The sequence below is a fragment of the Nicotiana sylvestris genome, chromosome 11 (assembly GCF_000393655.2).
Source record: "Nicotiana sylvestris chromosome 11, ASM39365v2, whole genome shotgun sequence".
NCBI lineage: Eukaryota > Viridiplantae > Streptophyta > Magnoliopsida > Solanales > Solanaceae > Nicotiana > Nicotiana sylvestris.
In genome coordinates, this window is record NC_091067.1 from 125,859,823 (window position 1) to 125,931,131 (window position 71,309).

The 71,309-nt window shown below is 37.7% G+C and overlaps 6 protein-coding genes and 1 non-coding gene across 9 annotated transcripts; 6 read left to right on the top strand and 1 right to left on the bottom strand.

The window, feature by feature from the left end:
• Positions 1 to 8,773: 8,773 nt before the first annotated feature.
• LOC104236793 (uncharacterized) lies at positions 8,774 to 18,153 on the top strand. The gene is made up of 4 exons (XM_070161861.1): positions 8,774 to 8,947; positions 15,916 to 16,787; positions 16,929 to 17,022; positions 17,437 to 18,153. The coding sequence occupies exons 1-4, from the start codon at positions 8,774 to 8,776 to the stop codon at positions 18,151 to 18,153; spliced, it is 1,857 nt and encodes a 618-aa protein (XP_070017962.1).
• Positions 18,154 to 21,334: 3,181 nt separating this feature from the next.
• On the top strand, positions 21,335 to 26,226 carry LOC104236791 (putative phospholipid:diacylglycerol acyltransferase 2). The gene is made up of 6 exons (XM_009790799.2): positions 21,335 to 22,579; positions 22,862 to 23,084; positions 23,829 to 24,112; positions 24,367 to 24,709; positions 24,800 to 25,065; positions 25,387 to 26,226. Exons 1-6 carry the CDS (start codon positions 22,098 to 22,100, stop codon positions 25,868 to 25,870), a joined length of 2,082 nt encoding a protein of 693 aa, XP_009789101.1. The 5' UTR covers positions 21,335 to 22,097; the 3' UTR covers positions 25,871 to 26,226.
• A 2,417-nt stretch (positions 26,227 to 28,643) lies between these two features.
• Positions 28,644 to 32,855, top strand: LOC104242710 (GDSL esterase/lipase At5g22810). The gene is made up of 5 exons (XM_009797786.2): positions 28,644 to 28,977; positions 29,513 to 29,643; positions 29,747 to 29,980; positions 31,342 to 31,597; positions 32,424 to 32,855. Exons 1-5 carry the CDS (start codon positions 28,734 to 28,736, stop codon positions 32,615 to 32,617), a joined length of 1,059 nt encoding a protein of 352 aa, XP_009796088.1. The 5' UTR covers positions 28,644 to 28,733; the 3' UTR covers positions 32,618 to 32,855.
• LOC138882514 (U1 spliceosomal RNA) lies at positions 31,007 to 31,164 on the top strand. Its single transcript, XR_011404110.1, has one exon. It is a non-coding gene; the product is annotated as a U1 spliceosomal RNA (small nuclear RNA).
• A 7,669-nt stretch (positions 32,856 to 40,524) lies between the features above and the next one.
• On the top strand, positions 40,525 to 45,717 carry LOC104242712 (uncharacterized). Of its 3 annotated transcripts, none has more exons than XM_009797788.2 (5): positions 40,525 to 40,780; positions 40,875 to 40,992; positions 42,236 to 42,297; positions 43,896 to 43,969; positions 45,363 to 45,717. In XM_009797788.2, exons 1-4 carry the CDS (start codon positions 40,652 to 40,654, stop codon positions 43,962 to 43,964), a joined length of 378 nt encoding a protein of 125 aa, XP_009796090.1. In that variant the 5' UTR covers positions 40,525 to 40,651; the 3' UTR covers positions 43,965 to 43,969; positions 45,363 to 45,717. The 3 variants fall into 3 exon arrangements, with proteins under 3 accessions (XP_009796090.1, XP_009796089.1, XP_009796091.1); XM_009797789.2 differs by having other exon boundaries at positions 40,589 to 40,780; positions 43,896 to 43,977; positions 45,363 to 45,444; XM_009797787.2 differs by lacking the exon at positions 43,896 to 43,969 and having other exon boundaries at positions 40,552 to 40,780.
• A 38-nt stretch (positions 45,718 to 45,755) lies between these two features.
• LOC104242713 (zeatin O-glucosyltransferase-like) lies at positions 45,756 to 47,376 on the bottom strand. Its single transcript, XM_009797790.2, has one exon. It carries the CDS (start codon positions 47,285 to 47,287, stop codon positions 45,875 to 45,877), a length of 1,413 nt encoding a protein of 470 aa, XP_009796092.1. The 5' UTR covers positions 47,288 to 47,376; the 3' UTR covers positions 45,756 to 45,874.
• Positions 47,377 to 56,444: 9,068 nt separating this feature from the next.
• Positions 56,445 to 57,182, top strand: LOC138881621 (uncharacterized). Its single transcript, XM_070161862.1, has one exon. It carries the CDS (start codon positions 56,445 to 56,447, stop codon positions 57,180 to 57,182), a length of 738 nt encoding a protein of 245 aa, XP_070017963.1.
• Positions 57,183 to 71,309: the final 14,127 nt, after the last annotated feature.

Below are 71,309 nucleotides of genomic sequence, written 5' to 3' on the forward strand. Positions count from 1 at the left end.
AGCAACTAGCGTATTGTTATTTTGGGAAGGCCGTAAAATTCGCTAAACGGCCTGTCCCGAATTCTAAGTATTTTAATATATACATTTAGAGGGCCCCGCAGCTTGTGCATTTTTGTTTGTCGAGGCTCGTCTCATTTTTATTTAAAAGGATAAACCTACAGTGACTATATTTTCCTATTAAGTTCGTCTCTAAAATAAAAGAAAATCTCTTAATTAATTACATGCTAAAAACGTAACTTATTAATTATTAGTTTACGGCTAATGCGAATGGAAAATTGCGACCGAGTTTGTACAAAGAAAAACTGCTTTCATTCTATATTCTATTATTCAATAATACTAAAACGTGAGATTGACACACCATAATATCAAAACAGATTAACTATTCTTTGATTAATTTAAACTAACATTATTAGATGAAGAAGTTATACATATGTGACATCGTTACTAATTTAATCAATCAACTACATTTTTATACAAAGAAAAGAAAATTATATTCAACCACAAATCTAAACAGGAGGAATTCAACAGGAACAAAGCCTGATTAATATTTCATTTTTGCTTCAAGCCGAGATTGTACAAATGTGTACCTGGAAACAGCAGTACAAGAACAAAAGAAGGAGAAGTCAGCAGCAGTAATAACACAGCAACAGCAGATTCAGCAACACCGCAAACCAGTACAGTAGGAATAGCAGAAAACCCAGGAGACTATAAACGACTCCAAGTATAGAGAAGAAGTAAAAGGCAGGAAGGTTCTGACTATTTCAGATCTTAAGCGAGGCAATGAAGCAGTAACTATTCTTTTTCAACTTCAAAACTCTCCAAAATGAATTCTGCCCCTGTATATTCAGTGTATCCAGAATGTATATCGGGTGTATACTTCTCACTCCGCCCCCTCTTTTTTTCTTCTCTCTATCTAGTTTTTCCTCTCTTTTTTTCCACCCTTCTTCCTAAATTTTCTCTTCTATTTATAGCAAAATTTTCGAAATTTTCAGATTTGTTTTTTATTATTTTATTATTTTTTTAATTAAAAGAAATCCCACTTACAAATTGCTTTTATTTTTTTAGAAAAAGAAATCTCACCTTTATTTACTTTTATTTTTAAAATTCCAACTTTAATTACTTTATCTTATTTAAAATCCCACTTTTTATTTTTTTAAAAGAGAATCTCACTTTATTTAACTTTTCTTTAAAAAACAAACCACTATCTTTTCTTTTTCTTTTAAAAATGCTACTTTCAATTACTTTAAATTTTTTAAATTTTCAGATACCTTTATATTTATTTTTTAATTCCAACCTTCTTTTACTTTTAAATTTTTTAAAAATTTCCACAAAACTTTTTATTTTTTTTAAATTTTCTACATTCTTTTACTTTTTTTTAAAAAAAAAGAGAATTTCACCTATTTTTACTTTTATATTTTTTTTTATTCAATACTTCCCTTTTTTCTTATTTTTTTTTAAATCATTCCCGAAATTATTATATATATTCTTTTAAAAAAATAAAAATAAAAATAAAAATAAAATAAAATAAAATATTTTCGGATTTTTTATATATAAAAAAAACAAAAAATAAAACTATTAATAGTGATAATTCACCTTTTATTTTTTATTTTTTTGGTTTTGTTTTGTGTTGGACAAAAATGAAGAAGGGGTGTTGGGTTAATGGAGCGGACCGGGTCGACCCGGTTTGAAGTGGACCGGGTCATGGGGAAAGTTGGGCAATTATTTGGGCCTGTGGTTTGAAATTGAAGAAGTGGCCCAATCCGATTTTTCTTTGTATTTTTGTTCTCTTTTCTTCTTTTATTTTTCTAAAACTAAATTATAAAAGTACTTAAATTATTATTAAGAACTAAATTAAGTTATAAAAGCGCAAATTAACTTCCAATAATAATTAACGCACAATTAAGTAATAATTAAGCATAAAATTGTTCATTTGGACATTAAATGCTAAAAATGCAAAAGATGCCTATTTTTGTATTTTTAATTTTTGTAAACAAATTTAATTACTAACAATTGTAGAATTAAATGCTAAAAATGCAAAAGATGCCTATTTTTGTATTTTTTATTAATTTAACAAATAAACATGCATAGACAAACATACAAATAGTTACACAAAATATCACAAAAATTGCACACCAAGAAAAATTATTTTATTTTTGAATTTTTTGGGAGTAATTCTCATATAGGGCAAAAATCACGTGCTTACAGCTGCCCCTCTTTGCCCGAAGACACGAAGGGTTTTCGTGCAAAGATAAAGCGAGCGATTTTTGCCCATCCGAGTACTCCGTGTGAAGCATTTTTTTTTTTGAAAAAGATTTGACCGAACCTTTGCTTCAAAGGTTTCCTACATATCCTGGGCTAAACAGGAATCAGGTCAATGTAGTTCGGGAAATTTTGGTAGCTGGGACTACCGTTGGACTGCAATGTTACTGCTGTTGCATGCTGTTATCACTGCTTACCGATCTCCTTGTTACACCGTGCTTAAAAGAAAACAAGAAGCTAGGCTAGACTAAAATTTGTTCTTGTTGCCTTGCTTTCTTGTCGGCTTGTGTTTCCTTCGGTGCTTTTCTTCCTTGAATTTTGGAATGATACTGGCCCTTTGCTTTTCTGAATACCAGTTTTCATCATTTTGCTCGGTCCGCTGGGGACATGGCTTTCTTCATCAAGCTTTTCGGCGGTTCCTCTGGTGGGTACAGCTTTCTTCATCAGACTTGTTATGCTGGGCATGATTTAATGTTCACCAGCTGCTTCTTTCAAGACGCGTCCTTTCTTCATTTTGACTCATGCGCCTGAATTTGTGCTGGGATATCTTGTTGCAACCTTCTGTTTCCCGGTGCTGGGGATTTTTATTATTTCCTGCTGGGGATTCTTGTTGTAACCCTCTATTTTATTGTTTTCTGACTTGATCTTGAAATGTATGCCTCTATTATATGGGCGGGCTCCCAACTTCAACGCTTGTAATGAAAAAGACTGAATGTATTCCCGCATTATACTGGTGGGCAACCTAGAACATGAATGTATTCCCGCATTTTACTGGTGGGCGACCTAGAACAGAATGTATTCCCGCATTTTACTGGTGGGCGACCTAGAACAGAAAGTATTCCCGCATTTTACTGGTGGGCGACCTAGAACAGAATGAAAGGACAGAAATGTATGCCTCTGTTATATGGGCGGGCTCCCAACTTCAATACTAACTTAGGAGGAAATGCCTCTCCTATGGGTAAAACTAAACTTAGGAGGAAATATCTCTCCTATGGATAAAATAAACTTTAGGAGGAAATGCATCTCCTGTGGGTAAAACTAAACTTTAGGAGGAAATGTGTCTCCTATGGGTAAAACTAAACTTAGGAGGAAATGCATCTCCTATGGGTAAAACTAAACTTAGGAGGAAATGCGTCTCCTATGGGTAAAAGTAAACTTAGGAGGAAATGCATCTCCTATAGGTAAAATGAACTTAGGAGGAAATGCGTCTCCTATTGGTAAAGGCGTGGAATGTATTCCCTTGTTATACAGGTGGGCGCCTAAAATATGAAATGGACAGACAAAAAGTATTCCTCTCGTTATACAGGTGGGCGTCTGGCTTCAACAACAATTTAGAAAATAAAATCCTATTCGAGGGCGGATGAACCCAAAATATCCTATTCGAGGGCGGATGAACCCAAAATATCCTATTCGAGGGCGGATGAACCCAAAATATCCTATTCGAGGGCGGATGAACCCAAAATATCCTATTCGAGGGCGGATGAACCCAAAATATCCTATTCGAGGGCGGATGAACCCAAAATATCCTATTCGAGGGCGGATGAACCCAAAATATCCTATTCGAGGGCGGATGAACCCAAAATATCCTATTCGAGGGCGGATGAACCCAAAATATCCTATTCGAGGGCGGATGAACCCAAAATATCCTATTCGAGGGCGGATGAAGCCAAAATATCCTACTCGAGGGCGGATGAACCCAAAATATCCTACTCGAGGGCGGATGAACCCAAAATATCCTACTCGAGGGCGGATGAACCCAAAATATCCTATTCGAGGGCGGATGAACCCAAAATATCCTATTCGAGGGTGGATGAACCCAAAATATCCTATTCTAGGGCGGATGAACCCAAAATACCCTAGTCGAGGGCGGATGAACCCAAAATATCCTATTCGAGGGCGGATGAACCCAAAATATCCTATTCGAGGGCGGATGAACCCAAAATATCCTATTCGAGGGCGGATGAACCCAAAATATCCTATTCGAGGGCGAATGAACCCAAAAATATCCTATTCGAGGGCGGATGAACCCAAAATATCCTATTCGAGGGCGGATGAACCCAAAATATCCTATTCGAGGGCGGATGAACCCAAAAATATCCTATTCGAGGGCGGATAGACCCCAAAATATCCTATTCGAGGGAGGATAGACCCATCATATCCTATTCGAGGGCGGAAAGACCCATCTTTAAAACTTGAAATTTAAAGAGTGAACTGTATACCTCTATTATACGGGCAGGCTCCCGATTTCAAAACTTGAAATTGTCTTACCTCCGACTGTTTTTCTTAAAATCGTGCTGTCTTGCTATCTCTTAAAACTTGAATTGATTTCCTCGTTCCTCCGAGAAAATTTTCGACAATGGCAGAAAATTTTCTGCCCCAGTTTTGGTGCTTTTCCTTGTGGCATGTTTTTTCGCCATTAATAAGATTTCCTTTTCCTGCTTCAAATCAAAGAAAATTTGTTAGTTTTAAAACATGGTGAGTGGTCGTGCCACTCCTGCTGGGGATGGTTTTTCCCTTTCTCCCTTCCCCGCTCTGTGTTTCATTACGCTATCAAAACTTGCTGGGGATTATTTTGCTGGGGATGAATTTTCCTTTTCTTCCTTCCCGCTCTGTGTTGTCCGACCCTCTTGGAACTTGGTCGAAAATCTGTCGGGGATGCTCCTATATCTCGATGATCTGCTGGGGACCCTCTTGGAATTAGGTCCACAATTTTCTCAACTGTTGTTTTCCCGTTTTTCTCCAACTTCCCTTGGAAATTTGGTCCTCTTGGGATCTAGACCCATTCATTATTTGGTCTTGCGACCAACTTCTTTTCGTTTTATCGCCTTATCTTTGGCCTATCCTATTCGCATTTTGCTTTGCATCATTTTGGCAACTGGTAGTAAGCTCTGAAAATACTTTTCAAAAACAAACTGCTGGGGAGGTAAAGTCTTTAAACCAAGAAATGAAAAAGTGATGATTTCAAAAAATAGAAAAAAAGTCTTTCTGAACAAATGCTGGGGAAAAGGAAAGAAAAGAACTTATCTGAATGATATAACCGATCCCAACGATCATGTCGCGCATTCCGAATTAATCAACCCAGTCTATTTGTATCAATCAACCTTTCGGACGGCCTCATGTTGCTGGGGATAAACAGGCACTCAACTCTTTGCCAAATGCGGATTCTTTCCGCCAATCTTGTCTTGTCACCTCATAGTGCCCTTCGAGGGGTTTTCGCTAATAAGACTCTCTCGTTTCTCTCAACTCCCGTTGTCTTATTGTGCCTGTGAAGGTTTTCACCGATAAGACTCTCTCGTTTTATTTCTCTCATCTTTCGTCGCCTTATGGTTCCTGTGAAGGTTTTCACCGATAAGACTCTCTCATTTTATTTCTCAGCTGGGGATTGGAGTGCTGCCGATATGACTCTCTCTGCTGGGGATTCTTTTCGGTTATCAATTCATTTCCAGTTTATGATCCTCTTCTCTGCTGGGGATCAGTGTATTATTCTCGGCTTTCATTTGCCTGACTTGGCACCTCTCGGATACTGATCGGGAGGTCTTTTTGGACATCACATGTAGGTTTTTGTGTGGGGTTAAAAGAAAAGGCTATCAAAAATTCAAAAATAACTTTGATGGGTGAAACATTACAACTCTTGGAATCAAACCTCTTTTGAAACTTTAAAACATAACTTCTACCCCAGTTTTCTTGCTTGGGGGATTTTTATTTTTTGTTACACTATGACCGAGCCGTGAGGCGCCTACGTATCCTTTTTTGAGGAATCAGGTCAAACGTAGTTCCCAATTCCTTTGTTTTTTTTTTTTTTTTGTGTGACTTTTCTTTTGTTCTTATTATCATTACTTTTTTTTTCTTTCATTTTCATTACTGATTCCAAAAGAGGGGTATGAAAGAATAAATAAGGCTCAAAAGGGGAAGCAAAGGTTAAAGTGTTTGGATAGAAGAAAGAATTGTCTCCGTCATTTCATTCTCTGATAAATGCTAAATACAAACAAACAACAATTACAATCATACATAATATCTCTTAACTACGTCAGAATTGATAGCCATGTCGACGCATTTCCTTTAGATATTTGTTGATCACAAAGCGTCATTGGGCTTGCTCTGTTTATATTGCAATAATCAACACACACCCGGATTTTCCATTTCCTTTTTTTTTTTACACTGGCACCACATTAGCCAACCAATCAGGATATCGAGCGACCCGAATAACCTTAGCGTTCAGCTATTTGGTTACTTCTTCCTTAATCTTCACACTTACGTCGGTTTTTGACTTCCTCAATTTTGCTTGACGGGGTGAAATGCTGGGTCAGTGGGCAATTTTTGAACCACTAAATTGGTGTTTCAACCCGGCATGTCGTCGTATGACCATGCAAAATGTTTTGAATTCAGTAAGTGCTTTGATTAGTTCTTCCCTGATGTTTGGTTCCATATGAACGCTTATCTTAGCTTCCCCGATGTCATCCGCATCCCCTAGATTGACAGCTTCCGTGTCAGTTGGGCTCTTTTTTCAAATTGGCTCAACTCTCTGTTAATTTCTTCGAAGGCTTCATCCTTATCGTATTCCGACTTATCATCACAATCTTGTACTATAAGTTCGAAATCAAATTGATTTTTTAGACTAGGTTGAAGATCCGTCGTGCATGCCATGTCATTAGAACCAGTATAAAGAGAACTGTTCAGAAGAGAAAAATAAGAAGAAAAATTAAAACAAAATAAGGAATGAGAAAAAAACTTTCACTTTATTAAAATACGGGATAGCAAGGTTTTACACTTTGGCGAGCACAAGAAAAATCTGGATTACAACCCTGGAATAATCCAGACAAGAAAAAAGAAAATCAGAGCCCACTACCAAGACTCCCTTCGTATAGGAAGAGGAGTAGCCGTTCAATTGTTGATTTTTTGCTTTCAACCCCACAAACTGCACATCTGCCTCTTTGGACCCTTTTCCAACACCATAACTGGCTTGTCATCCACCTTTTCCAACTATACCACCGCTTTTCCACTGGTTAACATTTCTTTTGAACCGACACGGATCATCATCACTGTTTGTGAGGGTTTCTTTAGCTCCCCTCCTTCGTGCACTAGCTCAATCATGTGGTTTCAAGGTGTGCCGGCAACGGGTTCTGATTGATGTTGGGCGCCTCTGGTGTCTGAACCTCAATCTTGTTGGTGTCAATAAGATTTTGTACTGCATGTTTCAACTTCCAACACTTGTCGGTATCATGTCCGGGAGCCCCCGAACAATACTCACAGCTTACCGAGTGGTCCATATTTTTGGGAAGGGGATTTGGCAATCTGGGCTCAACAGGACTCAACAAGCCTAACTGCCTTAATTTGTGGAACACGGCAGTATAGGTTTCTCCCAACTCAGTGAATGTTCTTTGTATTCTTTCATTTCTGAAAGCCTGATTTCCCCGGAAACCTGCCCCTTGAGGGTTCCTGTAAGCTCTTGGCGGTGGATAGGTGTTTTGCGATGGTGTATGTGTGTTATGGGGAGCCGGCGCGCGCCATTGCGGGCGAACCGGAGGCTGAGTGTATGTTTGGGCTTGGTGCACGGAGAAGTGTGGTTCTTGAGGTGGATAGTAGTATTGTGGTGGGCTGTATGGGTAGTTTGGCATGTGGGGTCTGGGTTGGTTGTAGTATGGTTTACCAGACCTGGACCAACTGCTTGCCTCAATCGTGGCAATTTCTTCTTTCTTCTTTCTTCCCAGCGCACCTCCCGTGCCGCTCTGAATAGCCTGGGTTGTTGCCTTGAGTGCTGAGTAATTCAGGATTTTGTCAGACCTCAGACCCTCCTCTATCATGACCCCTATCTTTACTACTTCATTGAAGGATTTCCCAACCGTCGTCACCAAGTGACCAAAGTAAGTTGGATCCAGTGTCTGCAAGAAGTAGTCCACCATTTCTCCCTCTCTCATGGGAGGATCAACTCTGGCTGCTTGCTCTCTCCAGCGAAACCCGAACTCGCGAAAACTTTCCCCGGGCTTCTTCCCGGTCCTCAACAATGTGAGACGGTCAGGGACTATCTCGAGATTGTATTGGAAATGACCTGCGAAATCCTGCGCCAGATCATCCCAAGTGTACCATCTGCTGGAATCCTGCTTGGTATACCATTCGGGTGCCGATCCGCTCAGACTTTGGCCAAAATAGGCTATCAGCAGTTCATCTTTACCGCCTGCCCCTCTCATTTTGCTACAGAAACCCCGCAAATGTGCCATGGGTCACCGTGCCCTTCATATAAATCAAACTTAGGCATCTTGAACCCAGCCGGGAGTTGGACGTCCGGGAAAGGGCATAGATCTTTGTAGGCCACACTGACCTGGTTGCCCAATCCGTGCAGGTTCCTGAAGGACTGCTCCAGGCTTTTGAACTTCCTCAATACCTCCTCTTGTTCTGGGACTTTAACCGGCTTTTCAATCTCTGCCGGTACCTCCAAGTGTGGATTGTAGGCATGTGGTTCGGGGGCATGGAATGTGGGCTTCAGGGGGATAGTATTGCGTATCGTGAGCCTGAAACAATGGCTCGTTGGAGGATCTTTGCAACGTGGCTGGCGGAGGTGCCCCGACGACGGGGACGATTGGCGGAGGAGGGTTTTGTTTGGGTGGTGGAGCTTGGGGATTATAGGAAGTATCCCCTTGGTAGTATTGGGCAACGGGGAAGCTCGTTGAAGGGCCGGGTAAAGGGTATTTCGGTGTGTGTCCCAGTGGGGAAGTAGGAGTGACGAGTGGTTCGGGCCCCTTTTGCGCCTTAGCCATGGCTAGCTGCATTTCATGCATTTTCAATCTCATTTTTTCTATATTGGCCATCGCCTCCTTCAGCATCTGATGTGCCGCCCCTTCCGACTCAACACTATTTTCTGAGCCAGTCATGCTTTCTGGTATAATCCCTTTTGATCTTGTTTGATAATGGTATGGTGCCAGTACGCTTTAACAACTAACTGTTTGGATTTGGACAAACAACAAACTTGTTAGCGTTAAAGTTTTAACAGATATTGCAATTGCATGTTGGGGAACGCAATTTTCTTAGGCAGTTAACCATTTCTAACATGTTTTTTTTCTACCGCGTGCATCCTCCCGCGTGAAACCCTTCATTCCACCCTTTTTTATTTATTCTTTGTGCCTTTTTTATTTATTCACTTTTTTTTGTTGTGGTCGAATCTTATGGAGATTGCCTACGTATCATGCCCCCGCATGAATCAGACCTTGCGTAGTTCGGACCAATAATAGATAAACAATAATGAACATTTTTTTTTCAATTTTCATATTAAAACAAACTGAGTTTCAAAGGTTTGAAGATGACCTACAAGCTCGAAAATCAAACAACCCACATATTCTAATCAAAAGATTTACAAACTCAAAAACAAACGGCCAGCTTCCTTTCCCCGTTTGTCAAATGCAACCAAACGGCTATTTTTGCAAATGTTGCCCCTTCCAAATCTCACATGAATTTTGAGGCTGGGGAGGATTATTTTGACACTTTACAAACTTGTCCATTCTTTTACGAAAATAACCTTTCGACAACTGAAAGATACTCTAAGGCTATTTCGGCGAGAACGGTTTAAGACGCGGCCGAAGCTGGTTCGGCTTATTATGACAAAATTCAAACGGTATTCACCTGACCGCTGACTCTTTGTTTTTTTTTCTTTTCAAAATTACGAAAAAAACTGGTGTTGCAAACACGGCCCTTCAGCGCCTCGGGGACGAAGATTTCTAAGGCTGTGTGGGTCCACTGGACAAAAAATCCTAAACTTTTCAACTTCAAAACTCTCCAAAATGAATTCTGCCCCTGTATATTCAGTGTATCCAGAATGTATATCGGGTGTATACTTCTCACTCCGCCCCCTCTTTTTTTCTTCTCTCTATCTAGTTTTTCCTCTTTTTTTCCACCTTCTTCCTAAATTTTCTCTTCTATTTATAGCAAAATTTTCGAAATTTTCAGATTTGTTTTTTATTATTTTATTATTTTTTAATTAAAAGAAATCCCACTTACAAATTGCTTTTATTTTTTTAGAAAAAGAAATCTCACCTTTATTTACTTTTATTTTTAAAATTCCAACTTTAATTACTTTATCTTATTTAAAATCCCACTTTTTATTTTTTTAAAAGAGAATCTCACTTTATTTAACTTTTCTTTAAAAAACAAACCACTATCTTTTCTTTTTCTTTTAAAAATGCTACTTTCAATTACTTTAAATTTTCAGATACCTTTATATTTATTTTTTAATTCCAACCTTATTTTACTTTTAAATTTTTTAAAAATTTCCACAAAACTTTTTATTTTTTTTAAATTTTCTACATTCTTTTACTTTTTTTTTTAAAAAAAGAAGAGAATTTCACCTATTTTTACTTTTATATTTTTTTATTCAATACTTCCCTTTTTCTTATTTTTTTTAAATCATTCCCGAAATTATTATATATATTCTTTTAAAAAATAAAAATAAAAATAAAAATAAAATAAAATAAAATATTTTCGGATTTTTTATATATAAAAAAAACAAAAAATAAAACTATTAATAGTGATAATTCACCTTTTTTTTTGGTTTTGTTTTGTGTTGGACAAAAATGAAGAATGGGTGTTGGGTTAATGGAGCGGACCGGGTCGTGGGGAAAGTTGGGCAATTATTTGGGCCTGTGGTTTGAAATTGAAGAAGTGGCCCAATCCGATTTTTCTTTGTATTTTTGTTCTCTTTTCTTCTTTTATTTTTCTAAAACTAAATTATAAAAGTACTTAAATTATTATTAAGAACTAAATTAAGTTATAAAAGCGCAAATTAACTTCCAATAACAATTAACGCACAATTAAGTAATAATTAAGCATAAAATTGTTCATTTGGACATTAAATGCTAAAAATGCAAAAGATGCCTATTTTTGTAAGTTTTAATTTTTGTAAACAAATTTAATTACTAACAATTGTAGAATTAAATCCTACATGCAAAAATGCGACATATTTTGTATTTTTTATTAATCAAATAAACATGCATAGACAAACATACAAATAGTTACATAAAATATCACAAAATATCACAAAAATTGCACACCAAGAAAAATTATTTTATTTTTGAATTTTTTGGGAGTAATTCTCATATAGGGCAAAAGTCACGTGCTTACAAGGTGTTTCAATCTCCAGTATATTATGCTGCAACTTTCCGCGTGTTGGAGTTCCAGCATACAGGTGCACCAATCTCCAGTATATTATGCTGGAACTTTTCGTGTTGCAGCAAAATAATGACTATTTTTTAATGACTTTACAAACGTTGTCTATTTTCAATGACCAGTCTGAAAACTGGCTAACACGTGTTATTTTTACGCCCATCGGCCGGCCTTGTTAGCAAGGGCAACATGGTTACGTGATAGTCGATAAAAATTATTCACGGTCGATATTTATATCGAATCCATATTGTTCACGATATGTGGTTGCACATAGATTTCTTTCACTTTATCTTATTTAATTAATGAGTATATATTTTCACTTAACTAAATAAGTAAACCAAGATAAACCGATATATTTTTGGTATAAACATCAGGTGCTAGTAAACTTTTGCCGCCCTTAATTGCCACAGATGTTATCTTGGTAACTGGAAACTATCAACTTTTGCGGAATCCTTTTGAATCTCTACAAACTCACTCTATTTTTGTGATATTTAGAGGAGTCATTTCTTATAGTGGGGAAGAAAGAGCAATTTAACACTTGCTGTTAAGAAAGAGCAATTTAACACTTGCTGTTGTAGGCACAGACGCAGAGGAGCTAACTAGAGTATTAGCTACGAGTTCGGATTTAACACATGGAGTAACTAAAATAAGCTATTGATTCAATGACAAATCTAAAATTCATAAACTTTAATTTCTGGCTCCGTCTCTAGTTAGATAGACGACAGACGACTTAGAATCCAAAGCTCTCGACTATGTAAAACAAGAAAATGTGAAAAACAAGATAAGAAAATTAAAGATGTATAATGAATGACATGGAGTAGCTAGCAGTATTCTCGCCATAAATTTAACACATGGTGCTTTGATTTGCTATTTTCAGAGTCTTAAACTGAAACAGTATAGTAAAAGCTTTAGTCATATTCCGACCGTTAGCTTCCAAATCTCATTTTGGTCACAAATGCACTGTTCATACCTTATCTCAGTGATGACCACCATTCTTTCTACCACAGTGCCTCTGTTGAAATCAGAAAAGCCCTGCTATATTTTTTTGGCAAAGAGCACAAAACCAAGAATTGTCATCATACTATCTCCATCTCCTTAAACCCCGTGCCCCCACTAGTAGGCTGGTAGGTGGGCTGGCTTTGTGTGGGGGGGGGGGGGGCAGGACCTTATTAAGTTAGAAGGTACTATGTCTACATGAGTACATATTAATTGGTACTCCTCAACTTTATTTTACATGACACGTCTTTTTAGTTCGTTTCATAAAGACTGATCATTTTAATTCTATAAAAGCGGATAAGAAGTTCGGCCCGGCCTTTTATAGTGTCATAAGAGAGGGATCAACCTTTCTAACGCAAATTTTATCGTACTGGTGTTATTAATTCCTTTGTTTTCAATCGGAGCTAGCAACACAATCTAATTCTAATTAACTAATTAGAAGGTGCATATAAATTGATACTCAATTTTATTTTATATGACACTTCTTTTAAACTCATTTCACAAAGATTGACCATTTAAATTTACGTTGTCACGATATTATTGTATAGACGCATAAGAAGTTCAGCCCGACCTTTTTGGTGTCATAAGAGAGGGATTGACCTTTCTAGCACGTATTTAATCATGTTGACTATAGCCCCTAATTTGTTATCGATCATAGCATCAAGAACCACAATCTATATCTATATCTATATTTATACTATATTAAAAACACGAAGGCCCTTAACGAAATGTCGATCGCCTTTTTTACCCTCTAAAGATAAAGTTCATACTAGACAAAATAGTCATTTAATTATTTTCCTAATATTTTGGACTTTGAAGTCAACTAAAAATTTATTTATCAAATATTTCCTTATTTTAAATATATACAAAATCCTAAATATCAGAACTCTTCTCAAATCCTTCTAGGTTTCCAAGTTTGTTTTTTTAACCATGCTAGGAACCGTAGGCAATTTTTTTTTCCAAGGCTTTGCCCTTTCTATTTTGATAGAAATAATTTAATTATTCTTGGTCTCAAACTTAGATAGTTAATTATAATAAAATTCTATATATTTCCAAATCCCCATCACGCATATTTATTTTTCAAATCTTTAACCTTTTTGTTTTATTATAAATAATTTAAATTTTGCTTGAACTTGAATTGTTAAATATAATAAAATTAAGTCTTTGGTCAAATCCAAATTATACATAATTTTTACATCTTTTTAGTCTATTTCCATTAGAGTAATCGGCTAATTTGGTAACCAAAAGCGAAAAACAAGCAAAATAAATTTTTTAACAAATTGTTATTTTGAATTTTGGTTTCTTTCTCCGTTTATTGAAATGGTACGTTAACTTTTTGATAGATTTAACTAGAACCGTCCCAAAATATTGGGGCAACTGTACATCTTATCATTAGAGCAATAAAATCTATATCTATCTATCTATCTATCTATCTATCTATCTATCTATCTATCTATCTATCTATACTATATTAAAAGCATAAAGGCACTTAGCGAAATGTTATTCCCTTATTTTACCCTTAAATTTTTTTTATATTAGACAAAATAGTTATTTAATTATTTCCTAATTTAAGAATTTTAAGATCACCTAAAATTTATTATTATATTTTTCATAATTAAACTAGGTAGGAAGGGACTTTAAAATCGAATAACACTTTTACCTTATATAGATTTCCTTATTTAAAGACCATTAATATTAGAGTTGTATTGAACTATTCCTATGAGATTCTTTACTATGCAAAACGTGAGTTAGCAATTACAAATTCTCAAATAAAGATTCAAAACATATGATTTTTCTTACTATTTGAAAACCGAATTATTATTGGGAAAAAATATAATTATTGTCAAATATTTAAAAAATAGAATAATCTAATATTTAGAATTTAAATTAAAAAAAAAACTAAGTTATTTCTTTTAATGTTTAGAACAAATAATTAATTTTTGAATTAACTAATTAGCAAATCCAATTCAATTTATTTTACAAATTTATTGTATAAGAAAATTTATTTGTTAAATTGACAAAACACTTAATTTATTTTTATAAGAAGAGTATCGATGGTGAAAGAAATCATAAATATAGCAAAATTAATTATAGTATAAAATTAAGATTCAAATAGGTAAAAGTACAAATTAGCAATAAGATAAAATTGTAGAAGACAACCAGTTATAAATGAGTTGTTCTTTGTTTCTTTCTTGCATTCAGTCCAACAAATGAAAATGTCTCGCTAAATATTTATACTAAGTTTTTTCTTGTAAAATATTAGTCATTCTTTAAACGTTAAAATTGTCACTATCAAATTTTTAGAAGATATAACACCAACTTTTTTTAATTTAATTTTAGTTTGTATTATTTGTCAAATCTTTAAAGAATTGTGATAAAAAATATTTTTATATTTTATTTTCAGTATTAAGTCACATAAAAACAATAATTTTTGTTTCGACATAAATCCGGATAAATCACAATAACGCTCTAAATAAAATTCCTTCATTTGTTAAGCTATCTAATGGGAATAATATTTATTATTTAAAAAAAATTCTTAAATTTTATTTTATAAAATAAATTATCTAATAATATGTATGTAATTTTTAAAATTTGTATATTCATTGATATAGGTACACGCGCAAAGCACGTACCCGAATACTAGTTATTCTAATCGACTAATCTCGTACTTTTCCAATGAGTGATACTAATATCTAAAAATTCTTTGTTCTTAATATTTAATGTTAGTATATGTCTAAAGTGTTTTTCTCAAATCGTGCTTCGTCAAACGGTCTTGTTTGGATGGTTGTTTTTATTACTTTATATACATTAGTTATTTTGATTGTTACTTAAATTATATTGTATCGTATCGTAAAATCCATCGTTATTCAACGACGAAAAATTCCATAAAACGATAAAAAGTGTCACTTTATGGAACGAGCTAGTTGGTATTGTGTTGACATAGAAAAGCCCCATATGACTGAGGATCGTCTTCATTCTCTGAAGAAGAAAGATATCCTATCTGATGAAGAAGAAAGGATCAAAAGGAATGAAAGACAAAGAGCAGAGTATTTTCGGAGTTAACAAGGTTCATTATCTGTGTCCGAAATTTTGTTTATTATTAGTGCCACACATGTGGCTCAATCTCAGCCTTAGAAGTGAAATAGTGGGGTTTTTCTCTCAGCCGTTAGATATGAGGAAAGGCAACTGTATATTAGATTTATTCTAGAAAGATCCAAGCATGTGCTTGGCACATGTGTACACATAGTAGGGAATAAATCTGTTATATAGTTACAGTACAGTGAATAGGAATGGTACAAGTGTAAATAGGATTTTATTTTACACTTTTCTTTTGTAGCAATTACTTGTATATATACAGCCTTGAATGATGAATACAATCGGTGTGGAAAATTCTCATATTTAACAGTCTCTTTCTTTCATGGTATCAAAGCAACAGTAGCTCGATCCATTTACAATCAACTATTAATCATTTTCTCTATTCTTTCCCTTTTATTTAACCTTCAGCCATGACAGGAACTGAATCTTCACCCACTCTTTCTCCTAGCTGGTTCGACCAGTAGTAGAGTCACAGCAGACACAAACCATCCTTATTTTCTGCACTCATCCGATGCACCAGGAATGACTCTGGTGAACTCACCATTTGATGGAAGAGGATATCCAGGTTGGAGAAGGTCTGTTTTGATTACTCTGTCAGCCAAGAATAAGATTGGCTTCATCAGTGGAGTTTGTGTTGAGCCAGATCTGGGATCTAAGGAACATCCCCACTGGAGCAGAACAAATGACATGGTCACTTCTTGGTTGCTAAACTCCCTTTCCAAAGAGATAGGAGATAGTGTGATTTACTCAAAAACTGCACAAAGCCTTTGGAACAACCTTGAACATAGGTTTGGGCAATCAAATGGGGCCAAACTCTATCATGTGCAAAAGGAAATTGCAAAATCAGTGCAGGGAAATAGCAGTATAGCAGGATATTTCACAACACTCAAAAGGTTGTGGGATGAACTGGACTCTCTCAACTCTCACCTAGGGTGTACCTGCAACTGCACATGTCAAGGGAAGACAAAGATGGCAAAGTTCTTAGAAGATCAGAGAATCATTCAATTTCTCATGGGTCTCAATGATTCCTATGCTCATGCAAGGGGACGCATTCTGATGATGAACTCACTTCCTAACATAGATCATGCTTATTCAATACTCTTACAGGATGAAGGACAGAGAGAGATATACCTCAGCCCTCATTATCCAACAGATGGAGCAACATTCATGGCAAATACACAGAACAAGATCCCACAAAGAAACAACAATCATAAAGGATGGATCCACCACAAAAGTATGGTAATCAACAGCAGAAATTCAAGGGAAGAAAGACCAAATTCAACCCTAATGTGAGTTGTACTCACTGTATGAGGACATGTCATACTAGATCAGATTGTTATAGGTTGATAGGATTCCCTGAAGATTTTCAATTCACCAAATCAGGCAACTATCAAGGAGCAGTCAAAGGAAATGCTGTGATGGGAAATCAGGAAGGAGCAGAAATGGAAATCACTCCAAATGAAGGAACTCACCCCAAATGAAGGAACTGGGAACAATCAGAATCAATTCTTTAGCAAAGAGCAGGTTTCAGAACTAGTGAATCTGATAAAACAAGTGCAGATTAGAGGAGCAGGAAATACATAAACAAAAATTAATGCAAATGCAGTGGCTGGTACTATACTTAAGTATTCTGGCACTTGTCTTGCTGCTTTTAACACTAAGACTTGGATAATTGATTCTGGAGCTTCAAAACATATGTGTTTTGATTCATATTCTTTCCTTAGTTTGACACCTCTTCCTATTCCTTTACACATTAGCTTGCCTAAATCTTTTCAATTACATGTCACACATATTGGAAATATTTGTATTCAGCCTGATATGACACTTAACAGAGTTCTTTATGTTCCCTCTTTCAGATATAACTTATTGTCTATTCAAAAGTTATGTGTTCAATTCAGTTATTCTTTGAATCTCACTTCTAATGCATGTCTGATGCAGGTCCCTTTAATGAGGAGAGGACAAGTTTTTGGTGGAGTAAGAGATGGTTTGTACCTGCTCCAGCCATCTAGTATAGAGTCTAGTTTTCTACCTAATCAAAATGTAGTTTCAATTCCAAAAGGAAGCAATTCCACCCTAGTTTCTAGTCTTGTTTCTCTTTCAAAAGCTGTGTATGTTAATACTATTTCAGATGTAAAGGATTGGCATGTAAGGCTTGGGCATTTGCCCTTTCAAGTAATGAAGAAATTCAGTTTCATTCATTTTCCCTCAGATTTTGATTATGTGTGCAGTGTCTGTCCTCAAGCTAGACAAACTAGGATTCCTTTTCCTATCAGTCAAATCAAAACTTGTGGCGTTTTTGATTTAATTCATATTGACACTTGGAGTCCTTTCAAGAACACAACATATAATGGATTCAAGTATTTTTTAACAATTGTGGATGATTACAGTATGGGAACTTGGACTTTCCTATTAAGTTCAAAGAGCAACGCATTTTCAGTATTAAAATCTTTTCTAAGCTTGGTGGAAAGACAGTTCAACAAGAAAGTGAAAAAGATAAGATCAAATAATGCACTAGAATTAGGGACAGTACACAAGAATCCAATTTTATACTTGAACAAGGAATCCTGCATGAGACTTCTTGTGTTGCTACACCACAACAAAATGGGGTGGTTGAAAGGAAACATAGACATCTTCTTGAGGTTGCAAGAGCTTTGATGTTCCAGTCTAATGTTCCTCTACAATACTGGGGTGAGTGCATTTTAACCTCTACCTATTTGATCAATAGGTTTCCCTCCAGAGTTTTAAAAGGAAAAACACCTTATGAGGTTTTGTTTGGTAAGCCTCCCACTTATGAGCACCTAAGATCTTTTGGGTGTTTATGTTATGTGTCCACCTTGAGTCACAACAGAGGAAAGTTTGCTCCCAGGGCAACCAGTTGTGTTTTCTTGGGATATGTTGCTCATCAAAAAGGCTATAAGGTGTTGGACCTATCAAACAAAAGAGTGTTTATCTCTATAGATGTTAAATTCCATGAAACTCATTTTCCTTTTCTTACTTCTACTATGCCTTCTGTTCTGCCCTATTTTCCTTCTAACCATTTTATGCCTGATACTTCTCCACAAGTCCCTGCACCACCTATCATAACCCCAGACTTATCTCCTTCAAGTCCCTCTTTCACCCCTGACAGTTATCCTTCCTTACCAATTGTCCAACCAGCAGAACACAATTCAGCTTTTTCACCTCACCTAAATCTTCAAACTCCTTCACACAACTCTTCACCAATCTCCACCTTTCCCTCTACTTCCTCACCTAGAACAACTGTTTTAATTCCTAATCGACCTCTAGCAATTAGAAAATCTGACATGGTCAGTAAACAACCAGCCTACTTACAGGACTATGTCTGCAATTCCATCATTCTTTTAGACCTGACCTCTACCTGTTTCACTCACCCTGTCCAGCCTAATGTTTTCTCTTTTGGAGCACTATTCCTCACTAATCAAAAACTCTACCATTCCTTATCCACTATCGCAGAACCTAACAGCTTTACTCAAGCTTCCAGTCACCCAGGGTGGAAACATGCCATGGAAGCAGAGATTGCTGCACTTGAATTGAACCACACTTGGGATGTGGTAGATTTGCCACATGGGAAAAGGACTCTACCTTGTAAATGGGTATACAAGGTAAAACATAATTCTGATGGGACTGTAGAGAGGTTGAAGGCAAGACTTGTGGTTAGGGGAGACATACAAAGAAAAGGGATAGATTATTCTGAGACTTTCTCCCCTGTGGTTAAAATGACCACTATTCGATGTCTATTAACAGTAGCTGTCAAGAAGGGATGAAGAGTCTCACAACTTGATGTCAATAATGCATTTCTACATGGAGAACTACAGGACAAGGTATATATGAAGTTTCCTGTAGGTGTTTCTCCTCCTAAACCTGGACAAGTTTGTCTTCTAAGAAAATCACTCTATGGTTTGAAGCAGGCATCTCGCCAATGGTATGCTAGACTTGCAGGGGCTCTAAGTTACAAGGGTTATTCTAGTTCATTAAATGATTACTCTTTATTCTACAAACAGACAACCCTATCATCTATTATTGTTGTCTATGTAGATGATATACTATTAACAGGTGATGATGTCACAGAAATCACACAGATTACTGACTTCTTGAGCACAGAGTTCAGAATCAAACATCTAGGGAACATTCATTATTTTCTGGGCATGGAAATTCTAAGGGGAAAACAAGGTTTTATCATTAGCCAAAGACAATTTACCTTGGATTTGTTGAAAGAGTTTGACTGTACAGGGGCAGCTGTGTCTTCTCCACTTGATCCTTATGCAAAGCTTCATGCTGACCTTGGGCCTCATATGGACAATCCAACCATCTTTCTCCACCTTGTTGGTAAGCTGAATTACCTCACAAACACTAGGCCAGATCTCTCCTTTGCTGTATTATTCCTTAGTTAGTATATGCAGCAACCTACTTTCCCACATTTCTCAGCAGCTCTACGGGTCTTGAGGTATCTACGTACAGATCCTTCTCAGGGGATTTTTCTATCTGCAAATCCCTCTTTTGATTTGCTAGCCTTTTGCGATGCCGACTGGGCATCCTGCAGAGATTCTCGTAGATCTGTGAGTGGGTTCTTTGTCACAATTGGTGGAGCTCTAATTTCTTGGAAATCCAAGAAGCAGGTGTCTGTGTCTCTTTCCTCCGCCGAAGCAGAATACCGTTCCATGCACCGAGTCACAACTGAGATAACCTAGTTGGTTCATTCCTTGCCGATCTCTCTACACCGACGACTCTCCCAGTACCCATTCACTCTGATAGTCAAGCGGCTATCCATATCGCCAAAAATCCCATTTTCCATGAGCGGACCAAGCACGTGGAGTTAGATTGTCACTTCGTCCGTCAACAATTCCTTTTTGGGATCATCACTTTATCTTTTGTTCCATCAGCACAACAACTCGCCGATCTATTTACCAAACCCTTATCCGGGGCTTCTCACCAGGCTATAATGAACAAGTTGAGGGTACTATCTCCACCCTCCAACTTGAGGGGGATGTTGACATAGAAAAGCCCCATATGACTGAGGGTCGTCTTCATTCTCTGAAGAAGAAAGATATCCTATCTGATGAAAAAGAAAGGATCAAAAGGAATGAAAGACAAAGAGCAGAGTGTTTTCGGAGTTAACAAGGTTCATTATCTATGTCCGAAATTTTGTTTATTATTAGTGTCACACACGTGGCTCAATCTCAGCCTTAGAAGTGAAATAATAGGTTTTTTCTCTCAGTCGTTAGATATGAGGAAAATGCAGCTGTATATTGGATTTATTCTAGAAAGATACAAGCATGTGCTTGGCACATGTGTGCACATAGTAGGGAATAAATCTGTTATATAGTTACAGTACACTGAATAGGAATAGTACAAGTGTAAATAGGATTTTATTTTACACTTTCTTTTGTAGCAATTACTTGTATATATACAGCCTTGAATGATGAATACAATAAGTGTGGAAAATTCTCACATTTCACAGTCTCTTTCTTTCATATTGTCGCATCGATACCTTATTTTTTTCTCTTATCTTGCCCTTCCTTATTATTACATAATCATATTTTATCATATCTTACTTTTTCTTTATAATATGCAAGTTTATTCTTGCATGACATCATAAAATTACAGCAAATAATACAATCTATTCAAATATTATATAAATTAAAACGATACACTACAATACAATACAATACAATACAATACAATACGATACATTACGATACGATACATTACGAAGTTATACGTAACATTGTTACTTTTGTCTATATTAACCTTGTGAAATTCCCACTTGGCAAACAGGTCCACACCATCACCATCGAAGATTTGGGTATATGTGTTTTTCGTAATGTGTGCTTTATCTTCCCATGATTGAGGTTGTGCTCTTGGATTCTCTCTTCTATTTTCTTCAACTTCTTTTATATCCCCCTCTGCTCCCTTTTCTTGGTTTTTCCTCTCTGTATTCCTTGTGTGTGTGTATACGTGTTTACAGTAGCTGTTTCTCTCAGCGCCATACCTCGGGACTTCCCTTTTCAGAACCCAAAAAATAAAAACCCATAAAACTTTCCCCATTTTTATCCCCACTTTGGTCCTCTGTTCTGGTCCTCTGTTTCAGACAGAACAAGATATTAAAGAAGAGAGAGAGAAAGAAAGTATACAGTGGGTTAAGAGATTTCCACGTGATAAGAGGCAATAAAAAGGCAAACTTGGCTACAATTTGCATGTAAAAGGAAAAAAGGCAAGTGTAAGCTAAGCCCCTTGGTTTCATCACAACAGAAAAAGTTAAAACAAACCCAAAAAAACTCCATTCTTGTTGTGCTAATAAGAAAGAAGCTAAAGTTCTTTGTATCAATGTGTAGCTTTTCTGTGCACCCACAGAACTCTTCTTACTACCTTCTTCACCACGTGTTAGTGCAACCTTCTGTAACGCCTCTATTTACACCACTCTAAAACAATGATCATTTCCCTATATTCTCCTCATTTCCTCCTTCAGTTTTTCTTTGATGGGTTGTTCCCATCTCTTGAAAATCACAGCTTAACATGTTAATTTAAGCTAATTTTGTACTAGTATACATTTTTGTCATCATTAAAATCTTGAGTTAATTTCAATGGCTTCAGTTTTGAGGTTTCGTAAGTTGTGTTTTGTTGAGCCAGTGAAGTGTTCTTCTGTAAGTTTTGATAAACCCAAAAATGATGATAAAAAATCAATTCTTGAACCACCCCAAAAACAAGAGTCTCTTGTTTCTGTTATTGAGAAAGTTTTAAAGAAACCAAAATCCAAGAAAATAAAAAGGCAGCCCAAGGAATGGAGGTGTATGGATAGTTGCTGTTGGTTAATTGGTTACTTATGTACAACTTGGTGGCTGCTTTTGTTTTTGTGTAATTTTTTGCCTGCAAATTTGCCTGGACTTAAAGTTCCTGAAGCTCCTGGAGTTAGACTTAAACGTGAAGGATTAATTGCACTTCACCCTGTTGTTTTAGTACCTGGCATTGTAACTGGTGGACTTGAGCTTTGGGAAGGTAGGCCTTGTTCTGAAGGCTTATTTAGAAAGAGGCTTTGGGGTGGTAGTTTTACTGAAATATTCAAAAGGTTTGTGCTTTACACTTAGTTTTAATTTCCCTTAGTTTTAGAAGGGGAGCCTTGGCGTAACTTGTAAAGTTGCTGCCATGTGATCAGGAGGTCACGGGTTCAAGGCATGGAAACAACCACCTCGAGTTCAAGCCGTGGAAACAGCCTCTTGCAGAAATGCAGGTAAGGCTGCGTACAATAGACCCTTGTGGTCCGGCCCTTCCCCGGACCCGCGCATAGCCGGAGCTTAGTGCACCGGGCTACTTTTTGTTGTGACATTTAACAAATTGTTGTGCATTTTAGACCTTTATGTTGGTTGGAGCATCTATCGTTGGATAATGAAACGGGGCTTGATCCACCGGGGATTCGAGTCCGAGCAGTACCAGGACTTGTAGCAGCTGATTATTTTGCACCTGGTTACTTTGTTTGGTCTGTTATTATTGAAAATTTGGCTAAAATTGGATATGAACAGAAGAATATGTATATGGCTGCTTATGACTGGAGGTTATCCTTCCAAAATACAGAGGTATCTATTACTATGATCTATGTTGTCCAACTTATTAATTTTTCATAAGATATAGTACCATGTTGTCTATTTTAGGGAATAATTTGCATAGCATTAATTCCTTGCATTTATTAAGTATTTCATTTCAATTATTGTGGTCAAATATATACTTATATATATAGCTGAATAAATGCTAGTCTTATCATCAATAACTTAGTTCATTTAACTATGTAGTATGTAATGTCATTTCCTTGTGTGATATAATTAAATATGTGCTCATTTCAGAAACATTGTCATATCAGATTGTCTTAGGCCATTATGTCAATTCTCAATTACTAGGCATGTAAGCATAATCGAATTTATTTCGATCTGTGGATTCAATAAATATGCATTGCTGGTATCATTTTCTGGCCTGTTGCTGATTTACTTGTTCCTATTCTTCCTCCCGAGCCGAGAGTCTTTCGGAAATAACCTCTCTACCTCCCCAGCGTAGGGGTAAGGTCTGCGTACACATTACCCTCCCAAGACCCCACTTGTGAGATTCTACTGGGTTGTTGTTGTTGTTGTTGTTGTGGATTCAATAAATAGTTCCCCTGCATCAATTTATGTAGTAGTTCTTGTTAATTATATTAACAATGTATCTATATCACTAGAAAGCAAAATGGATTTTGTAGTAGAACTCTATTGCCACTTGCTTTGACTGTCCAGATTTGTACAGAATCAGATTTAGGTTATTCTAATACATTTCCTCTTGGATCAAAGCAGATTAGAGACCAATCTCTAAGTAGGCTGAAGAGCAAAATCGAGCTTATGTACGTAACAAATGGATACAAGAAAGTGGTAGTAGTGCCACATTCAATGGGAGTTATCTATTTCCTCCACTTCCTTAAATGGGTTGAAGCACCCCCTCCAGTTGGAGGTGGTGGTGGGCCGGGTTGGTGTGCCAAACACATCAAAGCTATTATGAATATCGGTCCAGCATTTCTTGGCGTTCCGAAGGCTGTTGCTAATATATTGTCTGCTGAGGGAAAAGATGTTGCCTTTATCAGGTCAGTGTTTCAATCTATCCATCACTATCCTTTCTTATGCTATGTTAATCCTCGTTAATAGCGTCACCTCCAACGATTTAGAATTTGAGGAAGAAATCTGCTGTAGAATGCAGAAAGGTGTTTTTTGGATGGTCTTCACATTTTGTACCATAAATTTAGGAAATTTAAATGACCGCAAATTACTTCTAACAGAATTGGACTTCGGTGCATTTTACGGATGATGTAATGAAGTCTGTCTTTTTAATTTTTTCCAGAGCCATGGCTCCTGGTTTGCTAGACTCGGAGACGTTTGGTTTCCAAACACTTCAACATGTTATGAGGGTTTCTCGAACATGGGACTCCGTCGTTTCTTTGGTGCCTAGAGGAGGAGAGACAATATGGGGTGACTTGAATTGGTCTCCAGAAGTAGAAAACATATGTCATAAATCAAAGGCGCGATACCTGCAATCTTCTTCTTCAAAGGAAAACAATGGCAATGACACTGATGTTAGGAGGAGTTTCCAGGTGAAGGAGCTGCCAAAATATGGACGAATAGTTTCATTTGGCAAGGAAGCATTAGAATTACCTTCGTCACAGCTCTCAATTATTGATTCAAAGGTAAGAACTGCTCTCTAGTCCGCCTCTTTTTCTTTTAGAAGTTTCATTACGACAACTGATGTGTTGTCCACAATTGTATAAAATCAATAGGAATTTGTGCGTAAGAGCACATCCAGAAATTCCAACACATCATGTGGAGAAGTATTGACAGAGTATGACGAGATGAGTCGCAGAAGCATCAAAAAAGTTGCTGAAAATCAAGCATATACTGCAACAACTTTGTTAGATCTTCTTCGATTTGTGGCACCGAAAATGATGAAGCGTGCCGAGGCACACTTATCTCATGGAATAGCAGAAGATCTTGATGATCCAAAGTATACTCATCACAAGTATTGGTCAAATCCACTTGAAACCAAGTAAGTATGATTAAGCGGTAATGCTCATTGCCTCTTGCCATTATCTTTGCACATCTACAACAACAACAACAAACCCAGTGAAATCTCACAAGTGGGGTCTGGGGAGGGTAGTATGTATGCAGACTTTACCCCTACCTTATGAAGGTAGAGAGGCTGTTTCCGGAAGACCCTCGGCTCATTATCTTTGCACATCTATTTGTAAAATTAATCGTAAACGTTGTGCCTTTAAAGCATTTCCAGGGTTACATATTGAAGTCCGTCTATGCCAAGAATGCTGCTTTCTTAATGTTCTTTGATTTAAAAGTCAGTATCCTTTTTCAGGTTGCCTGATGCTCCAGATATGGAGATATATTGTTCATATGGAGTGGGAATTCCCACTGAGAGATCATATGTCTACAAGCTGTCATCTTCCGATAAATGCAAGAGCATTCCTCTTCAAATCGATAGCTCTGCAGATCATAGTGACAACGGCTGCTTGAAAGGCGGAGTACACTTTGTTGATGGGGACGAGAGTGTACCAGTCGTGAGCGCTGGCTTCATGTGCGCTAAAGGGTGGCGAGGCAAGACACGTTTCAACCCCTCGGGCATCTCTACGTACGTAAGAGAATACCAGCACAAGGCACCGGCAAGTCTGCTAGAAGGGAGAGGCACGGAGAGTGGTGCTCACGTTGACATTATGGGAAATGTTGCCTTGATCGAGGATGTTCTTCGAGTTGCTGCTGGTGCCACTGGTGCAGAGATGGGTGGCGATAGAATTTATTCGGAGATCATGAAAATGTCAGAGATGATAAATATTCGGCTTTAACTGCAACAACGCGATTTTGATATAGGATTGAGATGAGAGTAGAGCACCAAAAACGACTACTAGACTGCGGGACACTGACTAAGAAAATGACTTGAGAGATATTTGACAAGAATGAATAGAGAAAAGACTTAAGGAGGAATAAGGACAAACTAAGTATGGGATGAGCAAAATGGGACTAGCTAGATGGGGGACCTTTTGCATTGATTGTAAGTTTCTAACTGAAAAAGGGAAAAGAGAGTAGCATTTCTCACTTTTGTAATCTACAAGAATAAACTATCACCTCATGTAATCAAGTTCAATAAGATTCTTGCCTGTTCCTTTGAAAGAAATTCTTTAGCTCTAAGGTGTTTAATTAATTCTGCTTATTTTTTGTTAAGTGGCTCAACAGTTAAACATTCTTTTCCAGTGTGGTAACATGAGATGTCTAGATTACTGGTAGAAATTAGAATCTTCTGGTAGAGCATTTGAGTCATAATTCTGTTGAAATCTTGAAAAAGGTAGTCCGAATCACTTGGACAGTATAAGGAACTTTAAGGGGTTCTTTGGTTTAAGGTTTAATTAAGCTCGATGCACTAAGCTCCCGCTATGTGCAGGGTCCGAGGAAGGGCCAGATCACAAGGACCTATTGTATGCAACTTTACCGCAAGGATCTATTGTACGCAACATTACCCTACATTTCTGCAAGAGTCTGTCTTTGTGACTCGAACCCGTGACCTCCTGGTCTAATTAAGCGGGGATTATAATGTAGGATAATACTAATACATGAATGGAAAAAGTAGAGGTAAGTTAAATTGTGTAGATGCTCAACAATCACATGGCTTGAATAAACCAAAAATACCCTAAACCAAAGGGCCACCTTTTAAAAAATTTGGAGGAAGAATAATAGTAATTAGCTGTTAGTATGAAAGCTTATGATGTTGATTGAAGAGCTGCTGCATGTGATGATGTGAAGTGGAAGAATTTAGAGGTATAAGAGATCTCAGTTGCTGAATTCCAGCTCAGAAGATTGGGAATTATTAGAAGTTAGAAAGATTAAAAACTTACTAGATTTTGTTTACAGAAATGAATGTGTCAAACAAGCCCGATAGACAGCTCAAATAGTACTTGAGCAAGTTACCTAGTGAATTTTAGTTGGAACTACTGCCTATTATTCTACTAATATTTGAGTTAATTACTCAAATGGTTACTCAATTATTTCAAATTATCTCCTAAAGTCACTTTACTTTCGTTTGTAACAACAAAGTTACTGAACTATGCCTATTGCACTCAGAAAGTCACTCAACTATATTTTCCAGATTTTGGATTGCCAAATACCTATTTTACCCTCTAAATTATAAATATTTATCTTCTTTTTTAAAAAAAACTTTTTAATATTATGATTTTCTCTTTTAATTTATATTATGGATATAGAATAAATAAATATTATTTATAAATTAAAAAAATAGAAAGTATTTAAGCAAATATAATGCTGGAATAACAAAATAATGAGCATAGTAAAAAAATAATTAGAATAATATGTTAGTAATAATAATTTCAGTATTAACAACAAAAATTTAAAAATTTATTTGCACAATTCAGAATGAAAGAAAATAAATATTGTAAAATATATATTCCATGCACGTAATACAAAAATAATTATTTAAATGAAGGTATTTTTATAATATACATTATATATTCTTGAAAATTATGCTCAATTATATTATATATATTCCATGCACGACTTAACATAGCATATTTTACCATATACAAATAGTTCCTCTGCTTTCCGGTGATATAACTTTGTGTCGTCGGAAAGTTGGTAGAAATATAATAATATAATTGAGCATAATTTTCAAGAATATATAATGTATATTATAAAAATACCTTCATTTAAATAATTATTTTTATATTACGTGCATGAAATATCTATTTTACAGCCTTTATTTTTATTCATTCTGAATTGTGTAAATAAATTTTGAATTTTTGTTGTTAATACTAAAATTATTATTACTAACATATTATTCTAATTATTTTTTAAATATGCTCATTATTTTGTTATTTCAGCATTATATATGCTTAAATACTTTCTATTTTTTTAATTTATAATAAATATTTATTTATTTTATAGGTAAGTCCATAATATAAATTAAAAGAGAAAATCATAATATTAAAAAGTTTTTTTTAAAAAAAGAAGATAAATGTTTATAATTTAGAGGGTAAAATAGGTATTTGGCAATCCAAAATTTGGAAAATCTAGTTGAGTGACCTTCTGAGTGCAATAGGCATAGTTCAGTGACTTTGTTGTTACAAACGAAAGTAAAGTGACTTTAGGAGATAATTTGGGATAGTTGAGTGACCATTTGAGTAATGGACTCACTAATATTTATACTAACATAGCTTCCAAAGTTTTGACAGACAGTTAGACCTATCTATAACAGCATCCCGATAAAATAACACTTCATTATAAAAGCTAAGCTTTTTCCGGAACTAATTTTCATATTATGTTATAATATATGTACTATAACAACATTTCGTTATAATATTCAAAAATATTCGGAACAAACAAGGTTGTTATAGAAAGGTTTGAATATAGTAAGAAAAGAATAAAGTATTTGTTAATCAGAATGAACTTCCACAAAAAGAGTATATATGGTTGAATTCTTTAATATCTTAAGTTGAGGAATTAATTGAAAAAGGAAACAGATCTCATTGATGTAACCATTTCAACCAATTAGTCTATTAATCACGACACCCATCTCCTCCTTTAAATAGTTGCTCAACTTAGTTCATTCTCATCTCCATAAACACTTAGAATACTGAGTCAAAAGAATAATTAAAAACCATACACATTTTCTTCTTATTTTACAGTTTTGACAGGGCTATAATGGGTAATTCAAGTATTTTGAAGACTTCTTTGTTTCTACTGGCTTTGAAGTTTTTGGTTATGGTCAATGGGCAGCCTTTGGTTCCAGCACTCTTCATATTTGGAGATTCAGTCGTTGATGCAGGCAATAACAATTACCTTAAAACTATTGTTAAAGCAAATTTCCCTCCTTATGGAAGAGACTTCCCTAAACACACACCAACTGGGAGGTTTTGCAATGGAAAGCTCGCCTCGGATTTCACCGGTACTTATTTCTTCAGAATTTAAGTTATATATATTGACAGTATAATTTAACCTATTATAGCAGCTTAGTTACCATATTACAAGGTTAATAGTTTATTGTATATATATCATATATGTACCTTATAGTAAGTAGTTTGATTGTGTAAATAGTTTTTATATTATCCGTACACGTTAATTCATTTTTCTTTTTAGCACTATTAGTACTTAAAGTCACAAAATTATATTTACATTTAAAGGTGGTGTATATTATATTTACACTGCCCTGAATTTTCTAAAATTTTGCGGTCTCATAAGAAATGATCTAATGAATAATAGTCATCGCTTCTCCACAACCGTTCCTAACTTTTTGGCATTTTAGGCCATAATACAAGAATTCAGCACGATTTTCGATTTTCATGTGCTAATGTATACTCCATCTTCATGAATTCGGGGCTCCCCGATTAGAAATTGTGCTGAATTCCTGTTTTATGGGCGTAACAACTTAAATGGATTACAGAAATATAAACTAATGTTTATGCTTATGTGCAACAATGCAGCTGAGAATCTTGGTTTTACTTCATATCCACCAGCTTATCTTAGCAAGAAAGCCAAAGGAAAAAACCTTCTGATTGGAGCCAATTTTGCTTCAGGTTCATCTGGTTACTATGACACTACTGCTAGACTATATGTATGTAGTAATAATATATATTAATTTTTCTACAAATTCTCTTTCCAAAATCTTATGCAATTGAACTAAGAAAACCTGTTTTTTTTTTTTTTTTGCTTTTCAGGATGCAATTCCTTTGAGTAAACAACTTGAATTTTACAAAGAATACCAGAAGAAAGTGGTGGTAATTGCAGGGAAAGTAAATGCAACATCAATAATCAATGGTTCAATTCACTTAGTCAGTGCAGGAAGTAGTGATTTTGTTCAAAATTACTACATTAATCCTCTGCTTTACAAAGTTTACACTCCTGATCAGTTCTCAGACATCCTCATCAAATCCTACACCAAATTCATATTGGTACATCTTTTTTCTTGTACACTTTTTGGGCCTAATATGCGGGTTAATTTCGGTCACTCAACTATGTTTTAATTTTATTAAAGTCACTCAACTATTTTTTGTTACTTAAAAGTAACTAAACTTTCACATTGTCACTTAAAAGTCATTTTGGCTCAAACTCCTACCATAAATATGACATGGCATAAAATTTAATGAGAAAAATTCAAAAATAAATGCCACATAAGCTTAAATGAATCATACCTACTTTAGATCAATTTCTTCCTTAATGTAATTTGACCCATAACCCAAATGCTTTCAATAAAAGAAAATATTAAATTTCATATTAGTTTAAAATGATTATCCTATACTACAAAATTCTTGCCTTTTCTGCTACATAATGCTCATTTACAATTATTCTATCCTAAAAAAATTCTTATCTTGTTTGTATGTCCATCTGAGTCGTTTTATAACTCTACTGAAGTTAAAATACTACTGTATCCAACTCACATAAGATATTTATAATTTTATAGTGAAATTAAAATAGTATTGTATTCATCTTACATAACATATTAATGTATCATAAGCATACAAGAATAATAATAAGGCTAATAAGAGTCTATTTTCACAATGAACATGCAATTACAAACAACATATTGCAATTGTTTAGACAAAAGAAACATTGTATTTATACAATAAAAACCCCGCAAAAAACCACAAGACCTAATTTTATTAGAGGTGTGTGTTTTTCCCCCCTATTGAAACCCATTTGGGTTATGGGTCAAATCGCATTAAGGAAAAATGGATCTAAAGTGGGTATGATCCATTTAAATTTATGTGACATTTATTTTTGGATTTTTTTCATTAAATTTTATGTCATGTCATATTTATGGTAGGGATTTGAGCCAAAATGACTTTTAAGTGACAATATGAAATTTAGTAACTTTTAAGTGACAAAAAATAGTTGAGTGACTTTAGTGAAATTAAAACATAATTGAGTGACCATAATTGAAATTAACCCCCTAATATGCTTGTGATCAAGTCATTTTGTCACTTAACTGGACGGGGTCAATGGGCGATCAAGAAGGCCTATGGCCTAGGTTGGTGACCTCCATTGCACTTTGGATGGACGCCTGCCTAAGGTAGGCCCAAGTGGTCGAGCCTACGTCATATTTTGTGGCAATGGGGCCTGCGTTCGCGCGGCTAAAGAAAAAAGTTCTTTACAAGCGACTTCTTTTTTGTACTAATTATTGGTTTGAATTTAAATACTGAAACGAGTTTAACTTCTGTATACTGATAGTATAAAAGAATTTTTTAACATGGAATATAAGACAGGTTACATGCTACGACAAGTTTACTGAAATTTGATGTCTTGTTGCTCATAGGAATTGTATGGATTGGGAGCAAGGAAGATTGGAGTGACAACAGTGCCACCAATTGGATGTTTACCAGCATCCATTACAATATTTGGAAAAGACAATAACCAATGTGTCAAGAAGATGAACAAAGTATCAGTTTCATTCAACAACAAGCTCAATTCTACATCTATTAAGTTGCAAAAGAAGCTTTTTGGTCTCAATCTTGTTATCTTGGATATCTACCAACCTTTCCTTGACTTTGTCACCCATCCAGCTGATAATGGTAATACTTCAAAGTATTTTAAAAAATGGACCTTCTCCCCATTCTTGGATCTGATACAATTATGTTATTCCTTGTTATTTCCTCACACTTAAAAAATGTGAAAATAACATGGGCTAGCCAGTTTTCTGACTGGTAATCGAAAAATAGTCAGTATTTGTAAAGTCATTAAAAAATAGCCAATATTTTAGCTTACACGGAAAGTTCCAACATATTATGCTGGATTTTGGAGCTCTTGCATATAAACTTCCAGCATATTATATTGGAACTCCAACATATTATGAAATTCCAGCACATTATGCTGGAATCTCATATGTAAAAAATTCGAACCCCAGCATATTATGCTGGATTTTTTCCGAATTTTTAAGGGTGTTTTTGTTCGGATTTTATCTTTATATGAAAAAATAGATAAATTTCGATTACTTAGGAAAATATGGGTATTTTTCAATTATCAGTTTTAAATTAAGTTATTTCTGATTTTTTCCCTTTGAAAATTTGAGACATGTACAATCATTTACCATGTATAACACATCGTGCTCAACAATTTTTTCCGATTCGTTTATTTAAGTGTTGTACATTAGGCACCGAACTACATCTCCTTCCTCGGTAAGTTACAGGTAACTTTTTTTTTTTTTTTGTGTGTATATAAAACATGTTGAATCCTCTAGACATAAGAGAAGCCTCACATCCGCAAATGTGGCTCAAAAATTGCTTTAGGTGGCATGTTTGAACCCCAATTCATGCATTTTCTTGAATCCCCTTATTAAAATTACTGACTCGGTCACTCTCGTACATGATATAATAAGTTGTTCAAATGTTATTTCTCCAGGATTTTTTGAAGCAAGAAAGGCTTGTTGTGGCACGGGATTGTTAGAGACATCCATATTGTGCAATGCCAAGTCTCCAGGAACATGTGCAAACGCATCAGAGTATGTATTTTGGGATGGTTTTCATCCAACTGAAGCTGCAAATAAAGTCTTAGCTAATGACTTGCTAATCAGTGGCATATCCCTCATCTCCTGATCTTTCTTTCTTCATCCTCTCACAGTATAATATCATCATTTGTTTCGCAGAGTTTGTTTTAAAAATTTAATATTGTTGGTTGGTCTCACATTATGTTGTAATAAATTATTGTTTTCCGTTTCCCTTTATTGTTTTTGTTTTTTGTTACAGAGTTTAAACTTGTAAAAGTCTTTATATTGATGCAATTTTACATATACTACTATTTGAGGGAAAATACAATTACGTGAGTTCAATTGTTTTGGCAAAATCTCAGGTATGGAATGATCCTGCAAATAAAGCAAAAACGATCCCATAGATTCATCATAGGCATATAGAAATTATGTACCTTATTAACTCACCAAATGGTGATTTAGTTCGTCCTTCCGAATATTTTTTATATGAAATCTGTATTGCTGGAAAGGTTCTCCCTGTCCTGAGGAGCTTCCAGTATTTTACCGAACAAATTGAGTTACAGTCTGCCCAGCTGCAAAAAAAAAGAACAATTAAAATGAAGTTAATTATCGAGTAGTTTTCCACATTTTGACAATGTTGTGAAACAACTGAAGATCAATTCGTATATCTATTCGCGTAAAAAGATGGAAACAGACTAGCAGCTATTCACAAAAATTTGCAGTACAATTTAGGGAAAATAGTCAAATTTTCCATTTCCCGTTAAACTTTTGATCTAATATACCCCATCATTAAAATAACGGAAAAAAGCCTAAAAATTCCACTCAACTTAAAGAAATGGCATATCTATGCCATCTGTTAAAATGTCGTTATTTCCATGCCACTACCGTTATACTTTTGGCCTATTATTGCTACACAGTTCCACTTTTCGTTTTTAAATAATTAGAATTAATTTTTCGACCCCACATTTTTACGTGTCTTTATATTATTAGTTCTTCTATATATACCTAACCCTACATTTCTTTTAACCCTAGTTATGTTTAATTACCCATACCCAACCCGATAAAACAACCCTCTTTTAACCCAAATCTAAACCCTAGCTCGATGAACACCTTCCCCAAATTAGCAACCCTCTACAAAATCTAAAATTCAGTTTCTCCATTATTATTCTGAAATTCTTAATAGGGTTTAGGTCTATTGTTCAATTACGATTCATCTTCATAGTACCTTTTTCGTGTTACCTCTTCAAAATGTCTGTTGGGTCGAGCAACTCAATTGACTCAATCAGGAAGTGTCATTGTGGATTTGTAGCGCATAATTTTACGGCGACGACTTCTATGAATTGTGGAAGATGTTTTTACAAGTGTCCATTGCCTAAAGTAAGTATTACATAATGCATTCTATTTTTGTATGGTGTAATGTTTTATTGGAACATAATCAGTGATTTTATTGTGCAATTATTTGGCAGAAACAAGGCATTGGATATTGGGAATGGGACGATGTTGAATTTTCCCGCGAGCTGTAATCACCATTAGCAGTCAAAGGAGAAAATTGGAAGCTTTTGAAATAGAAAGAAATAGGTTGATGAAGAAGATAACTGATTTTGAAGCTTCTGCTGTTATTAATGCTGAAACGATAACATAGTTGAGGGAAAGATTGGATGCACTTGAAGCGTCTGCTGTTGAGGATAACTCGAAGATTGTGGAGTTGAGAGAAAAAGTATCCCGGTAGTTGATTTTGTTGTTTGCTTGCCTTATTGTGTTCATGGTAGCATGAGCTGTGAAATGATCCATGTAATGATCATTGCTTAGAATTCTATAGTTTAGTCTTTTGTTAGGTATATTTTTGTGCTATGTAATTTTGACTTCATGTAATAGTTCATGTTTTGAATTTGTCTCCGGTCTTTGTTAGTAATAGTCCATGTTATGAGCATTGCTTTGTTAATAATAGTCCGTTTTGAACTTGTCTCCAGTAACTGAACAATATGAACACATATCAATCCAATATGAACATATAACCAAACTGATCTTAACTGATCATAACTAAACCAAACTGATTATACGAACTCCCATATAAACCAAACTGATCTTAATTGATCATAGCTAAACCAAACTGATCATACAGAAGTAGAAGCTAAACCAAACTGATCTTAATTGATCATAGCTAAACCAAACTGATCATACAGAAGTAGAAGCTAAACCAAACTGATCTTAATTGATCATAACTAAACCAAATTGATCATACAGAAGTACAAGCTAAACCAAACAGATCTTAAGCGAATGGGAGCGCAACATGGAGATAGTGCGGAGCTATCTCATCAGGGCCCAAGAGCGGGCAAAAAGGTTCACCGAACAAAAGCGTTGCTTTTCCCAACATCAACCAGGGGACAAAGTAATGCTACGCATCCCAAAGCAGTACTTGTTTGCAGAAAGGACCCATGACCCTCGCCTGCAACAAAAATACATCGGGCCCCTGTCCATTGAAAAACGCATTGGGGAGTCCACATACCAGGTAAAAACTCCATCCTGGTGGAAGATCCATCCAGTCTTCCATGTCAGCCGCATGAAATCATTGCTTCGCTACAACAGCAAGCTCAAACAACAGAGGGGCGCAGACCTCCCATCCAACAACCATCAGAAACAGAATCATCATCATCATCATCATCATCATAAGGCTCCGAGGACGGCGCCAACTCAGGTGGGGGAGAATGTCATGGGCTGCTTTCCAGACATGCCCCATGACCCCTTGGCCGCGCCCCATGGCGGCCTAGCAAGCCTCACAATGCCTAGCGCCATGGTCGGCCCCGTGGTCTTGGCTGCGCCAAGTGACAAGCGCGCATGTGCCTCTGTCGCCCCACCGATGCCTCTCGCCAGCGCCCAAGGGCTGGTCATTGACAACAGCGCCGCGCGCCCTGACAATGCCGCGCGCGCAGATCCTGATGCCTCGCCAGCGCCCAGCTGCAGGCCCATTCCAACAGCGCCTCGCGCACAGACCCTGATGCCAAGCACCAGTGCCCAGCCTCAGGCCAGCACATCAAGTGTCGCGCGCGCCCACAGCAACGCGCGCGCAGACCCTGACCCGCAAGACAAAGATGCTGCCATCGGACTTAGTTTTTCCTTGTAATAATCTAAGTCCTTTTCATTGTAATCATAGGCTAGTTTACATCATTTTCATTTCAGTGTGCTTCTACAGCTTTATTAGGACTAGTCTTGTAATGTTGGTTTATTTTTTTAAGCATTATTAAGGGGGACCAAACAATCAAAACTTTCTAGCAAGCAAACAATTCTCTGTACTGGTGTCTCTCCCCCTCGACACCGCATTTCCTTTCTGTAATAGCTTTCATTAATGCAATCAAGCTTTCTTTCATTCTCAATTCTCATTCCTGTTCTCTCAATTTCTCTTGACATTGGTTTTCCCGTACGGCACTGACAATCTAGTCTAGCGTACGGAGGGGACCTCAGTTGGCGGACAGCAACTGCACTGACATCAGTTGCTTAGCCTTACGTCGCCCTTCCAAGGAATCTCAGGAAGGCGCCGCGTAACAGTTGGTATAAATTGTTCATACAGAAATAGAAGCTAAACCAAACTGATGTCTTACATCAACCGTATTCAAAATACATAATACTAACCCACAGTAGCTTAATTGAACATTACAACAGTCTAGCTGCATAATTGAACATTACAAAAAGAGTAGCTTTCAACAGTCTAGCTGCATAATTGAACATTACAAAAACTTAACCAACAGTAGCTTATGTTCTTGTGTTGCAACAACAGTAGCTTCAATCATTTGTTGGTTCTCCCTGGCCCTTTATTGCCTTCATCTTGAACTTCTTTTTTCTAACTTTTGCTTGAAGCTGACTTGAAGTAATTGCTGATTTTCCATTCCAAGTAGCCTTTGTTGGTGAATAAGGCAGGTTTGTTGGTGTTGTTGCGTCTGTTTTATCTCCAATAAATCGAATCCTTCTTGTACTAGTTGGATTCATGTGTACCTTCCTCATGGCTAGTCTTGTGTCAGTCTTAGATATAACCATCGGCCTAATTGTTGGGTCTTCATCATCTTTAATATCAGGTCCATAATTGCTGTACTCTTGTGTTCCAGCTTGAGTGTTAAAGACTGATTGTTGTGTTCCCACTTTAGTTTCAAAGAATGCTTCACTAAATATTAAACTTTATCCAAGCTCTTGTGTTTCATCTTCTGAAGATATCAATGGGGGGGGGGGTATTGTCCAAGTCTTTTCTCTTTTTTGAACAAAGTCCAGTACCACTACTCTGCCAACAAAAGACAATAATCAGTACATAATCTGCAAAATTTGTTAGTACTTCATAAATAACAAGAAATAGTACTATATAAATCTTTACCGTGTAAAATCCTCTTGCATTATGATTTTCATCACCACACTTACTGCATGTCATTATAATCTCCTTCCTTGAACTGCTCCACTCACCTTTCCTCTTCAAAGCTTCATCAACAACCCTATTCCTCTTTACTTTGGGTCTTCCAACCATCTTGACAATTTCAAGTGGCTTCATAGCATGACTAGGCAGAAGTTTCCAAAATTGCACCCCTCTAACAGGCTGAATTTTGTACTTGTATGTTAGAAAATAAGCCTCCTTACTATACCACCAGTGTATTTGCATCACTGGTTCAATCTTCTCATACATCAATGCCTTAAAGGCATGGGGACAAGGTATCCTAGATAAATCCCACAACCTACAGGTACATCTCTTCTTTTCAAGATTCACAGTATGTTTGTCTTTACCTTATGTAATTTTAAACCCATAGTCTCCATTAAAATTCAAAGTGCAAACATGTGATATTGCCCTATATTCATTGTATAGTTTCATACATGGTGGACTAAATTTTGCATTCCAGCTCATAGCTTTGCCTTCATAATCTGCAAGCCTTTCCGTTACCTTGATCCTTATTGCCTCCAACATCTTGATAATTGGCATATGTCTAGCATCTAGAATCCATGCATTAAAGGACTCAGTAAAGTTGTTATCCACAATTAAATTTTTACACTGTGTATCAAAGTAGGCTCTACACCATACTTTTGATGGATAGTTGATCAAGTCCCTTATAACATCCTTTGACATCCCCTCAAGATTCAACAATTGATCTTTAAAATCTTCTTCATAAGTACTCCAAGCACACCACTATATCAACTTCCTTATTTCCCCACTCCTCTAATTTTTTAACCAGTTGGCTTCAATATGTCTAGCACAGTACCTGTGATGAGCATCAGGTAATAAACTCATTAGTCTTTTTATCCCTTGAGATAGAACATCTAAAAGGGCATCCAGCGTCAAAAACATATCTAGCCATAGTAGGATCTGTTTTTTCAGTCTTCAAGCCATACCCATTAGCAATTGCATAATAGTTCACCCTTCTAGCTTTCACAATATCCTTAAATGTCATACCTTTATTCAACTCCTTAAAATTCTCCAACCTATCACTTACTACCATCCTCCTTTGTTTGCTAATAACCTCAAGTCCTTCAGAATCATATTCAACATCAGATGGAGCATCAACATCAAAATCATAACTCCCAATAACATGTTTATTTTCAGATACTGCTTCAATATCTACATGACATGTTTCAGTATGGTGCAGAATACTTTGAGTATGAACAGTCAAATCGAACTCATCTACAGTAAACAAGTTTATAATTTTGAACTTCAAACATATAAGACACTGTAATGCCCTGATACCATCATCTCCATTAATTATATAGAACCTATCCGACGGCCCATCAACTAAAAGTTGTTTCACTTCAGTAAACCCTAACTCTTTTGTGAACTCTTCACATAAATCTTTATAAGACAATAAATCCGGGTCAAACCTATTCCACATATGGACCAGCTTCTTACTATACAATAAATTTCACTGTGTCAGTCATGCTTCAATAAAGTTCACATGCAAAAAGAAAACAAAATAGAAAATTGAGCGACTAAATCAGCATTACACACCAGCAATTAAAAAATACAACAAACAAAACCCTAGAAAGACAATTATTTAAAGGACCGGAATAGAAAAGAACAAAAATATAAAAGGATGGAACTTTAGAATAAACAATGATTTACACTATATTTACGAAAGACAAAAACAAGTAACCCCACATGCGCAGCCATCCCCACATGAACAGAATCTACACCCGCCATATTAAACCCCACCCGCCAAATTAAATAAGTTTTTCCATCTTTAAATATGCTACTAACCTTGATAAATTACATCAATCTTCCAACAAAATTAAATTTTAAAGCCACCGTTGACAATAGCCTGCCTTCCGTTCGAAACCCTAATAAAACTAAAGAGGGATTTTGAGAAAGGGGATTTGTTTGAAGAAAGAGATGACTGAAGTGAAGGAATTAGGGGTTGGGTTAAAAGATAGTTTGTTTTATCGGGTTGGGCATGGTTAATTAAACATAACCAGGATTAAAAGAAATGTAGGGTCGGATAAAGAAGAACCAGTAATATAAAGACACGTGAAAATGTGGGGTCGAAAAATTAATCCTAATTATTTAAAAACAAAAAAGTGGAATCGTTTGACAATAAGTGACATAAATAGACCAAAAGTATAACAGTAGTGGCATGGAAATAGCGACCTTTTAGCGGATGGCATAGATAGGCCATTTCTGTAAGTTGAGTGGCACTTTTAGGCCTTTTCCATTAAAATAAAGGCTCATTTTTGCCCTTCACCCTAAATGGAACTTCAATTTAAAGGTAATAAACCATAATTAAAAGTTAAGTAATTAATAATAGTGAGGGCAAAGTCGAAAAAATAAAACTAACAAGATCTCTTCCTACCAAATAAGGTGTTACACAAAATATATCTTTTTTTGTTGCCATAAAGTAGATCTAGTGTTTTAAAAGGCTTTCTTTGGACTCGCCTCGAGGTTCGCCCCAGGGGCAGGGCACTGTTAAAGCGCTTTGATGCTTATGTATGGGGCTAAGTTTTGTGAGGCTTACGCACCGAAACACCCGATAATGTGCCTTAAAACGCCTAACGCCCGGGCTCGTCCAATAGTTCCCGTAAAAATCATATGTCGAATTCACTAATTAACACTGTTAACCCCAAAATTCCTTTAACAAATGAATGATTTTAAAATTCTATTAATCTATAGGAATATAAAGATTGAGAAAAACTCAAATAACAAACCATAGTATTGCATATTTACTAATTAAGTATATTGTGAGGGTAAAAATCATTTGAACATTTTTTCTATAAAATAAATAGCCAAAATTTATATATTTACTTGCCAAATGTTTATGCCTTAGTTTTATGTCTCTCAAAATTATCAGACTTTTATTATTTTGCTATTTAAAACCAATTTAGTATTTACTCGCGAAGGAGTAATATTTTAAATTATAATACTGATAAAATTTATTGAGTATTTGCTTTTAGGGAGGTAATGTGTAGTATGATAATATTTTTTTTAAGAAGTTGGGATTTTAATTGTTTGAAAGTTAAGACAGTATAGTTGATTTATATTTCATAGTAACTTTAATACTATTAAAATTACATTGTTTATACTCGTAAAAATATGCTATATTGTTTTCTTACTTTTTCTTTAATCCTTATTAATTTTCTTAATCTTTTAATGTATTTTCTATATTTTTTGTGTTATATGTTATTTTGTTAATTTATAAATTAATTTTTTTTAACCTTTGCCTTTAAATACACTGTAAACCTATTATATAATTCATCTACTGTAATTTATCTGGATATTGTTCCAAATCGAAAAACCTAGAAGTTGAGGTACACTACATTCATTTTACCCGAAGAAACTATGCTAGCGTTTGACCATAGATTCCAAATTTGTTTTGAAAAATCTGATTTGAATGAAATTTGGTTTGAAGATGAAAATGTGTTTGGACATACGTTTTTAAAACATATTTTCCAACTTTATTTTGAAAAAACATGTATATAATTTTCAAGTTTTGGGATTTTGGCCCAAAATAAGCAATTGGGGTTATTTTGGAATTTGGAATTTAAGATTTGGGATTTTGTCAAAATATGAGCAAAATTTATGACCAAACATGAGTTTTAAAAATAAATCCCAAATTTATTTTGGGAAAAATCGTGGCCAAAAGAATTGAAAAACCGGAGGTGTATTTTGAAATTTCAGGGTGGTGGGAGGAAGATGGACTACAGTCTAGCAGCACTGAAACTACTGTGCTCACAACTGAAAGATGCCAAAGAAACCGTCACCCAAAAATCCAACGCTGCTTTCACTCTCGAAGGCATTCTCTTTCAACGCGCATGGCTCCAGGTTCTCATAACTCCTCCTTCTTCCTCCCCTTTTCCCCCCTTTTTTTCCGTTTAATAATCCTCCATTTGCTTTGTTTTTCCATTTTTAATCGCAGGGTATTCTGGTTTCAACACCTACAGCAGATCCCTCCGGCCGATTCCTACTGGATGATGGCACTGGGGTCATTGAACTCCTACTCACTGGCGACTTCCTCAATCTTTCTATGGAAATAGGTCAGTCATTTTGTTTACGAAAATTATACTTATCTCCCTTGGTGTTTTAAATATTACACAAACTTCCCACAATGATAATACAACTAATAATTATGCCTCAGTCCCAAGTAAGTCGGGTGGACTATAGGAATCTCCAGTGCAAAATGACATTGCATAGCCCCTCTTAAAATAATAGCCGATTTTTTTTATATTTTTTGTAGATATATATATTTCTGTTTGTTATATACAAGAAATATATAAATTTTATACACTTTTGCGGTTACCGGATGTAAATAGTTCCGGTCGCGGGCTAAACGTGATATTTGGCCAACCTTCAATGTCCATGTTGCTCCATTTAGATTTTAGACCCGTCTCTTTTTTTTCTTTTGTTGTGTATACTATTAATTTTATTTTCTTCATTTTTTGTAGAAAAGCTATTGGTTAATCTATTTAATCTTTTCATCTGGCCCAATAATTTCCTGCTCTATTTTTCAGCTTGAGTTTCACTATCATTTTGCAGTTATTTTTGTAAATGTGGAGAAGTTATTTGAGAAAAGTTGAATGGGTGGATGACAAGATTAGATTTTTGTTCTCTCTTTTTTTTGGGGGGTGTGGGGGGTTGTAATTGTGGTGTCCGACCTAGCTGATGTGCTCCTGAACTGTTCCACTCCTCCCACCAGCACAGATATGCCGTAATTATGCTCGCCAAGGCTTAGGCAGATGGGAAGAAATCACTTTTGATGACAAGATTAGGTTCTTAATCTAATAAAATAAAGTTAATGCACAAAGGGCTACTTATTTCACTTATAAAATAAAGATTAAAATGAAGTTCCATGTAATATTTGAATCATGGGAACTCTATGATACTGGCTGAAAGCTTAAGGGAGTATGTGTCATCATCCCTTGTTATTACTCTTCCTGTTATTATATATTTTTCGTAGCTGTGGTGTCCGGGTCAGCTTACGCACACCTCGACTAATTCCATGGGATACCTGCCACACCGGCAACAGGTATCAGGTAACTCTGTTTACCAAGGCTTGAACTGATGGGAAGAAGTCACTTGGTATTTTTTTTCTCCCTTGGAATTTGAACTTGAGACCCTAATAAAAAAAAAAGGAATTTGAACTTGAGACCTTGTGGTTCTCAACGCATCTCATTGATCACTAAGCCACACCCTTGGGTGTGTTATTACTCTTCCTATTATTTTTATAGCTTTTTACTGTTGTTTAAAATCCGTACTTCTGCTTGCCTTCTTCTTGAACAGGAAAGTATATTATGGTTGTTGGAGGGTATTTTGTCCGGAAAGGAGGCCTTCCGTTTATCAAGGTAAGATAAACCTTTCCCTTCAAGTAAATGACTACTTCATTCATGTTAATTTAGGATTTTTCTTGTGTTCACTTGCTTTAGTGTGGTGGAACATTTTGTTCCAGCTTATTGAAGGTATTGTTTCTTTGACTGCATCAAATTGATCAAACCCGTAAAACTACTAATTGCATTGTTGTTTTTGAGGGTTTGATTGCCCAACTACCAATAAAATCTTTTCCCTCTCTTCTAAATCCATCTCCATTTTACTGTGAAAGGAAGTTATGCATTGGGTTTAATGCTCCTGAGTCCTTAATCCTGATGTCTAATGCTGAACATTTTATTAGTTTACTACTACAATATCAAGATTTACTCGTGCTCTAAACCTTAGCAGTTAAGGCTGCTTGCTTAGCATGGGTAGGAATCTATAAAAGTAATGGTTGAGAAGAGTAGGTACTGATGAGAAAGAGTTACAGTTGAAGAAGATGTAGCTTTTGTCACCATTATGCTTCTTTAACGTTTGAACCAATCTCACGTAGTGGAATGCTGATCTTCAACCATATCAGCAGCCTTCTGCAGTCATTAGTCAAATCACAATCGCATACAAACTAAGCTTTTGTAATTGATCTATCAAATCTTGACCTTCCATTAACTGCAAATAGTATCTTAGTCTTTGAATCATATTTCATTTTTATGCCTGAACTCAAGCTCTACAAGAAGGAAGTTGAAACAACTTAATGTATTGCACTTGTAAAATTTCCATCTTCCTAGGCTTTTTGTCTGAGTTGTTTAAGCTATTCAGGATCAAAACAAAAGGACCTGTATTGTGTTTCTCCCTTGCATAATTCAGCATAGTATGATATATCTTCCAGCTTAGCATATTCATCATTGGGATACTCTACGTTTTTGTACTGGAGGACCTCTGGAGTTATTCCCCTGATAGGACTGAGGGACTTTGGTAAGTAGCCTCAGGAACTTCCATTTCAAGAGTCCAAAAGCTATGTGGCTCCAGTCCCATCAAGCATGCAATTTTTCATGCATAGGCCAAGCAAAAATCCTCCAAATTTAAATGCTGTAACCTGAATGTTAAAAGTTACCGCTGTTCAGGAATAAAGCACGGATTATTTTTTAGCTAGTAGCATCCCAAGCAGTTTATTATTTCTTAATCCAAAGTTACTGAAAATAATAGCGGACAACCTAAAGGTGGTCAAAAAATGCACGTTAAATATTTTTTCTTCCATCTTAAATCTTGTTTGTTCAGCTTAGATTTGTTTGATTGAAAACTCTGAGACAGATAGCAAAGTAATGGTGACAAGTTGTGCAATTAATCATGCCTGCACTTCTCTTCATTCCATCCAGATTAAAATTATGGTGCAGTAAAATAAAATGCTTGTGAATTTCCAAAAAGAAAAAAGGGAAACTAAAATCAAATGCTTGTGTTTCGGATAAATGCAAACCTCCTTAGAAGATGTAAGAAAGTTTACCTGAGCCACCAGGGGAGAAATATCTAGCATGTTTTTGGAGCCAGGATTATCATAAGAAGGAACAAGGTCAGTCTTAGCATATCACCTATGTCCTCTGAGGTATGCTTCTTCTACTTAAACTATTCCTCTTCAGTGCAGTCCACGAAAAGCCTTCCTTCCTGGTGGTTGTCTGAATGTGTCGAGTTCAAAAAGGCAAACTCCCCTTAGTTGAGGTAAAAAGGTGAAGCTTTCCCTTGAAAGTCCCTTTTCACCGGTTCATCTCAATTAAGAACTTTATCGTATTAACTTGTCTTGGTGTGCTTAAACATTTTGGTTTGAGTTTCGAGGGTATTGTGTCAATGCTAGTATCAAATGTATCAAACTCATAGAACTATTAATTATTTTTGGTGCTTTCTATAGCCAAAATACCTTAAAATATTCGTACCCTTTTGATGTACCAGTGTTATGGTTGTACATGTTGGTTTGAGCCTATTAAGGGCATCGTACTGCTGGCTGCATCAAACTGATCAAACTCTCGGAAGTATTTTTGTGTTTCTGCTTTTCGGTCTTCCAATTGCCAAATTAACATAAAAACTTATACTCATCTTTTTGAAATTTCTGATTCTATTTGTCTAGATTAGTGATTGATTTTATCTCAAGCTTACTGTGGAAGGAAGTTCTGAATTCGGTATAATTCTGTTGATATCTCTATTGGCGTATTATTTGCCAAGTTTAGGAGAACAAGTTTTATTCCCACTCATTGCCACAGATTGTTATGTCTGGTTGTATAGCATTGATATGAACATAATCACATATAAAAGCAAACATTGGGGAAAATGGTTAAAAACCGATGAAGTAATAACTATGGTGATTTTGAAAGAGAGAAGAGGTACTCTGAGCTCATTGATCGTAGGTCTTCTGGCAGTATAGATCAATTTTAGAAGCATTATTTTGCATTAGACATGGGCTGAACTTGCACCTGGGTGTGAAACACTAGTCGTCTTTGTTAGAATTGATAGAAAAGGAGTCGAGCCGTTTTCAGACCATTTTAACTCATCCTGTTCTGGCCTGTCAATATTTCACCCCGTGTGTAAAACGCTTGAAGAAGCATTAGTTCTGCAATCTGATGGGAGGCCATTTTTTCTGTAGACATTCCTATTAAGGTAGAATATTAGCAGTGTACAAACTAGATCACCAAATAAACCTATTAGACAACAAGTAAGACTGCTCACTCAGCATATTAGAAGTTTGTACAGCAATGAAAATATACTAAAGCTGGGGAGTGAGGTGATATAGTGGGAGATTGTACACCTTCTGGCTCCTTGACCTTATCGGAATGTAGTATTTCCTCACCTTTCCGCACCAAGAAAGAGCAGACAAATGATCGACCTACCATTGAAAAATTATCAGCTGAGCTTGGTGCTTTCTTGCTGATTTTACAAATATTGAAACATCTGAAAACCGACTGTTTTTAGAGGATCATCACTTGTAATCAATCTGAAAAACAAGTCTATTTGGTTAAATCAATGTGTATTGCTAAAATCTATTGCTGTATTAAGGTTAACATGTCTCTTGATTCAGTTGAACCTTTTTATAAGATATTTCTAAGCATTTTCTTCAATTCAGGTCCACAAAATTGTTGACCTTTCTCATTTTCCTGATCGAGAAGCAATGTGGTACCTAGAAGTTGTTGAGGTATACAAACTCTTCTACCAACTACCTCCATTTGAAGACTAATTGAAGAGTGAAAAGGCAGCAGGAAAAGAAGAACTGAGGTAGCTGTAAGGTGATATATGAGCTTGTATGACACTACCAAATGGAGTTCTTGTCTGTCAAAATTTTGTTATACTAATCTGGATTTTTTATCCCTCGTATTAATTTTTTCCCAACCAAACATGAGATAAAATCTTGGGATTAATTATTCCTTGTCTCTTGTACCAAACGAGCCCTAAGGTTACGGAATTTTGCATTTGGTGTTGTTTCGCGTTCATTGAAGTAAGTGAAAATTAGGGAGACCAATTTCCAATAGGGTTAGAGAAACACTACATTCAACTTGCCTAAACTTTACAAAGTGATTCGAGCACCACCATTATCAAAAAAGAAAAAGGAAAAACGGGAAATACACAATTCATAGAAATCTATCTAGTGATATGGGCAACAAAAGATTCCATTTCCTTGTGAGCTACCCCACCATCCATCACCGACAATTTCACAGCTTCCTTCAACTCTGTAGCTCTCTTTTTCATCTCCTCTCCCTCCGGCCACACTATTAAAGTTTTCACAACATTCTCAATTGTCTCCGCCGGCACCACTTCATTTCTCTTCTCCCACTCTCTCACCGAAATCCCAATTTTCAGTCCTTTAGTTATCAACACAGCATTCCTCGGCTGATCAGAATGCATTGGCCATGCCGCTATTGGCACTCCCATTGAAATACTTTCCATGCATGAATTCCACCCGCAATGACTCATAAATCCACCTGTCGCCACGTGTCCCAAAATGTCCAATTGTGGTGCCCAATCTCTTATAACAATTCCTCTTTCCGCTACCCTTTCTTCATACCCTTCAGGCAATTGATATTTCCGTACATCTCCAGAAAATATGTCTCCTTTATCTGCATCTCTTACTACCCATACGAATCTCTGCTCACTCTGTTCCAACCCTTTCGCCAGCTCTTTGATTTCATCTTCTGATAGCGAAGTTGTAGATCCGAATGAAACAAATATAACTGAGTTCTCAGGTTGTTTGTCGAGCCATTCCAGTGAATAATGGCGGTTTTTTTCAGTATCAGGTGTTGGAACTGGAATTTCTACAGGATTGAATGGACCAAGAGCCCAATGTTTAAAATCCTTAACATACGTTTTTTCAATAAGATTTAAATACATTTCTTCAACGACTCGAGATGTGCTGAAAATATTTCCAACACCAAAAACCTTCACTTGTAGTTGCTTCTTTGCAAATTCTTCCAATTCAGGAGAGTTGCAGCCTTCGAGAGAAGGAATTTGTTTGAGTACAACTTCAGCTACAGAAGGTACAGGTGGTCTAGCTGCATCCCAAATGTAAGAAAATATAAGAAAAGCAGAGACAGTGTGAAAACAGTAGCATTCAGTATTAGGAATTTTAGGAACATCCTGAACAACCCAGGAAGTGAGAAAATCGTGCATAACCACTACTTTTCTAGCCTTAGAAGACAGGGTATTTACGAGTTCTGCCACTGGTTCGCGTAGTTGGAGCGAAGAGTTAAAAGCAGGGACAAGTTGAGAAGGGAATTTGATGGAAGCATCAGGGTTAGGAGAAGGGACATCAAATGAAACTGAGAATTCGGAGAAATTCAGGTTTGGGGTGTTAAGTGGGTCCCAGCCACGGGCGCGTGACTGAGCCTGGCGGACGTGAGCGGCGGTGCTGACGTAGTAAACAGGGATGTTGTGGGCGGAGGAGAGGCGGCGGGCGAGCTCGAGGAATTGGTGGAGATGGCCTTGAGCTGGAAGAGGAACCATAACTACAATTACATCATGTTGAGTTGCATTAGCTGCATGGTTTGTGGTTGCCATTTTGTGGAAAGAAAACTGTGAATGGAAAGAGAGGAGGAAAAAATCAGAAATGTATGGGCACTTTTAGGTTGCTCAAGCTAAGTTATTTATGATGCAAACTCTTGGAGTTTTCTGCAGTGAAATGATGTGGTACTATTGCTAATTATTTTCTGGTCGTTGGGAATAAATTAGGAGTAATAAATTTGGCTGACAGGAGTAGAGTTTTCACATTTATAAAACGAGGTAGGTCCAGGACTAGTAATCAAGACTTGTCAACTTGTAACGTATCATGCTTGATATTGCTTTGGGAGATTTGCAAAAATAACTTGGCGGAATACAATAATAATAATATACATGTTCTAGTTCCAATATCATATTTGATGATTTGAACATATTTTTGTGAACATTGTTGATATAAAATATATATGGCATTTGATATTCTTTTATCATTGTTATTAATTATTTGATTAATTTAATAAGGTCCTTGAATAAATTTTGAGACTTGACATTGTGACACTGGATAAGAAAGGCGTCGAGAGAGGTGTTAGGGATATTTACGGGCCACAATGGTGGCCACAAAGGAGATTGGTGGTGGAATGCAGTTGTCCAAAGTAAAGTGGAAGCAAAGAAGGCGGCTTACCTGTGGTTAGTAGGGAGCAATGACGAGGAGGAGAAGAAAGAGAACAATCAAAGGTATAAGGTAGCTAGGAAGGAGGTGAAGATGGCAGTGACGGAGGCTAAGACGACAACTTTTGTTCGTCTGTATGAGGAACTAAGGAACAAAGGTGGGAAGAAGAAGTTATTCCGACTCGCTAAGGCGAGAGAGAGGACAACTCGGGACTTGGACCAAGTGAGGTGCATAAAAGATGATGACGTCAAAGTTTTGATGGGAGATGACCAGAATAAGAGGAGGTGGCAGACCTACTTTCATAAACTTTTAAGTGAAGAAGGGGATCGAGATATTATACTTGGGGAATTGAGGAATGCCGACAGTCACCATGAATTAAGTAATTGTAGGGACATTGAGATCGATGAAGTCATGAGGCAATGCGTAAGATGAGAAGGGGCAGAGCTACCGGGCCAGACGAAATTCCGGTTGAACTGTGGAGGTGTGTGGGTAGAGCAGGCTTGTAATGGCTTACTGCATTGTTTAGTGTTATATTCAAGACTAATAGGATGCCTGAAGAGTGTAGGTAGAGTACAATGGTCCCGTTATATAAGAACAAAGGTGATGTCCAGAGCTGTAACAACTATAGGGGCATCAAATTACTAAGTCATACCATGAAAGTTTGGGAGAGAGTGGTAGAAATGAGAGTGCGAAGGACGATGTCTATTTCAGACAACCAGTTCGGGTTCATGCCGGGGCGATCTACCACAGAAGCTATCCACCTTATTAGGAGGATTGTGGAACAGTACAGGGATAGGAAGAAGGATCTCCACATGATGTTTATTGATCTGGAGAAAGCGTACGATAGGGTTCCTAGGAAGGTCTTATGGAGCTGCTTAGAGGATAAAGGGGTCCCGGTTGACTATATTAGGGTGATTAAGGACATGTATGCTGGATCTAAGACTCGGGTTAGGACAGTAGAAGGCGACTCTGAACACTTTCCAGTTATTACGGGGTTGCACCAAGGGTCTGCGCTCAGCCCATTCCTATTTGCCCTGGTGATGGATGCACTGACTCATCATATTCAAGGGGAGGTGCCATGGTGCATGCTATTTGCTGATGACATTATTCTAATTGACGAGACACGAGGCGGCGTCAACGAGAGGCTAGAGATTTGGAGACATGCTCTTGAGTCTAAAGGTTTCAAGTTGAGCAGGACGAAGACGGAATACCTCGAGTGCAAATTTGGAGTTGAGCCGACGGAAGCGGGAGTTGAAGTGAGGCTTGACTCTCAAGTCATTCCCAAGAGGGGTAGTTTCAAGTACCTTGGATCGGTTATTCAGGGGATCGGGGAGATTGACGAGGATGTCACACACCGTATAGGGGTGGGGTGGATGAAGTGGAGGTTAGCGTCGGGAGTCTTGTGTGACAAGAAAGTGCCACCGTTACTAAAAGGTAAGTTTTATAGAGCAGTGGTTAGGCCTGCCATGTTATATGGAACTGAATGTTGGCCGGTAAAGAACTCACACATCCAGAAGATGAAAGTAGCAGAGATGAGGATGTTGAGGTGGATGTGCGGGCATACAAGGATGGATAAGATTAGGAATGAAGATATTCGAGAGAAGGTGGGCGTGGCCCCCATGGAGGACAAGATGCGGGAAGTAAGACTCAGATGGTTCGGGCACATTCAGAGGAGGAGCACTGATGCACCGGTGAGGAGGTGTGAGCGACTGGCTGTAGTGGGCACGCGGAGAGGTAGAGGGCGACCTAAGAAGTATTGGGGAGAGGTGATCAGACAGGACATGGCGCGACTTAGGATTACTGAGGACATGGCCCTTGACAGGGAATTATGGAGGTCGAGCATTAAGGTTGTAGGTTAGGGGAAAGTTGTGAATATTTCTACAGCACAATAGAGTGAGACTAGCTAGTTAGGAGTTAGACTAAGAATATAATTGGTCGTCTATTGATGCAGGGCTTTACCTACTAGTTTTACTATACCAGCCATTTATTTCGTATTTCGTATTCTGTATTTCATATCTCTTATATTGTTGTTATTGTATTATGCATTTTTATGGTACTAATATATCGGCTCCTGTTGCTTTTTTTTTTTGAGACGAGGGTCTCCTGGAAACAACCTCTCTACCCTTCGGGGTAGGGGTAAGGTCTGCATACATATTACCCTCCCCAGACCCCACTTGTGGGATTATACTGGGTCGTTGTTGTTGTTGTTGTTGTTGTTGTTGACATTGTGATGGAGATCATAATAATGAGAGTGAAGTTTCTCATAATTTAATCTAAATTTGTTCTTGATCGTAAGATTATTAATTTGGACAGTAGTAATCCGATTAGATTAATATTTATGTGATCGTCTTTATGAGATAAAGATTAGTTGATCTCGTTAACTAATTCACATAGATATATGATGCATATAGAGATATGATCATTGAACCGATTCACTGGATAGTTCTTAATGGTTAGAATTACCATAAACTGTCAATAGGATATTCTCTTGAAGAATGTGATGTAAAAGTTTCCTTTAACCTGAGATCGTTATAGTAATTAATAAGTTATCTATTGTGCTTTGATACTAGACACCTATGGCCCTAGGGCGATAGTTGAAAGGATATTGGGTACGATTGAATACTTGTTGAATTAGTGATTGATCAAGATGGAATCTGTCAACTCTTGGTAATGAGTTTAAGCTCCATGTTGTCATGAATTATAAACGACCAAACTAAGACCTTGGCCAGGGCAATTGAATGAAAGAAGAAAAGAGTTTCTTAGGTCATTCAATGGTCGATTATATTTGACATGAACACATAGTTGGTCGCTTGTTAGGATTTGACAGTTGAACCATATCCTAGGGTGACCCAGAGCTATAAAGACAGAAAGAAATACTACATTATTCTTCTGCGAGTTCTTGAGAGTAAATTGTATACTTCATGATATCCGGTCGTTAAGGAGTGTCGCTAGACGCCATCTTTGATTAGTATATTGATGTGATCAATTTGCTACCTGTTTAGTATTGAACCTATGGGATCGCACATTAACGGGTGTTCTGATCTTTGTTAAAGGATTAATTATTTTATTGTTTGGTAATTAAATTAAAGAATTTAATTAGTCAAACAAATTTAGTTATTAGTCCAAATGAAATATTATTATATTCTTTGCTAGCACAGAGAATATAATTAATATTTTCTATTTGGAATAAAAAACTAAATTATATTTTTTGGCGTGTATATATATATATATGTGTGTGTATATGTGTGAGAGATATCTATCTAGTACTCGTAATTAATATTTATATATAAAGGTTGTATATCTAATATTAATTTATTCTTACAATCCAATTTTGAAATTTCTGCGGTTTCACTGGGACATGAAGTTAAAGTCCATAAAAGGACGTCTGACAACTAAACTTTGGTTTTCATGTGTCAATAGGAAAATTCCATGCTTGGGATGGAAGTCATGGAAAGTCCATGATCGACAGCCACGGGAAAAACCATTGAGATTGGGTGTGTGTTTGGTATAACGGAAAATATTTTCCGTGGAAAATATTTTTTTAGAAAACAAGTAGTAATTTTATTCATTTTCCGGTGTTTGGTACGCAAATTAAGGAAAATGACTTCTCAAGAGTATTCATAAATAATTTAAATATAATAAACATGAAGCCATAAACTTTCAAACCAACAACCTTCCAAACCCACAAATTTCATAAACTTTCAAACCGCTAAACTTTCAAAACCGCAGAATTTCGAACCTGTAAACTTCCAAACACATAAACCTCCGAACTCATAATTTTGGAACTTATAAAATTTTGAACCTTTAAACCAATAAATAAAAAATTAAAACTGAAAAATATATTTAAAAAATATTTTTTTTCGGGGGGAGGGGGTAGTAGGGTGGGTGAGGGGCGAGGGTGTAGTAAAACAAAAATAAAAACAGAAATTTAAATTACAAAAAAAAAGTAAATTTTTTTGTTCTTTGTGGGGGGTGGGGGGAGGGAGGGGTTGGGGGTGGGTGGTGCAGAAAAACGAAAAAATAGAAATTTGAAATTACAAAAAAAAAAAATTAATTTTTTTTTTTGCAGGGTGGGGGGTGGGGTGGAGGTAGCAGGGTGGGTGATAACGGAAAAACTGAATTTTTTTTTAAAAAAAAACCTTTTTTGGAGAGGGGGTGGGGTGGGTTGGTGTGGGTAGGGAAAGTTGAGAAAGAGTTTTGGAAAATGTTTTCCCTTCTCTTGATAAGGAAAACATTTTCCTCCAATTAATGGGAAATGAGTTCATAAGGAAAATGTTTTCCAAAATATTTAAGCCAACCAAACATGGGAAAATTGAAAAATATTTTTCGGAAAATGTTTTCCTTCATACCAAACACACCCTGGGATTATGAATTTTCATATAAAATTCGATTGAAGTTTATTTTTGGATTTTTTTTTACTCTAAGTAAATCATTACCTCAACCAAATAGGAAAATAGTTTGTAGGTGATGCTATATAAAGGGTGATGGACAAAATTTGCCGCATTATTAATTCTTGAGAAGAAAAACACTTTGTGAAAGTGAGAGTGCAATACAAAGCCGAGAGAAAATACAATTACAAGAAAAGTGTTTCTTGTTCTTCTAATTTGAGTTGAGATTTTTGAGAAATTTTTTAGCACAAGTATTTCGTTCAATTTGTTCGCGGGTTTCATTGATCAAAGAGTTGATAGCAAGGATCGGTCTCGGTGTGGATACGCATAGAGTCTTCGCACTATCGAAGGAATTTTGAAACGAGACTCTATTCACTAGTTACGTCTTAGATCCGATCTTTAACATGTAAATAAATTTTAAATACGAAAAGATCTGCCTAGGATTGTTATTGTCTTCCGCTGCGTGTTACGAACACCTATATGCAATCCTTCACAGAGTAATCTCATAAGTGGAGTCCGTGGAGAGTAATGTGTACGCATACATTACCTCTACCTTGTGAAAGTAAAGAAGTTTTTTCTAATAGATCCTGCGCTCAAGGAAAACATAAACGTAGCAATTTTGAAAAAGAAATACAATAATGGAGAAACCATGAAAAGAGGAGAAGTAACAACAGCCAGGAGAATAAAATAAAAGGGCAGCCTGGTGCACTAAGCTCCCGCTATGCGCAGGGTCCGGGAAAGGACCGGACCATAAGGGTCTATTGTATGCTGCCTTACCATGCATTTCTGCAAGAGGCTATTTTTACGGCTCGAACCCGTGACCTTTTGGTCACATGACAACAACTTTACCAGGAAAATAAAATAACCGAAGCAAAAAAAAATAACAAATAGTAATAGAAGCCTAAGAATACGGAATACGAGAATAATACTACATTACTACCTTTATGGAAAAGAAATACAGGTATAAAAAAAAATGCTCGGCTACTTACTAATCTAATACCTTAATCGTCGACCTCTATGTTTCTATCAAGGGTTATATCTTGGTAAGCTGAATAAATATTAAATTTAAGCTTTCGCAAATTATACCGGAGCGGCGACGGAGCATAACTTTAGAAGAAAGTGATTAAAACATTTGAATGTATTGTTCAATTGTTCATAAATCTTGACATGACTTCTTACTATTCTTATTCATCCTATTTTGTTAAATTATTTAGAAAATTTTCCGAATTGACAAAAAATTGCGTGTGCTGTTCTACAGTGGACAAATTTTGTCGGAGTGGAAGGACAATAATGGAGGCTATGCAAAAGTCAAAAATCTTTCGAGCTCTAATAGGATTCTGTTTCCATCTTTCCTTACTGACCTTAGAAAGGTCCCAAAACACGTGGTGGGCACTGGACAGAGACGAATGTAGGATTTTTAACACATAGGTGACTACTAAAAACATGACGAAAAAATATATTAAGTGAGAATCAAATCTTCTTGGGGATCGTTTGGTAGAAGGTATTAGAAAAAGTAATGCAGGCATTAGCTTTATGCATTACTAATACCTTGCTTGGTACATTTTTTGAATATGTGTATAACTAATATATCATACTTGGTATTATCCTATGCATTAGTAATGCATAGAAAACCATGACATTAATAATACCAAGACTATTAATGCATGCATTAGTATGTTTAAAGATAAAATTGTCCTAAAGTCCTTTAAAGCTAGAGAATATGGAGGACATTTTTGTAAACAACTATTTTTCTTAAAAATTATGCAATGCATTATAATTTTAATACACCACACCAAACAGTAGATAAGAAATAATATATGCACAACTAATGCTTGCATTACTAACACATGCATTACTAATCCATGCATTACTAATACACCTTATTCCACATTATTCTTATACATCCTACCAAACCACCCCTTAGTAAATAACTCAATCTTCAATTAAGTGCATCATTTAATCTTCTTGGAGCATAGACGTCAACGGTTAATATTATACCAATTTTAAAAAATCTATACATAAAATATCTAATTTTGCAGAAAGACCATGTGCTCACTTGCCCCATAATTTTGCCTATAAATATTCCCTTGTACTTCGTCGATTTTGAAGCACATAAATTTTTTGAAAGAAAAATTTTAATGGGAAAAATTAAAAGAACCAGGAATCCTAAGGTTTTGTAGCTTAGTGTGATGACCCGCCATGTCATCATGCCACATAGGAGCTGTTTGGCATATATTAATGCCATGTTGAAGCTTACATAAGAAGAAGACTAGCATTTGTGAGAAGATTCTAGAGAGGTATCGACATTTCCTTAGGAAGAACCTAGATCCTTATGGATTTGCTAAGAAAGTCCTTGGAATCTTCTAGGCTTGTAGAGAATTCTAGAGAAAACCCTTATCTTGTAAATATCAAGGACTTGTATAATAATTAATATTTACACACTAGCCTCTAGGAGACTAATATATAAAGGGGGCCACTCATTTGTAATTCACCAAGTAAACAATTCAAGTTCTCTCTAATGCAAAGCTTCCTTTAACAATTCTCTTGTGTTCTTTCTTCCATTCTCTTAGCGATCTTGAGTGTAGTAAGGTTGACTTGACATAGCAAGAATGTGAGCAAGTTGTGCAAGATCGTGTGCGAGTTGTTAAGTGCCGCACGTGTACTTAGTTAACAACTAAGGACGTGACAACGTGGTATCAGAGGGAAGGTTTCAACTAAGGGAATGGCGAACGACGGAGAAATTAACGCTGCCAACACCCAATCCAACGTCATCCAGGATGCTGCTAGCAAGAGCGGCCGTAGCAAAAAGAGGAATGCCACCAACAAGAGCCAGGAGGTGCCACCTGAGGTTGTGTCAAACGAAGGGCTTACATCCCAAGAACCATCTTCCACTGAGGCGAGCGAGGATGAAGTGGAGGTCCTTCCATAGGACGTCTCGCTCGGTAAAGAGTGGGTGATGAAGATGAACGCGGTGATAGACGCCATGAAGATCTTTGGTCAATGTTTGGGTAAAGTGGAAGGCACCCTTAACGTTCTTGAGGGGCACACTCTTGAAGAGATTGAGAGTATCCGAAATGACTTGGAGGGACGTACATAGACTGAGATAGAACTAAGGCAAACCACCACTGCCTTAGAGTGCAGACTCATGGAGACTTTGAGTACTATCGATGCTATGAAGGCAAAGATAGAGTCACTCGAGGAGCATGTCAATGCTGGCGTGATCGAGGTAGCCAGCAATGTTGTGGTGATGAGGGAGGTCAAGATCGAGGCTCCCAAACCCCCGGTGTTCAAAGGTGTTCGTGATGCACAAGAAGTGGAAAACTTCCTTTAGCACTTGGACAACTACTTCAGGCACGAAAAAGTGAGGGATGATGAGGCCAAGATCAACACTACGGTATTGTACCTCTTAGAGATTGCCATTCTATGGTGGAGAAGGAAGATGACCGACGTGGATAAAGGTCTATGTACTATTAGCACATGGGATCAGTTCAAAGCGGAGTTCAAGCGACAGTTCTTTTCAAACAATGTCTTGTACGAGGCAAGACGCAAGCTTAGGGAATTGAAGCAAACATGGAGCATACGTAACTATGTCAAGGAGTTCACTACCCTTATGCTTCAAATCCCCAACCTGACCAATGATGACTTGTTGTTCCATTTCATGTACGGGTTGCAAAATTGGGCTAAGCAGGAGTTGCAACGCCGACAAGTCACTAATATAGACCAAGCCATAGTGGAGGCCGAATCATTGATGGATTTCAGGCATGAAAAACATGACAAAGGCAATGGCAAGGAGTCAAAGGTTAACAATGTCAAATGTGGGGGAGACCATGGCAAAGGCAAGGAGATACAACAACAATACTCCAAGACTCAAAATTTCAAAAAGTCGAGTGGCCGTCAGGGCTACGCCGAGAAGAAGGCGCAGGTTGAGAAGAAGGGATGCTATATATGCGGAGGGCCACATGGCTTCAGGAATTGTCCTGACCCCAAGAGCCTCAGTGCTATGGTACGTGAGCGGAAGGAGAAGCCACAAGGAGAGAGTCCGGGAACCGCACAGTTGGGTATGATCGGATTATGTGGTACTGTCACGAAGTAAGCTATCCAATCGACCAAGAATGGCAATCAGTACGTGGATCTCACCATCAATAACAAGACCGCTCGTGCAATGGTGGATACTGGAGCAACTCATAATTTTGTGACTGAGGCTGCCGCAAAAAGACTAGAATTGAAGCTTGCTCCAACCAACTCTCGCGTCAAGACCGTGAATGCCAAGATACAAAATGCTCGTGGGGTAGCTAAAGGAGTTGGTGTCAAATCGGGAACTTGGAAAGGTATGACAAACTTTACCGTAACCGCTATGGATATCTTTGACATCATACTGGGACAAGAGTTCTTTAGACATTGTCATACTTTAATCGATCCCTACCTCCAACGTCTCTTGGTTATGGAGCGAGAAGGAGCTTGCATGGTACCTACAATGACTATGCCACATGGACAGATCCAAGCACAACTCTCAGCTATGCAGGTTGTCAAGGGGATCAACAAGGGGGAGCCGACGTTCGTGGCAGCCATTGCAAGTCTAGAGGAAGACAAGAATTTTCAAGAGAAAGTGCCTCCTTGCATAGAGAAGTTGCTTGAGGAGAACAAAGATATCATGCCCGAGGAGTTACCTAAGTACTTGCTGCCTAGGCGAGAGGTGGATCACAAGATTGAGTTGGAGCCAGGGGCTAAGCCACCCGTATTTGCCCCATATCGTATGGCACCACCCAAGCTGGAGGAGCTCAAGAAACAATTGAAAGAGTTACTGGATGCTGGTCACATTCGCCCATCAAAGGCATCTTTTGGCGCACCGGTATTGTTCCAGAAGAAGAAGGATGGATCGCTGCGCTTGTGCATAGACTAACGAGCACTTAATAAGGTTACAGTAAAGAGTAAGTACCCGATCCAACTCATTGCTGATTTGTTCGATAGACTTGGGCAAGCCAAGTACTTTGCCAAGGTGGATCTTCGAAAGGGCTATTACCAGGTTCGCATTGTGGAAGGGGATGAGCCAAAGACAGCATGTGTGACGAGATATGGAGCCTTTAAGTGGTTGGTGATGCCCTTCGGCTTAACCAATGCACCGACCACATTTTGCACCCTTATGAACAAGATTTTTCATCCCTACCTTGATCAGTTCGTGGTAGTCTACCTAGATGACATAGTCATCTACAGCAACACCTTGGAGGAACACATGTAGCACTTAAGGAAGGTTTTCCAAGTCTTTCGGGAGAACGATCTATACATCAAGAGATAGAAGTGCGAGTTTGCACAATCAAAGGTGCACTTCTTGGGCCATGTCATTAGCAATGGCGAATTACGCATGGACGAGGCTAAGGTACATGCTATCCAGGAGTGGAAGACACCCATAAAGGTAACTGAGTTGAGATCCTTCCTTGTCCTTGTTAACTACTATCGTTAGTTCATCAGTGGATACTCAGCAAAGGCCACACCATTGACTGAGTTGCTAAAGAAGAACAAGCCATGGGTTTGGACGGAGCATTGTCAAAAGACGTTTGAATGCCTTAAGGCAGCTGTAACAGAGGAGCCAGTCTTGGCATTACCTGACTTTGCCAAGACATTTGAGGTGCACACAGATGCCTTAGACTTCGCCATTGGGGGTGTCCTGATGCAGGATAAGCATCCCATAGCATTTGAGAGCCGCAAGTTAAATGAGACGGAGCGGTGTTACACGGTGCAAGAGAAGGAAATGACTACCATTGTGCATTGCCTTCGTACATGGAGACATTATCTTCTCGGGTCGAGGTTCGTGGTCAAGACTGATAATGTGGCTACTAGCTACTTTCAGACACAGAAGAAGATCACACCAAAGCAGGCTAGGTGGCAGGATTTCTTAGTCGAGTTTGATTATGCGCCGGAGTCTAAGCCGGGAAAAGACAATGTTGTAGCTGATGCCTTGAGCCAGAAAGCTGAGCTTGCTGCAATCACTTCAGCGAGATGGGACATTCGGGAGGCTATAAAAGAAGGCATGCGGCATGATCCAGCAGCCAAACAGCTTATCGAGTTAGCTAACAAAGGCAAGATGAGACGGTTTTAGATAGAAGGCAACCTACTACTTACCACAGGTCGGCGAGTCTACGTTCCTAAGTTTGGAGACATTAGAGCGGATCATAAGGGAGAGTCATGACACAATGTGGGCTGGTCATCCAGGTCAACGTCGCACTAGGGCCTTGGTTGAGTCAATCTACTATTGGCCACGCATGCGAGATGACATAGAGTGCTTTGTGCAGACTTGTCTTGGCTGTCAACTAGACAAGGTTGAACAACAACAACCCGGAGGACTTTTGGAGCCACTACCAGTTGCAGAGCATCCATGGGAGAGCATGACTATGGACTTTATCACTTGCCTACCGAAGTCTGACGGTTATGGTACTATCATGGTGGTAGTGGATGGATTTTTCAAATATGCCACCTTCATGCCCGCCTCACCGGGTTGCACAGCTAAGGAATCCGCCAAGCTATTCTTTAAGAACGTGGTAAAGTATTGGGGCTTACCAAGGCATATCATCAGTGATCGAGACCCCCGCTTCATTGGGAACTTTTGGAGAGAGTTGTTCGATATACTTGGCACGTAACTGCACTTTTCTACTAGTTTCCACCCACAGACGGATGGACAAATGGAACGGGTCAATGCCTTACTAGAATGCTACTTGAGGCATTATGTAAGCGCGCATCAGAAAGATTGGGCAAAGCTCCTAGACATCGCCCAATTCTCTTATAACTTGCAGCGAAGTGAGTCCACTGGGCGGACACCATTTGAGCTAGCCAAAGGCCAACAACCACAAACTCCACATTCATTACCAGCCGCGTTCGAGGGAAAGAGTTTGAGGGGTTATCATATGGCCAAAGGATGGAAGGAGCAACTCGACACTGCTAAGTCCTACTTGGATAAGGCAGCTAAGAAGATGAAGAAGTTTGCGGACCGTAAGCGGCGTCCCACATACTATAGAGTTGGGGACATGGTCATGGTGAAGTTTAACCCAAGACAGTTCAAGGCACTACGGAGCATGCATCAGAATTTGATTCGCAAGTATGGGGGGCCATTTAAGATCATCGCCAAGGTAGGCAAGATCTCATACAAGCTTGACATGCCATTGTATCTTAAGATCTACCCTGTCTTCCATGCCAGCATGCTTAAGCCATATCATGAAGATAAGGATGATCCGAGTGGGGGCCAATTAAGTCGAGCGCCAATGACTATCACCGCCTTGCATGATCGGAAGATTGAGGCTATCATAGATTACCAGGCCAGGCGAAAACAAGTGCAAAAAGCCACCGCTATGTTCCTCGTCTATTGGAAAGGCAATCACCGGAGGAGGCCACGTGGGAACGATATGAAGACTTGTGGCAATTCAAAGATAAGATCCGAGAGTTTATGCAACAGCATTGCGCCGCGGTCGTCGCAATATTGGGTGGGGAGAGTGTGATGGCCCGCCATGTCATCATGCCACATAGGAGCCGTTTGGCATATATTAATGTCATGTGGAAGCTTACATAAGAAGAAGGCTAGCATTTGTGAGAAGATTCTAGAGAGGTATGGACATTTCCTTAGGAAGAACCTAAATCCTTATGGATTTGCTAAGAAAGTCCTTGGAATCTTCTAGGCTTGTAGAGAATTCTAGAGAAAGCCCTTATCTTGTAAATATCAAGGACTTGTTGTCACACCTTCTTTTTCGCCCGCGCCGCCGTGAAGGGACGCGGAAGGGAGTTTTTTCCAATTAAAGGACAATCGAAACGGGATTTATTTATTTATTTCAGAGTCGCCACTTGGGAGATTTATGGTGTCCCAAGTCACCGGTTGAATCCCGAATCGAGGAAAAGAATGACTCTATATTACAGTCCGCAAACCAGAAATCCGGATAAGGAATTCTGTTAACCCGGGAGAAGGTGTTAGGCATTCCCGAGTTCCGTGGTTCTAGCACGGTCGCTCAACTGTCGTATTTAGCTTAATTATCTGATTTTATACAATTATGAACTTATGTGCAAACTTTAAAATCTTTACCGCTTTTATTATTATTATTATTTTAATAGAGAATTACAACATTGTGAAAAACACATCTCGAACCACGTCACATCAATGCACCCGTGGTTAGAGACACATTTTGACTTTGTTGAGATTTGGATTTGGGTCACATAAATGTGCACCCGGGTTTAAAAAGGTAATGTTACTTAAAGTACGCGCCTAAAGCGACTAGCGTATCATTATTTTGGGTAAGGCCGTGAAATTTGCTAAACGGCCGAATCCGAAGTCTATACAATTATTAACCAATTATTGAGGGCCCCGCAACTTGTGCGTTTTATTGGGCGAGGCTCATCTCATTTATTTTAAAAGAATAATCCTAAAGTGCCTACATTTTTTCTATTAAATTTGTTTCTAAAAATGAAAGAGAAAACGTCCTAATTTATTTACATGCTTACGAGTTGTTATAGTTGGGTTCCGAATATGATTCGTAAAATCTGAAAATGATGCAAGCAGGGCAGTCCGTTGCCAATGTGAGCCCAGGCCCAATGTGTATGGTAAAAAACTGGACCCGGACCATCTCATTCACATGTTACTACCTAATTACATCATACTACACATGCTCACAGTTTGCCAAATTAAAGAACTTAGCAATCTAATTTTAATCCTAAACCATTTATATGCTGAAATTAACCAGTAGTATCTAGCTAAACAATATTCCTACAAATTTCGAAACGGGCTATTTGTTTAATGAGCTAACTGTTGAATGTTTAAGAATAGTCTAAATCAGCTAACATGCTTTTTTGAGACATGATAATCATCAAACCATAACGAACTAACTGAACAGAGATACTACACCATTAGTCTTTTTAACTAGCATATATAGACAGTTCGTCTACTAAGCTACTGTCAGATGTTCCATTATATATATCAAACAACTACATGATTCTAATTAGAGGAAGTTAAATAATGTACATATACAACTAAAATTCAGAATATAACTAAGATAAATTCAGAACTTCAACTCTTCATTTCATATTTATGCTTCAGTTTCCATTCTACAAGAACCAGTGTATCCATTTGTGTATCTAATATTGGAAGCAAAAGAAGAGGAAGATCAGCAGAAATACAGTAGCATACAACAACAGCAACACCCCGCAACCAGTAACAGCCAGCAACGAGAAACCAGTGACAGATTTTAAAATCAAGCAAAAATCCAGCAATAACCAGTGAAGTAGTAGCAAATAACCAACCAAACTCAAGGAACAAACCAAATGAAAATCCAGAAACACCAACAACAATCAACGGGCAGAAACAAAGTGAACCTTTTTTAGATTGAAAGACCAGTTAATGTTTAACCCTTAATTTCTGACCCATCTGTATATCCAGTGTATGCAGATTGTATATCGGGTGTATACTACTCTCTCTTTAGATTTCCAGAATGTTTTTTTCTGTTCCGAAAAATCCTCAAATCTTTCTTAATATTCAGAAAATTCCCCTATTCTCTCTTGAATCCCGTCTTCGAATCTCTAACTTGTGTCCAACTCCTTCTCTTTATAGCCAAACTTGAAGCATTTAAATTAAATCCCACCATCTTCTACCCATCCCCCTTTTGAATCCCACTACCTAATGTTTTATCCCCCACTATATTAAACAATGTATTAATTCCCACTAACACATATTTTTTCCTTATTTAATTCCCTTATTGCCCCACTACCGCATGCTTTGTCCCCCACTATATTAAACAATGTATTAATTCCCCACCATTATGTCTTGTCCCCCACTACATATTATTTTATGTATTATTTTAATATATTAGCACTTAGTGGACAGAACACTCAAATTAATCAATTGCTAAAACTTAAAATCCCAAAAATGCCCCTGAAACTACTGAAATTACCATTCTACCCCATCAGTTATATCCAATCCTCCTAAATCAATTAACCAAACGATAGCAACTATAACCAATTCCTAATCAAATTTCATCAACAAATTTAAGCTAGAAAATCAGATTATGTCAAATATCATCAAAACAAAGACTAAGGATTCAGAGAACCAAACCATATGATGAAAAATAAAGAAACAACTGAAATCATTTTAACTGAACAATATTTTTAACAACAAACATACTTTCAGATTCAATAATAGTAACAAATTGAACATAACAAACAAGTAGATTCAAATCACTAAACTCAATAATTAATTGAACTTCAAATTAAATCTAACAACATTAAAACTAAGATAAAGGATTCAAGTAATTAAACTAACACACTTCTATATTAAAACTAAACAAGAACAAATGAATAAAAACAAACTGAAGGAATAATCAAGAAATGATAAACAACGAACAAGAAAAGAATCAAACATATACTGATTTCAGATCCGAGAATATCAAACAAAATACGGATAGAAATGAAACTTAAACCAACTAACCGGATCGGAACAACGACAAACTCGAACGAAAACGGAAAACTCGGACAACAACCTCGACGTACCGGATCTCGACTCAACGAAATCCCACCTTCTCTTTTAACCTCGATGAACTCAGACTGGACCTCACCGAACGACGAACAACGACGGACTCAAACAAAACCAAACGAGACCTTGAGTGGATGGCAGCTCTTAGTCAGGATCGACCAATGAAAGCACACACAAGCTCCATGATGAGACAGAAATCAAAACCGGCATGGAGACAGGAGGCGGACTGGTCATTTGCTCGTCCGATGGGCTGAAGAAGAAGTGATTGGAGGGGTTGTTTGGTTCGCTAAGGGAGATGGGACTGTCTGGAGGTTTAGGGTTCGACGTGAAGGTGAGCTGGGCGACTGGGGAGCTGCGCAGCAGTCGCAGCGATGGTCGTTTCACTGGTCGTTCATGGTTGAGCTGGGGACGAAGAAGAAGAAGGAGCAACAACCATGGCATCGGCTGGTTGGCTACGTCGCTGGTGGTTATGGAGGCTGGAGCTGGAGCTTGCGACTGGAGGGCTGCCATGGGGAGTTGGTCGTCGATGGCTGGAGCTCGACGACGAAGAAGGTGAAGCAGAAAGGGTGGTTGACGGAGGTTCGTCGTTTGGTGGATGTAACATAAGCAATGGCGGGTTTGGGTGGTGCTCGCGACTGAGATGAACGGAGATGATGGAGCAGCGTTTCTCTTGGTGAATGAGGGTGGAGAAGACGACTGGAGTGCTGTGTGTGTAAATAAGAGAATGACGACGGAGAGGGGTGTTGTTCGTCGTGGGCTGGTGCTGTGTGGGGCAGGTGTGGCTGGTGGTCGTTTGGAGTAGATGGTGGTGAGGGGGAAGGGGCAGCCATGGGAGGGGGTCGTTGGAGCAGGAGGTGTTTGGGGAAGGAGAAGAAGAGGAGGGGGGCAGGTATTTTTTAGGGTTTTGGGGTGGAAGAAAAATGAAAAAATGAAAATGGGGGGTTAGGATTAGTTTGGGTTATGGGGCGGACTGGGTCGGGTCGACCCGGTGGGGTTATTTGATTTGGGCCATGGTTGATTTAAATTAAAGGGTGGCCCAATCCGATTTTCTTCTTCTTTTATTGCTTCTTTTTTCTTCTTTTATTTTTTTCTTAAACTAAACTAAATTCTAAATATCCTAAATTATCCTGTAGAACTAAATTAATTTATAAAAGTGCAAATTAACTCTTAATAACAATTAACGCATAATTAAATAGCAATTACGATAAAATCACACAATTTGGACACTAAATGCTAAAAATGCAATGTACATTATTTTTATGATTTTTTGTTCTTGTAAAACAAACTTAATTGCTCCTAATTGTAGAATTAAATCCTAAATGCAAATGCGACATATTTTTGTATTTTTTATTAATTTAACAAATAAACATGCACGGACAAATACAAATAATTATCCACTAATGCCACGAAATTCTCAAAATTGCACACAAAAGGAAAATTATTTTATTTTGAATTTTTTTGGGAGTAATTCTCACATAGGGCAAAAATCACGTGCTTACAGCTGCCCCTCTTTGTCCAAAAACACGAAGAGTTTTCGCGCAAAGATAAAGTGAACGATTTTTGCCCATCCGAGAATTACTCCGTGTGAAGCATTTTTTGAAAAAGATTTAACCGAACCTTTGCTTCAAAGGTTTCCTACATATCCCTAGCTAGAAGGGAATGGTTAATGTAGTTCGAGAAGTTTTGGTAGCTGGGACTACCATGGGACTGCAATGTTACTGCTATTGCATGCTGTTATTACTGCTTGCCGACCCCCTTATTACACCATGCTGAAAGAAAACAAGAAGCTAGACTAAACTATAGTCTATGAATTACAAAATTTTATCTAGATCTTCAGTCATGCTCTTGTGTCTCTTGTTGCTTTGATGTCTCGGTGACTCCTTTGGCATTTCTTTAATTCTGATTTGTCTTGTATTCTCCCTTGACTGCCGATCTCGAACTGCTTATTTCCTTCTTGTGAGCTTTGCATTATTTTTCCATCGAATCTTGAACTTCCTTCCTCTGCTGGGAATTTTGGTTGTTTCCCGCTGGGGATTTCGATTGTATTCCTCTGCTTTACTGACTTGAAATGTATTCCTCTGTTATATGGGGGGGTCCTAACTTCCGGACTTTAAAATGTAAAGACTGACATGTATTCCTCTGTTATATGGGCGGGCTCCCAACCTCCAGACTTGAAATGTAAAGACTGAAATGTATTCCTCTGTTATATGGGCGGGCTCCCAACTTCAACCAACAACTTTGAAAAATAAATCGTCATTCCGTTCTTCAGGGGGGCTCCTGACCTCAACAACAACTTCGAAAAATAAAATCGCCATTCTGTTCTTCAGGGGGGCTCCTGACCTCAACAACAACTTCGAAAATAAATCGCCATTCCTTTCTTCAGGTGGGCGAGATTTCAACAACTTCGAAAAATAAATCGCCATTCTATTCTTCAGGGGGGCTCCTGACCTCAACAACAACTTTGAAAAATAAATCGTCATTCTGTTCTTCAGGGGAGGCTCCTGACCTCAACAACAACTTCGAAAAATAAATCGCCATTCTGTTCTTCAGGGGGGGCTCCTGACCTCAACAACAACTTCAATGATTCAAACCAGGATGTGCGTCTCCTATGAATGAACTTAAATGAACCAGACTAGGAAGTGCGTCTCCTAGGAGAAAATCTCAATTTAGGAAGTGCGTCTCCTAAAGCAAAAATATAACCCGAAAGACCCAGACTAGGAAGTGCGTCTCCTAGGGGTGAAACATCAATAACTCGAGCTAGGAAGTGCGTCTCCTAGGAATGAACTTAAATGACTAAGACTAGGAAGTGCGTCTCCTAGTGGTAAAATCTTAATTTAGGAAGTGCATTTCCTAAAGCAAAAATATAACCCGAAAGACCCAGACTAGGAAGTGCGTCTCCTAGGGGTGAAACATCAATGACTCGAGCTAGGAAGCGCGTCTCCTAGGAATGAACTTAAATGAACTAAATAGGAAGTGTGTATCCTAGTAGTAAAATCTCAATTTAGGAAGTGCATTTCCTAAAGCAAAAATATAACCCGAAAGACCCAGACTAGGAAGTGCGTCTCCTAGGGGTGAAACTTCAATGATTCGAATTAGGAAGTGCGTCTCCTACGAATGCACTTAGATGAACCAGACTAGGAAGTGCGTCTCCTAGGAGAAAATCTCAATTTAGGAAGTGTGTCTCCTAAAGAAAAAATATATCCTGAAAGACCCAGACTAGGAAGTGCGTCTCCTAGGGGTGATGTGTGATATTCTCAATAGCCTTTGCGTAAGCAGAATTGGGGCATTACACCTGAAAATTTCAACCTTCCAAGCTTTGATATGAACATAGCTTCCATCCCTGTTCCAAACAAAGAAAACTTGTGAGTATAAACATGGTGGTTGGTTGCGATACTCCTGCTGGGGATGCTATCAACCATTTTCCTTCTAACTTGAATTATCTTTCTTCAAAACTACTTCCCTCAAAACTTGTACTGTCTTTTATGCGAACTGCTGGGGATAACATTTTCAAAAATATGTTATCTTACTCCTTCAAAGACTACTTCCCTTAAGACTGATGTTTCATTCCTCCGCAAACCGTTTCCTTTTGCAAAACTGGTCTTGCTCTTTTTTTCTCTTCTTCCTTCGAAGACTACCTCCCTTAAAACTCGTGTTATCTTCCTTCTGACATTGCTTTCTCTAAAACTTGTTTCGCCTTCTCCTGAAAAATCATTGGGGATACCGCTTTTCACTAAACTTGTATTAGATTTCTCGAAAATTTTCGAAATGAACGAAAATTTTCTGCCCCAGTTTGACAATCTTTCTTGTGGTGCATCTTTCCATCATCGGTAGCATTCCCTGTCCCTGCTTCAAATCAAAGAAAATTTGGTCAGTTTGAAACGTGATGGTTGGTTGTGATACTCCTGCTGGGGATGCTATTAACCATTTTCCCATCTATGCGTTGTCTGACCATCTTGAACTGGGTTGATACCTTCCGACCTTCTTGACGGTTCCTTATTCACAAACCTCTTAACCATTTCCCCAGTCTCCTTATCTGACCTCATGTATTTTCATGCCAGCTGATTTCACTTGAAGATCTTGCATGTTCGTTCATCGATTAACTACTCCTTCCCTCGTCTGTGTTACTGAAATACCTTTTCCCGGTGCAGACCCAATATCTTCTTTTGCGGTACTGTCCTTGAACTGGAATTTCCCCAACCTTTGAGTCTCCTATGAATTTCCCAATTATGTCCATTGCTTTCCGCGTTGTTCTTTCTTGATTTTCCGCTGGACTTGGCCTTATAACCCTCGATTTCTGTTGGGGATATCTTTCTTGACGCTGGTCCATCCTTCTGTCAATCTCACCATCAAATATACCCTCGGTTCAATCCCCCTGGCCCTCTTTTTGTTGCGTTGTCCATGAATTGATATGAACCAATCTTGGGTATTTTGCGTGAACCTCAAAGCACGTTGACTATTACCAGCTCATTGCGCTTGTTCTTTCCTGACTTATACCACTTTTATGTACTAGTCAGATCTTGTCTTGCATAATCGGAAAGCTGATGGCAAATTTTGAAATCATTTCTCGCTTGTTCTGACCAAAGAGACTCAAGAAGAGGAAATGACAAAGGTAAAAGGAACAGAGTAAAAGGCAAAAAGAAAGAGATGACTCCTAACAAGAAAACTATGAAGTAAAAACTATCAGATGTGGATACCAACTCTATTGGCCATGACATGCACACGTGGACTATCCTCCGTCGTTAATCGCCTTTCACAATCTTCGTCTGGTGCTTTCCTGTATGATTCTCAATTTTTATTCGACTTGTAGTGCCTAAAGGGTTTTCACTATCAAGCCTCTCTCATTTTGATTTTTTCTCTCAACTTATAACCGCCTCAAGGTGCCCGTGAAGATTTTCACCGATAAGACTCTCTCATTTTATTACTTTTCTGTCGGGGATCAGAGTGTTATTCCCGACTTCCATTTGCATGACTTGGCATCTTTTGAAGACTGGTCAAAAAGTCTTTCTTTGGACCGTAACGTGGGGTTTTGGATAGGGATAGAAAGAAAGGGTATTAGCAGCTCAAAATGAATCAATTTGGGTTCAAAATTTACAACCTTCGGAACCAGATTTCTTTACATCAAACACAACTTCTGCCCCAGTTTCTTGCTTGGGGATTTTTGATTTTTTGTTACACTATGACCGAGCCGTGAAGCACCTACGCATCCTCTTTGAGGAATCAAGTCAAACGTAGTTCCCAATTCCTTTTTTGTTTTCCTTTCCACTTATTTATTATTTTCTTTTTCTTTTTCTTTCTCTTTTTCTTTATATTCCTTTGTCGTTCGTTGTTTTGTTGTTTCTGTTGTTTTCTTTTCCTTTTTCTTTTTCTTTTTCTTTATCTTCCATGTTTGTGTTTTCTAGTCTTTGCTACTGATTCCGAACGAGGGGTACGAAAGAAAACCAATAAGGCTCAAAAGGGTTAACGAAGGATAAAGTGTTTCGATAGCAGAATAAAATGCCTTCGTCATTCCAATCTTCAAAACATGCCAAGCACAAACAACACCATTAAATATTCGCCACATCTTCTGATTGTGCCGGACTTGATAACCATATCCATACATTTGCCTTTTCATTTGTCATTTTTAAAGCACCGTTGGGCAATGCTCTTACTTGCTTTTATGGTTTTTCTTTATGTTTTGCTTGCCCCAGTTTCACGTGGCTCGGGCTTCAAAGAATCTCAAGTTGTTCCTATTTCCCTTAAATGTCCCAATCATCCCCCAATGGCTTTATAATTAACTCTTAAGATTAGGCCCAAACTTTGCGTGCATGTCATGTCACTAGAATTGGCGTTTGAACAAGGACAAAACAAAAAGATAAAAGAACTAAACAAAGAAGATGACTGGAGGTAACAAAAGACCGGATTTTGCATTAGACAAGCGGTGAACGGTTCGTATAATGAAACAAGAAAAACAATAGGGGTACAACCTTGGAACAAAACTAAAACAATCCTAGACAACACTAAACAAACCACTATGACAAAATGGAAGGATAAGAGGGTTTGACACAAGACAATGTCTGGATTACAACCCTGCAAATAACCCAGACAACAGAAATGATAACAAAATGAACCACCAAAACTCCTCCCTAACCAACCAAGAAAGGAGCGTCTTTCCAATTGCCAAGCTCGGCATCTCAGCCACTGGGTTCCCCATCAATATTGTCAAAACCATTAACAACTTCAATATCATTAACTTCAGTCCGCAAATTCCCAAGAGGATTCACATGCTCCTTGTCAATGTCATTGATCACAATTACCCTTTCTTGAATCATTCTTTCTATTTCCCTTTTCAAAGAACGACAATCTTCAATGTTATGCCCTTGGACATTAGAGTGGTACATGCATCGTACAGTAGGATCGAAGCCTTTTGCATATGGGTCTGGAGTATAGCCGAGGAGCGGCTCAATCAGGCCAGAATGCTTTAACTTTTCAAACAAGCTTGTGTAGGACTCCCCAATTGGCGTGAAACTATTTCTTTGCCTTTGTTCCCTTCCCTGCCCCTATTTTCTAGGGTCGTTGGGTGCTCGAAAAATTTAAGCAGCATCTCTCTTGTAACAAGGGCCTCATCCAATACCATATACCAACAACAACAACCAGAGTAATAATACAATAAGAACAACACCAACAATAGGGTTCAGAATATTTAATTAACAAGTCATCTGTAACGCCCCAAACTTTTGGGGGGGGGGGGGAGGGGCGAGACCGGAACCCGGTGCCTCACCTAACCTCGCGTACCAACATGTAACTAAGGGATTTTGAACATATAATGTCATACTTTGGCCATGGGCTACATTGCAAGACAATTGCGAATACTGACTATATATCAATATAAAGTTGGGCCGACAAGGCCGTCATAACTATTACAGCTGGCAAACCAACAAAATGTGAAGGCAAGAATGCATTATGTGGTGCTGGCGCTTGCCATAGGGAGTGACCTGATGGTTGGACATATGACCGGACATTGTTCGGAGGATAATACTGAGGTGGATTATGTGGAGCTCGGGGACAGGTTTGGGCATGATGGGCGGAAACGAGTGGCTCTAATGGTGGGTAGTAGTGTTGTGGAAGGCCATATGGCATGTGTGGGTAATTTGAGTGATGGGGTCTGGGCTGGTAGTGAGGGGAAGGACCTCTGGATTTGGACCAAGTACCTGTTTCGACTGTTGCGACATCCTATCTCTTCTTTTTCACGAGCGCACCTCCTGTGCCGCTTTGGATAGCCTGAGTTGTGGCCTTGATCGCTGAATAACTCATTATTTTATTGGACCTGAGTCCCTCTTCAACCATGCCACCCATTTTTACTACTTCATTGAAAGATTTACCAATTGATGTCACCAGGTGACCAAAGTAAGTTGGCTCTAATGTTTGTAAGAAGTAGTCCACCATTTCACCTTCCCTCATTGGCGGATCGACTCTTGCTGCTTGTTCTCTCCATGGGAATCCGAATTCCCTGAAGTTCTCTCCAGGCTTTTTCTCAAGCTTTAACAGTGTGAGACGGTCGGGGACGATCTCAAGGTTATACTGGAAATGACCTGCAAATTCTTGTGCTAGATCGTCCCAGGTATACCACCTACTAGGATCCTGCCTCGTGTACCATTCTAATGCGGACCCGCTTAAACTTTCACCGAAATAAGCTATCAGCAGCTCATCCTTTCCACCTGCCCCTCTCATCTTACTACAGAAACCTCGTAGATGCGCCATGAGATCACCATGTCCCTCATATAGATCAAACTTTGGCATCTTAAAACTTTCCGGCAATTAAACATCGGGGAAGGGACACAGATCTTTATAGGACACACTGACTTGGCTGCCCAATCCATGCATATTCCTGAAGGATTGCTCCAGGCTTTTCACTTTACGGAGCACTTCGTCCTGCTCCGGATTCTTAGCTGGCCTCTCAGTTTCTGTCGGGAGCTGAAGGTGAGGGGTGTAAGTGTATGGCTCGGGTGTTTTGAAGGTGAGTTTAGGAGGATAGTATTGATTGTCTTGAACCTGAAACACTGGTTCCTCGGATGATTTTTGCAATGAGGCGGGTGGAGGTGCCACGAAAACAGGAACAGCTGGTGGAGGAGGGTTTTGTTTGGGTGGTGAAGCTTGGGGATTATAGGAAGTTTCCCCTTGATAGTATTGGGCAATGGGGAAGCTCGTTGATGGACCAGTGGAAGGGTGTTCCGGAGTCCGAGCTGGTGAAAGGGTAGGAGTAGGGGGAAGTATTGGTGATGTTTGTCCCTTAGCCCAGGCTAGGTGCATCCCAACTATCTCTTGTCTCAACCTGTCTACTTCCTCCTTCATCCTTTATATCTCCGTTTTTTCCTCCTCAACACTTTTGTCCGAACCAGACATACTTTCCGGAATGGGTCCTTTAGATCTTGTGTGGTAATGGTAATCTGCCAGAACGTTCTAACGAGCTAACTATTTTGAAATCTCTTTCTCTGGTATAAACAACAAACTTGTTAGCGTTAGAGTTTAACACATATTGCAATTTCACATTGGGGA

Coding starts and splice junctions, on each gene's coding strand:
- LOC104242712 (XM_009797787.2), top strand. CDS start 40,652: ATGGACTACAGTCTAGCAGCACTGAAACTACTGTGCTCACAACTGAAA. Junction 40,993..42,235: donor CAATCTTTCTATGGAAATAG/GTCAGTCATTTT, acceptor CTTCTTGAACAG/GAAAGTATATTATGGTTGTT. Junction 42,298..45,362: donor GAGGCCTTCCGTTTATCAAG/GTAAGATAAACC, acceptor TCTTCAATTCAG/GTCCACAAAATTGTTGACCT.
- LOC104236791 (XM_009790799.2), top strand. CDS start 22,098: ATGGCTTCAGTTTTGAGGTTTCGTAAGTTGTGTTTTGTTGAGCCAGTG. Junction 23,085..23,828: donor TATCCTTCCAAAATACAGAG/GTATCTATTACT, acceptor GGATCAAAGCAG/ATTAGAGACCAATCTCTAAG. Junction 24,113..24,366: donor AAAGATGTTGCCTTTATCAG/GTCAGTGTTTCA, acceptor AATTTTTTCCAG/AGCCATGGCTCCTGGTTTGC.
- LOC138881621 (XM_070161862.1), top strand. CDS start 56,445: ATGGTGGATACTGGAGCAACTCATAATTTTGTGACTGAGGCTGCCGCA.
- LOC104242713 (XM_009797790.2), bottom strand. CDS start 47,287: ATGGCAACCACAAACCATGCAGCTAATGCAACTCAACATGATGTAATT.
- LOC104236793 (XM_070161861.1), top strand. CDS start 8,774: ATGGCTCGTTGGAGGATCTTTGCAACGTGGCTGGCGGAGGTGCCCCGA. Junction 16,788..16,928: donor AGACCAAATTCAACCCTAAT/GTGAGTTGTACT, acceptor ATGGGAAATCAG/GAAGGAGCAGAAATGGAAAT. Junction 17,023..17,436: donor AATTCTTTAGCAAAGAGCAG/GTTTCAGAACTA, acceptor TGTCTGATGCAG/GTCCCTTTAATGAGGAGAGG.
- LOC104242710 (XM_009797786.2), top strand. CDS start 28,734: ATGGGTAATTCAAGTATTTTGAAGACTTCTTTGTTTCTACTGGCTTTG. Junction 29,644..29,746: donor ACACTACTGCTAGACTATAT/GTATGTAGTAAT, acceptor TTTGCTTTTCAG/GATGCAATTCCTTTGAGTAA. Junction 29,981..31,341: donor CCTACACCAAATTCATATTG/GTACATCTTTTT, acceptor TGTTGCTCATAG/GAATTGTATGGATTGGGAGC.